The 71167-nt window shown below is 34.9% G+C and overlaps 5 protein-coding genes and 1 pseudogene across 10 annotated transcripts in view; 4 read left to right on the top strand and 2 right to left on the bottom strand.

The window, feature by feature from the left end:
• The window catches only part of LOC133311922 (uncharacterized), a 2291-nt gene extending 462 nt beyond the window's left edge, over nucleotides 1-1829 (bottom strand). For 2 of the 3 annotated variants that reach the window (XM_061513056.1, XM_061513058.1), the window contains exons 1-4: nucleotides 1435-1829; nucleotides 1259-1306; nucleotides 185-455; nucleotides 1-34 (exon numbers count right to left, since the gene is read on the bottom strand). The exon at nucleotides 1-34 is cut by the window's left edge. In XM_061513056.1, coding sequence (XP_061369040.1) covers nucleotides 1-34; nucleotides 185-455; nucleotides 1259-1306; nucleotides 1435-1472 — 391 coding nt within the window. In that variant the 5' untranslated portion in view covers nucleotides 1473-1829. The remainder of the gene's footprint in view (nucleotides 35-184; nucleotides 456-1258; nucleotides 1307-1434) is intronic. The other variant, XM_061513057.1, reaches the window with a different exon arrangement.
• Nucleotides 1830-3259: 1430 nt separating this feature from the next.
• Nucleotides 3260-7831, bottom strand: LOC133311916 (uncharacterized). 2 transcript variants are annotated; one of them, XM_061513045.1, is made up of 10 exons: nucleotides 7739-7831; nucleotides 6617-6735; nucleotides 6479-6544; nucleotides 6024-6368; nucleotides 5442-5694; nucleotides 5244-5301; nucleotides 4210-4296; nucleotides 3983-4114; nucleotides 3731-3869; nucleotides 3260-3613 (listed from the first exon to the last, which is right to left on the bottom strand). In XM_061513045.1, the coding sequence occupies exons 2-10, from the start codon at nucleotides 6691-6693 to the stop codon at nucleotides 3388-3390; spliced, it is 1383 nt and encodes a 460-aa protein (XP_061369029.1). In that variant the 5' UTR covers nucleotides 6694-6735; nucleotides 7739-7831; the 3' UTR covers nucleotides 3260-3387. The 2 variants fall into 2 exon arrangements, with proteins under 2 accessions (XP_061369029.1, XP_061369030.1); XM_061513046.1 differs by lacking the exon at nucleotides 7739-7831 and having other exon boundaries at nucleotides 3260-3616; nucleotides 6024-6363; nucleotides 6617-6691.
• A 5462-nt stretch (nucleotides 7832-13293) lies between these two features.
• On the top strand, nucleotides 13294-15291 carry LOC133311892 (uncharacterized). Its single transcript, XM_061513020.1, has 3 exons — nucleotides 13294-13476; nucleotides 13926-14699; nucleotides 14806-15291. Exons 1-3 carry the CDS (start codon nucleotides 13294-13296, stop codon nucleotides 15289-15291), a joined length of 1443 nt encoding a protein of 480 aa, XP_061369004.1.
• A 7237-nt stretch (nucleotides 15292-22528) lies between these two features.
• Nucleotides 22529-27800, top strand: LOC133311891 (thioredoxin H9-like; annotated as a pseudogene).
• A 634-nt stretch (nucleotides 27801-28434) lies between these two features.
• On the top strand, nucleotides 28435-41058 carry LOC133311919 (probable UDP-3-O-acyl-N-acetylglucosamine deacetylase 1, mitochondrial). 2 transcript variants are annotated; one of them, XR_009751608.1, is made up of 7 exons: nucleotides 28435-28554; nucleotides 28840-29148; nucleotides 29831-30037; nucleotides 31173-31274; nucleotides 35551-35867; nucleotides 36137-36201; nucleotides 40058-40113. XR_009751608.1 is itself a non-coding variant. In XM_061513051.1 (7 exons), exons 1-7 carry the CDS (start codon nucleotides 28504-28506, stop codon nucleotides 40723-40725), a joined length of 933 nt encoding a protein of 310 aa, XP_061369035.1. In that variant the 5' UTR covers nucleotides 28435-28503; the 3' UTR covers nucleotides 40726-41058. The 2 variants fall into 2 exon arrangements, 1 of the variants encoding a protein (XP_061369035.1); XM_061513051.1 differs by lacking the exon at nucleotides 35551-35867 and adding an exon at nucleotides 40672-41058 and having other exon boundaries at nucleotides 40058-40202.
• Nucleotides 41059-42209: 1151 nt separating this feature from the next.
• Nucleotides 42210-48758, top strand: LOC133311905 (E3 ubiquitin protein ligase RIE1-like). 2 transcript variants are annotated; one of them, XM_061513032.1, is made up of 5 exons: nucleotides 42210-43053; nucleotides 46290-46409; nucleotides 47752-47884; nucleotides 47978-48136; nucleotides 48239-48758. In XM_061513032.1, exons 1-5 carry the CDS (start codon nucleotides 42569-42571, stop codon nucleotides 48398-48400), a joined length of 1059 nt encoding a protein of 352 aa, XP_061369016.1. In that variant the 5' UTR covers nucleotides 42210-42568; the 3' UTR covers nucleotides 48401-48758. The 2 variants fall into 2 exon arrangements, with proteins under 2 accessions (XP_061369016.1, XP_061369015.1); XM_061513031.1 differs by having other exon boundaries at nucleotides 42213-43065.
• Nucleotides 48759-71167: the final 22409 nt, after the last annotated feature.

Here is a 71167-nt window from a genome sequence, read left to right as displayed (position 1 = left end):
TATATCGTATTGTCTCTTGATAACTAGGCATGTCCTAAAAACCAAAAAAAAAAAAATGTTATATTTCATGCTTAGTTGTGATGAACCTAAAATGCATGAAGAAAACTCTATCACAAAAAACTGTAATAGTCCAGTAAAATCAAGATAACTATAAACAAAACTATAGTAGCGAAAACTAACTCACCGTTTCAGCCTGAATCCAACAACTATCATCGCCAACTAACATGTTCAGTATCGGATCAAAATGTATGCCATAATGAACTAGCATGGTTGTCACCTTGTATTCATCATTATATTTAGCAAAGGCCTGTTGAAGCGAAGACAAAGTAGCAGGGCTTCCAGCTCGATTCTCATAGTAACCCACCATGGCTTTCCACACGCTTTCGATCCAATCAAAAACATTGATGAGATGCAGGTGTGCACGGAAAGTGAGCAGTAACTCTCTCTCATTCAAACTAAACAACATTAAAATATTAACATTTAATATTAAAATAATCGAAAATTAAACTATAATTATAATTATAAGAATGAAGAAATTCCTACGGGGAGTTTGGTAAAAGATAAATTTAATTTTAAGAATACTAGAAATGTAATCACTAGGGGCCCATTTGGATGGGCTTTTTTTTCTTTAAAAGCTGTTTTTTTTCAAGAAAAAAAGCACTTCTCGTTTTTAGTTCGTTTAGATGTCTGCTTTAAAAAAAAACAGAAGCAGAAGCCACAAAAAAAGTCAAAAACCTACTTTTTCCAGAAGCTAAAAATTTTAACTTCTAATAAAAGCAAAAGTCAAAAGTCAAATATTTTTTTAAAAAAACTAAATATTTTTATAAAAATATAAATAACTTTAACTTTTATAAAAAATAATTCTAAAATAAGGAGGAGATAAAAGTTACTTTTTTTGAAGGCCAAACAAACGGGCTTTAGGCATCCACGAAGAAAGTTGAATAGACGGAGAAGTTAAATAAAAGTAGTTTGGTTTGTCAAAATTTTACCAGAGAAATATATGACAAAAAGTGTGTCAACAGTACTTTACCCGGGTTTTCTCGAAAAATCACCTTCAAATCAGGTATCTAAACAGTGCATATTACTATCTTTCTCAAAAAGCCAGGCATTTCACATAGATGAATTTTGATCAAAACCTGTTGAACGAAACATTGATTTTCTAAAAATCAAATTTCATTTGACTAGGAAAATCTCAAAAAGCCTTCGATCAAACGCCCCCTAAATTCAATTGTATGTAACATATGAGAGAGAGATATACTAATCATCCGAACCATGACCACCACCATCATGTTGGCTGCTTTGGCTTCTGAGATAGTCATCAGGAATAATAGTGATTGATGATGAAGAAAAAGAAAAAGGAAAAGAGAATAAGTTCTTGACACAGATTTCTCAATGTAAATTCTTAATTTTTACATAGTCAAGAGAGAGAGATACCTGCTTTCCATTTGCTTCTTCTGTTTTCCGCTCACCATCTTTCTCTTGCTCGGTGACTATGCTTTCGCTTGGCTTGCTTCCGGCTACGTTTACAAGCACGAGTTTTGATTTGCTTCACCTTATCTGCGAACTGCGATTTAAAACATTACCACATTTTGGATTTCTTTTTTCTTTTTCTTTTTTTTCACTCCGATTTACATATGAGACAGAAAAAGGAGAATTTTAATTGGATTATCTGCTGCCATTGAAGAGATTGATCTGAAAGCTACAGCCCTAGTCTCTGGTTTCAAGAAAAGCAATTTGCTTCACCATGTATGCTGCCATTGAAAGGATTGATCTAATGCTACAGCCCCCTACCTAGCCTCTGGTTTGGAGAAAAACAATTAGTGTCAGCGGTAATGTTAGGTTTTGTTATAAATTTTATGGTTGTGGCGAGATGCTTCTGTGACTTTTTGTCGATTGGTACAGAAATGCAGAATAATTTTATTTTTTTTGTACATAAATGCAGAATAATTTGATCAGAAGCTTCTTTCTTCCTTTGCTTTTTGTTTTTGAAAATTTTTTCAAAAATCTAATTACTTATATTTTTGTACTTTTTGGTTTTTGCCATACACAGAAACACTTGGGAGAGAGAAACTATAATAGGAACAACTTTGGTGTAGGAGGAATTTTTTGAATACTAGATAAATGTAATTGATAAGAAAATAGTTAGAAAGTGAGTTTAGTAAGAAAATGTAAAAAAAAAATTGTTTGGTTAGACAAAATATTACCGGATAAATTAATTAAAGTTTTGTAAGTCTATCTTTGGTTTAAGATAAAATATTGATGGAAAATTGGTGTAAAATGACAAAAGTAACCTTTTTTTTATATTTTTCAATTTGAATACTTGCATGTCTCCTCCAACGACTCCAACTTAGCCAGGGTACCATTTTTTTTTTTTTTCTGGCATGGCAAGTTTTTAACTGGGTATTAATTAATCAAAATGAGGAACCATCAGCCATACATCTGTCTGTCTTGGTCTCTTCATCTCCTTTGAGTCGGTCAAAAAAAAAAAAAAAAACGTATGTGCAGTATTGATTAGAAAAGGGCCTTTGAGTCATGTTTCTCATTTCCTTTTATTCATTTACCCAGTTATCCAAGAATACGACATTTGAAGTGGGATTTTTGCTCTCTGTAATTGTCCATTTTTTCTTCACAATTGATAAAGATGGGGAAATACGTTTGCTTGCTAAATTTATGAATAACTTGAACCAAACGTGATGAAGAAAAAATACCACTTGCTGATGTCTAGATATCTTATCGGAATACCAGAACCAAATAAACAGATGGGCATAATAAACAGATGGGCATCCTCTGAAGTTTAATAAAATATACATAGTTACACACACCCTTTCAGTTTTTGTTTTTTCACTTATACCTGTTCAACATTCATATTGCTATACCAGAGCATAGATGGTAAGTGACTTGAATGTTTGAGAGGCGCTAACTTGTAGGTATAATAAACTAGAGAGAAGATCAATGTCCTTTATCTTTACTCGTAGCTTGAGCCTTGAATACAAGAGAAGATCAATAATTTTGAACTTCCATTTTAATCCTAATTGAGGGGGGGGGGATGAAGGAAAAAATGTGTGTCATTTTAAAAGATGTAAAGTTGTGTCATTTTAAGAGAGAGAAAAAGATAGATAAAGAAGGAGAGAGAGTTGACAAAAAAAAAATAAAGGTGTGAGTTCCACCTCTTTGTGAGAGTGAAAGGATATACGTTGTGTTATTTAAAAGGATAAACATTTTTCCCAAAAATGAAAAATAATTCAATCCTAATCCCAAAGACAATACAATGGTAATGTGCTCCTCGTTTTATTTTAGTGTGTCCAAAAGAGCATAGAACATAGCAACCTACAAGAAATTTAACATATTGGGACAAAAGAAGAAAAACGAGAGAACGAAATAAATGTTTTATAAACAATTTGATGATCTAGCTATTAGCAAATGATTTTCAGGAGAAATGCTAGGTGGAACATATCTGACAAGCTTTGCATCTAATCCACGTTCTTTTAGCCACATCAACCTCCCCATGTCAATAATCCACTTGCACTTAAAACCCAGTGCTGCTCTTTTAGCTGCTTCCATGTCACAGAGAATTTTTTCAACTCCATTTGCATATCCATCACCTTGCTCCTTTCTGCTCTCAAAACACACAGCTTTTAGTATACCGGTTTCTATAACAGTTTCAAATACTAATTTACTGGTAACAATAATTTTGCTGCTCAATTTAATGATTAAGAATTGGAAGAATTACATTGATTGCAAATGTAATCTGCAATCAGCAGTATCAGGAAGATCTGAACCATGATTTGCATCTACTGCCCAACTGGTAAACCATGTAATGGCATGAAAATCTTCCTTTGTCATCCCCAAATCCAAAAAGAACCTTTTATCTGCAGGGCTACCATATCAGTCAGCTAGTAACCAAAAGTTATCATCACATCCAAAAAGAGGTTTAAATATACAAACTACAGTATTTACTAGAGATGAAGAAGAAACTGATTACTTGTATAGTGTTTCCACTGGCAAAGATGGTGACAACATGTTGCTATAGCCAAACCTCCAAAATTATTATTAGCAGTGTACTGTTCACCACTATCTTTTCTATATTCGGGTAAGCAGCATCTCAAAGTCAAGTCTGAAAAACAGAATTACATTAATCATTTATGTTTTCATCAATTAAACAATCACCATTAATTTCATTGGTATGCTTATTGAAATTGCCATTATAACCTGTTGCAGCTCCACATAGATGTTTACCAATGGCCAGAAATGGAACTCCTTGCAAAGACTCAACCGCATTCAAATCTAAATCTTCAACTGCAATAGTTGGATTTTACAATTTTATAGGGCACAAAATTATGTAATATATAAAATACAACTAAATCAAGCACTAATACAGAATTATGAAGAAGCATAAGAAGAAATGAAATTACAGGAAATATGAATAGTGCAGATTATATCAGGACTAGGAAACTTTTAATTGATTGCAGCCTGAAACTGACTAAAATTTGGAAAGCAACAGAACAAAATCAAAATAATTCAATATTGTGCATCTGCAGAATTCCCTCATTATCTTCTTTCTTTTCGCTACATTTTCAGCCTTGACAGAGGGCTACCCCTGCTTGTAAGGAGCTTGGTCTCCTGATTTTCTACTCTTATTCCAAATTTCTATCATGCTCTCCCTATCCTGCCATTAAAGTATACACCCCATATTACCCTATACAGTTCCCATAACCACTCCAGTCCACCCTCTTCAGCTTCAATGCTGTGCTCATTTAGCTAAAAGTAAGACCACCACAAACAGCATCATCAACAAAACCAAGAGATAGATCAGCCCCTTCAAGACACACTTTAAACTAAGAAAAAGGATCAACAATTTTTTTATATAAAGAATGGCTAACAAATAAAAAGAATAATAGAGCAAAAGATGCAACTTGACTGAAAACATCAGTCAAGACATGCATATATAGCAGTCAAATTTGCAGAGGAAAGGAACACAGCTCAATCACATATTCTTTTTTTCCCCTACCATTAAAAGAAAACTTAGCAAAGATGTTGAAGGTCATTGCATAAAGATTGATACATATGCGCAAAGGCACAATATAAGCACTAAATGTTAATAAAGTATTCTAACATAAGAATCACACAAGCCATGCACTCAATATGATTTCCTCAGTAAAGATATCTCAGCAGGCAGCAACACAACTAGTATAATTACAAGTTCAGAAAATATCTTATACAACAAGAATACCGAAGACTCTTACTGTCAATTCTCAATCGCTCTAACATCAAGCTCTCATTCTGTCGCAAGGATCGATCAGCCTAGAAATAGCATTGGCATGATATAAACAATAAATTAATTAAGTAAAGATCACTACTAGTTCAAACAGCTTAGGAACATCTACAAATATGATTATCATGATTTAGAAGTCAGCGAAAGCAGATCTAGGGCTAAGTCCTACCTTCAACTTGTATGCCTTGCGCTCGACCAGGAAGACTCTTTTGATTCCACAACAATCTGCAAGCATTTGTGTCAAATACCCTCTACCAGCTCCAAACTCAATCACTGCTGGGACATCGTACTCGTCCTCTTCCCCCTCAACTGGCACTTTGGATGGTTTCCTTCCAAGAGAATTCTTCAATACACCAAAATTTTCCAAATTTCCCAGAATAGATGCCTGTTGCATTATATGTTTCTCCTGAAATGGCAATTTCCTGCAAACAGCTCAAGTTGGAAATAGAAATCAAACCCATTAAACAAAGGGTTAAATTTCAGTTTGCCCCTTCTAGTTTGGGTTGTAACCAATGTCCCACCTTGTGATTTTGATGTTACATTACCCCGTATGTTTAGTTCTGTTAGTAGGACTAATGGTAGTAAGCTTCATCCCAACGGAAGTACACATGAGGGACTTTGTGCTTACAAAGCTAACCACTGGAGTAGAGTAACAAATAAAAGTCACTGGCACAATGATTTTGATACAAACTACAAGGGGCAACCAGAATTTAATCCTTAAATAAATTCAAAAGGTTTCACCAATAGCTACCTTTCTTCTACTCGACTTTTAATCCAGAGGCTGCAAACCTCTGGCATCTGAAACGAGTCCTGAATATCCTTAGACAATGATTCATGAAAAGATTCAATCTTTTCAATCAAATTGCAAAATTCAGGCAAACTCATCCTATGAAGAGCATTCCTCTTCATTTCTGAAGAAACAGTCATAGTGGATAAGCTTGAATCATCAACCCCTGATGTTTCCTCCTCTTGTTGTTCTCCGTCAGAACCAGCATTGATACCCTTTTGGTAGAACGGTTGGAGGGACAAGGATTGAACCTGTTTCAGCAATGGGCACCGCTTAACATGCCAATTGAGGTTTTGCTCTAGCACTGAGCTATCAAATGATGAAAGAACAAGAACCAAATGAGAAAAAGCTAAAAATTTAGAAGAGGGGACATGGGTTAATAATGATATTGAAAAAAGCATAAGAGGGAGAAATATTACTGGGATGGATCTATGGGGCATTGGATCCACTGGCCTTGGGACCTTGAGTTGTGATTGCCACAGAATCTGGGGCCACGAATTTGAGAGGTGAGTGAAATGAATCAAATAATAGATAGAAAGAAAGAGATTGGAACTTACAAGGAACCATTGAGAGGGGAGTTTGCACAAAATCTGTTTTTGTTGGGAAGCCAGAATTTGCAGCGCTTCGTCTCCATAGTACCTCCAAGGTAGCTTGCTTCACCACTCAAAAAGCTTAACTGTACAATCCAGACTGACATCAAACCGGTTAGAGGCCTGGTCAACGGATTAGTGATCCGACCACTTGATAAGTGGTCAAGTTGGAAAAACTGGATAAAGAAGGGGAAAAAAAATGTATGTATCCAATGCCAGCTTCACTTATTTATAAGATTCTAAAACTGCTAGTAAATGTAACATCGGTTCAAGCTGTTTCTTCTCTAACCTGACTTGCGAAATCCAACAACAACATACATAACTAAGATTGATTTTATATGAATGAGGTGACATCAATCTTTGCTGCTCAAACTGTTCCTATTATATTACAGGTTTTCAAATTTCATATGTAATGCGACAATAGCCTACTCAAGATGTTTTGGTTGTAAGGCATGAAACATTTAAATAAAAACAGACAAATTTGATTAATTGGCCATTTCTGACATTTCAGGTTGCAACTTGAAAATCTAATTCGGAATTGACTTCAATAATGCTGTCACCCAAGACTATCATTCCGGGAGGAACACAACCCTGTAAAAATTTATAAAATTTGAAAATATCAAACTTTTTTTTATTTTAAATGGCTTCTGAAACTCAATCTCGACTTCCTCATGCTTAAAATTCTTCATAACCAGTCAATCCTTTCACTACAACCTCAAAAAAAATCCAAGAAAAAAAAAATTCCAAGAAAAACTTTAAACAGACACCGGTTTAGCTGGTAGGCTGGTGAACAATCCCATTGTAATAAGCTGTACATGCTTAACCATTTATTCAGAAGTAAAAATACATAGTAACATTCCATTATTAACCAAATAAATCAATAAATAAATTTCACAGTGGAACATAATCTAATTGAACTTCATTCTGTTCAGGCAATTTATCAAACAGAAGAAAGACATCAACAATTAATTAATTAAAAGCATAAAACATAGACCATGAACTAATAACTCATTTCATAACAAGTCTACCCATTCGTTCAAAATTAAAAAGCACCAAAGAAACGCCCCAAACACAAGACAAGTGAGTCACCGGAAACACCGAAGATCGACGGAAAAGACGCCGGCAATGGGAGCTCCGAATCCGAACCACACTTCTGTACTTCACTTTTTAGTGTCTCCGAAAGAATCAGAGTAGGGCAAATTTGCTGCTAAATAAAACGACGTCGTTTTATTTGTCGTTTTTTAAAATAAAATAAAAATAATAAAGCAATTTCATTTTCCTTAATGAAATATTGATTAATTTTCTCTGATTCACTTGACTGTTGACTCCAATCAATTAGAATTTGAAAATAGCTTATAGAAACAAGAAGATTTCAAATAAATAAATAATTCGTCATGCTTATATATTAGTCTTACATTCATTTTAGATTACGTTTTTAATTTACTCATTTTAGATTACATTTTTTATTTTTTTTAGTACCTTAACTTATTAATTAATCCAAATTTTTACTTGAATGTATTTCTATTCAAATTATTCTGTTAAATTATGTCATAATTTAGATGGAAAATATAAATATAATTTTCAGCATGGCAATATCTATAACCCTAAATTGATGATAATTTACGCTTAGGACAAATGAAAATGTAGAGGAGGACAATACAGCTGAGTATACAGGTATAATATATAACTCCAAATCTTCAAAAAGTAGTTGCAAATATAAAACATTTTGATAAAAGTGATGAAGAAGGGGTTTACATTGAAGAAGTGTTTAAAGACAATAGAAGTGAGCTTTTGAAGTAGAAAGTGTAAAGAAAATCAAAATGCATGTCAATGTCAAAAAAAAAAAAAGATATAATGCATGAATATATCAACATCAATGATTGTGGCTCGCACATTCCTTTTGTTTTAATAATATGTTAAATTTATTGAATGTGTATGGATTTTGTTTCCCATCGATTTTTTTTATAGGGAGTGTTTGGTAGAGGAGAAAAAAAATTAACCAGGTAAATATAATTACTTGGAAGATGGTGGGAAAGTAAATTTGCTGGTAAAGTTGAAAAAAAATTGTTTGGTAAGGTGAAATATTTTCGAAAAAATTAATTAAGTTTTTAAGTCTATATTTGGTTGAAGATAAAATATTGATAAAAAATGGGTTAAAATTACAAAAGAAACCCCTTTAATTTTTTAATCTCAAATAAAAGGAAAGAGACTGATGACAACAGTACATCTCAGGGTCATTTTCGTCTCCATTTCGCGCTCCTTTTCTCTGTTTTCCAGCAAACCCCAAAATATCACATCGCAAGTGGTTTTCTCGAACAGTAAATTTCTTCAAATTTTGCAAAGAAACCAAAATTTTGGGTAAAGGATTTGCCTGGTTATATTTTTTGACTCTTGTACCAAATATTACATAGTCAAGAAAGAATACCAGTGGAGGTTGCCTGGGCATCTACAACAAAAATCTCTACCAAACGCCCCCTGTAAAGTGACACACATAGGCTTTTAATGTCAAATCCCCAAAACCATAGTTCTTGATGGTTCTCAAAAATTAAAAACCATTTAGTGTTTATATGCTCCTAAATTCTTCTTTTTGCTATTAAGTTTTAGGTGTTTTATTCCAAGTTTGTCTTCAGAAACAATTTATGAATAGCTTGGGCTGGAGTAAGCACGAATATGGAATTTGAGTAGTACTATAAGCATTTTAACTTAATTTTTATCATTAGGCTTAATGGGCTAGATTTCTTTTTACAGGAGCCTATTTTTCATTAGAAGAAAACTCAACCATTGTTAAAAGCAAACTTGGGAGTGAAGCAATCAGAAAAAGACAAAAGAGACACTAAAGCAAAAAGCAACTGCTACAGCGTCCTTAGAGCATACGCGAACCAATCCTGAAGTGCCACATCAGTGGTAGCAGAGAAAGAATGTAGCAGCACCTTAACGTCAGTGTACTAATAATTGCTACAATGAATAGGGCTGGCTTAGCAGAAATAAGAACCCTTATTGGAGAGGATTTGAAAGATTAAGAGCATTCGATTAAATCAACGGTGGAGAGCAACCATGAAAAGAAAGAAAAAGAACTAGCAATTAAATGGGAGAAATTGGACCCTTCTACAGGAGACACTGATTTGAAGGCTAGACACCATTTTTTGCACTTTAAGCTTTCTGCAATTTTTAATTTTTCTTTAGGTTTTTGTCATGTTTCTAAGCATGAGCTAAGTTTCTCTAGTAGGCTGAAGGTGAGATAGAAGTAACCATCTTTGTTTTAGATTAGACTTGTACTGGAAATCTATTTTTTTAGTTGAAATGTGTGTTTCTTGGTTTAATGTTCTAATATTGTGATATCTCTTGGTTTTTAATTTCATCATGGGACCACCTAGTAAGATGAGACCCTACACAAGGTAGTATGGAGCAATTTAGAAGTCTTAAGGTATTTACTCTGAGATAAAGGAATACCCGGAAGGAGGAGCACAGTTGTGCGTAAATCGCTTTAGTTAGTAATCCTTCAGGCATACTTCTTTGAAGGAGGCAAACAGAATCTCACCTGAGTTTTCAATTGAATCCTTAAGGATAATTTGGAGTAAATGTGGCCATTTTACTTCAAGTTATCTAAGGAGCAAATACACAGTATAACTGCTCGGAGCATGTTTCAATTCTAAAAGCTTATGACATTGTAGGAACGATTAACAGGGTGAAAATATCAACCCCAAAGCCTACGCATTTCTCTCTCTGAATTACATCATTTTAATTTGTCTCTTGTTAACACTTGATGATAAAAAGCTTTCACAATTAAATCTAGACTTGATTGCTCTTGTTTTTTATTATTATTAATTGTTGATTTAATTTTCTGTCACTCATTACTTTGACATATTCTTTCAAGACCTAGTTCGATAAAACAAAAAGGATAAACCCAATACTTGGTCATTGCAAATTATTTAACTTAGTTCAAATAGCTAGTGATAAGTGCTCGTTGGTTAACCTTAGTTTTAGAATGCAATTGCTACTTGAAGTGTGTTATTATTCTTATTGTTATCAGTAGTTCTTTTAAAACATCATTTTTACATTTGTTCCCTGAGAACGATAATATGAGACTCAGATGAAACCTTATATTGCTTGATGTGTGCGCTTGCGCAGCTTGGATAGATTTGCTCTTAACTGATTATGCTCCCGAACATACACTTGCTCCTCTCATATTTTGCTCTTGCATTTCCTAAAGCACATCTCGGTCCAACAGTTCTCAATCTTCTTGTTGAATAAATCTATTGAATTAAGAAGAATACTTTGAACATTTTCACTACGATGCATATCAAGAGTCCCACAAGTCTTAGTCATCCTTTTGACGTTGAATTTTATCATTTCAATTTTTTGAACCATTTCTATATACCTTATAAGAATTATTTCCAATCCTATATTTAATAAATGAATGAAATTCCTATGGTAAACTACATTGCCTTCAATAATCCAAAGTGTATTCCTTATTTATGTCTAGATGTGTAAATGTCTTTATTATCTTGAATCTACATCTACAAATATTTTAGAGTACAACTCGGGTATAGATGGGGAATCTACTTTTGAGTTTTGCAAGGTTATCTTCAATAATTTCTCACGAAGCGCTTAACTCTCTTGCATTTTTCATTCTACCTTTTTATCTCCCCTTACTTCTTGGAAAAAAATTTAGTACACCTGTCGTAGGTACAACAGACCAATGAAAATGCACCACATCAACTGATATTTTTCTGAAGAAAGGGAAAAAAAGCAATTTTAGTAGTTTATATTATGTACTTCATAGAGTATATAGTGTAAAATCTCCCGTCATATCCAATGGTCAATACCCCCGGGAAAGTGCTCTCCTACTTTGTATCCTCTCCTTCAGCTCTTTAGTTCTCTTTTATTAGAGAAAATAAAGATGTTTTTCCATCAACCATTTTTTTATATTTTTTCTTTCTTTCTTTATTTTATGGGGAAGGTTATATATTTACAAACTTTTTGTTTACAAACTCTTACAAACTACACTAAGTATGACCGGTCATACTTCAATCAAGAGTGTATAACCGGTTATACTTAGTGTAATTTGTAAAAAAAAATGTAAATGAATCATTCTCCTTTTAATATTTAGTGTAATTTGTAAAAAAAAATTGTAAATGAATCATTCTCCTTTTAATATTTAGTGTAATTTGTAAAAAAAAATTGTAAAATGAATCATTCTCCTTTTAATATATATATATATATGGTTTTGGGAATATAAAAAGAAGATAAATATAAGAGAAAATGTTAAATATATTATACGTATGACATGGATCATGACAAGGTGTCTATCTATCATAACATAGGAACTTGAAATGAGTTAAAAAAATAGCATCACATGAAAAATGCGTGAAAATAAACATAAACATATAAATGCTGCAAGTAGGGTGCCAATTAAATGTATAAATATCAATATAGACAGAAAGAATATACTTTTTTTTTAAGGGATAAAATTCTATTGCCAAATACCCTGTGAGGTAAGGGTGTTCATCAACCGATCCAAACCGATTCAAACCGCGGTGACCGAACCGAAAAACCTATATCCGAATAAATCGCAAATTTTAATTGGATTGGATCCGTTTTTGGATTGGTAGATAAAAACCGATCCAATATATTAATTTCCTTCTACCTACTTGGGTCTTTCTCCAATCATAGCTCAAAAATTTCTAAACCCAAGACCCATTAACCCATCAACTAAACCTCAAAAATTTCATCTATGTAGAGCTTTCTATCTCATTGTCCAAAAAAAAATTATATTATCATTTACTGATGCTTTTGTATTTACTAAAAAAAATATTAATGTTTCGGGTTAATACATCCGGGTATCTTTAGCTGAGGATAACCTCTGACAGAACCCGAAAGTACCTTTACCCGAAGAAGCAGTTAAGTTAACCGCCTAGTGAAGCCAAATGTGGGTCCTACCACGATTAGATGATAGTGAGGATAACAACCCACGATTAGAGTAACTACCTAAGACAGAGCTATAAATATTAAGGGTAGCTGCCTAACGCCAGGTAGACTTTAACAATACCATAACCATACTTATGTTCATCCAGAACATTTGGCGCCGTCTGTGGGAATAGGTAAAAAATTCCTACGCATTTTCTTGAGTCATGGCAAGCCATTACCATGATGAGCGAGCGGAGGACGATGGAGGATACGATGGAGAGGAAGATTCTTTTCGATCCAGTGGAAGGAGTCGGTCTCTCAACACCATTGGAAAAGCTTTGATTCAATTGGTGGAGGATATCAGGAATAGGCAACATCAAGAAGGAGGGCAAAAGAGACGTGGTGTGGAAGAAAGACACCCTGTAGGAAATGGGCAGCAGTCACCCAACAGGGGGAGGGATTCCTTGTCTCCTCCTAGTTATATTCCTTTATCGCCCCAACTGTGGGGGGAAATAGAGGAAATGAAGTAAGGAGAGGACAACCTCGTCAAGAGTCAAGGAGTCCTCCAAAAAGGAGGGGCTATCAAGGCGGAGGACGAGGAACAAATCCGAGGATAGAAGAACGAATACATGACGATTATGCCCGGAGAACGGGGAGAACTAAACAGTATCAGAATAGGGAAGGTGAACAGGTGGAAGAGGAGATATGGGAGGAAGAACAATACCTGAGAGCCTGCCATGATTATCCTCGTCAAGACGAACGAGAGGCAAACCGAGTGGGATACGAAGAGACTTATCAAAGGTGGACGCCAGAAGGAGGAAGAAGTTATGTCAATCACAGGGGCAAGTTCCCACGAGACGATACCGAGTATTATCACTTGGGCGAAGATCAAGGTCAGGGAGGAGGAAGGTGGAAAGCGAGTAACAACCCTATGAATTGGGGTTATCAACATTACGGACCAGGGCAGGCGTAAGGCTTTGGTCCCCAGTACGGTAATAGACAAATGACCAATAGGGAGCAAGATGTACCCGGATAGAATGAACAACTCGGAGGAGCTCAACAGGGGATTCCTGTACCCCCGATAAATCAAGGCCCATCAGGAAATCCTTTGTCTTGGAGGCTCAGAGCGGAACCAATCCCAGCTTGGTTTAAGTAACTGAATGACATAAAGGCGTATGATGGAAGCTCAGATCCAAAGGAGTTTGTGACAGTGTTCCGAGCAGCAATGTCCTTATGTGGAGAATCAGATTCTTTGTTATGTCGAACATTTCTTGTGTTTTTAAGAAAATAGGCTTTAGAGTGGTTTACGATTTTACCGGATAACTACATTGAAAGTTGGGTGGACTTATCACAGCGGTTCGTGCAATAGTTTGCTCATTATGGACCTCAGCCCAAAACCACGCATAATTTGTGCGGAGTAAGACAAAAGCTTGGAGAAAAGTTGAGAGATTATTACGAACGCTTTCAAGCAGAAGCAAGACAAGTCAAGGGGTTACAAAATCAGACGTATTTGTTGTTGTTCACTACTGGATTACAACCCGGAGGGATCGCGAACTCGTTAGCCAAAAAGTGTCCGGCTACAAAAGAAGATTTGTTGGAAAGAATTCGAAAATACATTGATTTAGAGGAATTTAAATCTTCTCAAAAGCAAATTGAGCAAGGTTTTCGAGACACAAATCCAGGTCGGAGGCCGGAGAGACCAGCAGGAAGAGGGCAGTTTGAAGAGAGGCGGCCTAGGTTAGTCGGAGAAAGATTTAGAGAGGCATATAGGAGGGAGTTCACACCGTTGAATATATCTAGAGCTCAGATATTGAAAGAAGTAATGTCTACAGAGATGAGAAATGTCCCAAGGTCGCCACCTATTCAGTCAATATTCGCGCAGACAAACAAGACAAAATGGTGTGAATTTCATCGGGGGTACGGGCACCATACAAACGACTGTTATAACTTGCAGAACGTTATTGAATGGTTGATCAAAGAAGGGAAGTTACAGAAGTATGTGAGAAGAGAAGGAGATGGCAGTAATGAAGACAAATATCGACGACCATATCGTAGTCGGAGCCCGCCAGGAGGAAGAATCAAAGAGGCTGGCAAGATTCAGAAAGAAAAAGAAACATCCCCCAATCCGGTCCAGATAGGTCACGTATGTACGATAGCCGGGGGTGAGCAGGAGGAGGAAAGTCGAGTAATGCCCGTAAAAAACATTTGAAAATGTGCATGGCTATTTCAGATAAGCCACATTCAAAGAGGAAAGAAGAAAGACGGGCAAACATGTAGTTTTTGAAGACTTGGACGATGAGATAATAGATCCAGAGCATGATGATCCTCTAGTCATTTCAGGATTGCTAGCAAACTATCGCTTTGATAGAATGTTGGTAGATCCTGGGAGTTTGGTGGACATTATATTTTGGGATGCCTTTAGAAGAATGGATTTGGATTATGACCAGTTGGAACCATGTGGAGCCGAGTTGCTAGCTTTCACAGGGGCTAAAATTAAGTCATTGGGGTATATCCCTTTGAGGTTGACTTTAGGCAAAGCACCCACGCATAAAACGGTCACCTTGTCGTTTGCTGTAGTAGATTTGAGCTCGGCGTACAATATTATTTTGGGGCGGCCATTCATGAAGAAGTTTAAGATATTTTTGTCGATTGACCAGTTGGCTATGAAATTTGTGGCCGAAGATGGGTCAGTAGCCGATAAAGGCAAACCAAGTGGTTGCTGGGAGTTGTTATAATATGAGTCTACGAGTTCCGCAAGCAAGTAAGGGAGAAAATATCATGGAGCCGGCACGAAAAGCGAAAGAAGGAAATATACAAAGAGATAAGGAGGGAAAAAAGGAAGAACAGGTAATGGTAGTAGGGATGGATCCACGAGAGGAAGATAACGGGGAGAGGCCGGAACCCGCTGGAGCTATGGAAGAAGTTCAATTGGGGATATCTCCACAGCAGTGTACGAAGATGGGTTCCAAGTTGGAACCTGAGGTGGCAGAGAGTTTGAAGGGGTTGTTGAAAAAGAACGTTAATTTGTTTGCATGAAAACCCTCAGATATGCCCGGCATGGATCCGGCATTGTCTTGCCATCGCTTGGCAATGACCCCAGGAGTAAAGCCGGTAGCCCAAAAGAAGAGGAGATTCTGTGTAGAAAGGAGGAAGGTCATTGAAGAAAAGACACAGGAGCTTTTAGAAGCGGGGTTTATCAGAGAAATAGAATATGCTACATGGTTAGCCAACCTGGTGTTGATAAGGAAGCCGGATGGGAAGTGGAGAATGTGTACAGATTATACAGACTTGAATAAAGTTTGTCCTAAAGATCCATTTCCATTACCAAGTATTGATCATTTAGTAGACAACGCGTCCGGGTAAAAAGTGTTGTCATTTATGGATGCATATTCCGGGTATAATCAGATACCGTTATGGAAAGAAGATCAGGAAAAACAGCGTTCATAACTGAAGATGCAGTGTATTGCTATAATGTCATGCCATTAGGATTAAAAAACGCAGGGGCAACGTACATGAGAATGATGAACAAAGTGTTTAAAGCACAGATGGGTAGAATGTTAGAGGTGTACATGGATAATATGATTGTGAAGTCGGGAGACGGTCAGACGCATCTAGAAGACTTGCATGAGGTGTTTGAGCAAGTCACGAAGCATAATATGCGCTTAAATCCAAATAAGTGTGCTTTCGGAGTTCCAGTTGGAAAGTTCTTGGGTTTCCTTTTAACAGAAAGGGGAATTGAAGCTAACCCAGACAAGTGTAGAGCAGTGATGGAAATGAAGAGCTCGGAGAATATAAAAGAGGTCCAGAAGTTGAACGGGCGAGTAACAACTTTGTCCAGATTTTTGGCCAAGTCGGCACATGTGTCTTTGCCATTGTTTCAACTTCTAAAAAAGGGAAGCAATTTTGTATGGACGAAGGAATGTGAAGCAGCATTTCAGCGTTTCAAGGAGATGTTGGCCTCGTGATAACTCATATTTTATTACACTTATTTGTTACTCTTGATTAGTATTTTTAGGATTTATTTGAATAAAATAATTATTTTTAGAGTTAATTTAGATTTTTAGTTTTTGATTGTGTTTAATTTATTTTCGTCAGAATTTTTCAGCTTTATGTTACTTCTGTATTTTGGCCATATCTCGATCCATAGTTGTCGGATTGACTCCGTTCTTGTTGGGTTTTTCAGATAACACAAATATCTACAATTCTTATGAAGAGCTCGAAGCCCAATTCGGACTGGAAGCTGGTCGATTCGGACGCCAAGTTGGACGCATTTTGCTGAAGTTTTATTTGATTATTGGACTTGTAATTTAAATTAAAACCCAATTACTTATGTGGCCCAAAGCCAAGTTTTAGTTTTATTTTATTTTATTTATTTTATTTCGTATTATAGATAGATGGGCCGATCAGAACTGAGCCCTAACCCGATTTGGGTAGCGGTATATGACGGCAGAGTAGAAAACTTTTATTCATCTTGTAATTTTCGAATTAGAGGATCAAAACATTTTCTCTGAAGCGTTCTTCGTCTTTTCTTCTTCTTCTTTTTATTTATTTTAATTTTTAATCATGTTTATCCTAGTCATGCTAGGCTAAAACCCTTTAATCAACCTAAGGGGAAGGGATTCCATGGATCTGTCTAGAGGATTCGCGATCACTCTCTAATCAGATTCGTTTCTTTACCCTAACTCAGATCGATATCGTGCGAATGTGGATATTCGATCTGAGGTTCGCGATTGCGATTATGGGAAAAGAATGATCATCAGATTGTTCTCAATTGAAAATAAGGATTCTGATTCAATTGAGGTTAATCACGAATTTGGTAATTTTTATCCTAGGAACCCTAACCTTAGGTTGGTTAATTTTTAATTACGAGCTTTTAATCCCAATTTTTACATTCTGTCTTTTAATTATTTAATCAAAATCTAAAACCCCCTTTTATTTTCTGTTTTCAAAAACGATTTTTACCCAAACAATTTTTTTGAGAGACGACTTAGGGTTTCCACTTTACTGCAAATTTTCTGAACCCTAATTAAAAAATAATTTTTAATTTGCACGAGTTTGACAGCTCGTGTCACCTCGCCGCCAATTCTCTGTAAGCCGGAACCAGGCGAAGTGTTGTACTTATATTTGTCTGTTTCACAAGAGGCAGTCAGTTTAGTTCTCGTACGAGAAGGGAAAGATGGGAAACAACAACCAGTATATTTCATAAGCAAGGTGTTACAAGGAGCAGAAACAAGATATCAACATGTGGAAAAAGTGGCATTTACACTCTTGATTATAGCAAGGAGGCTTCATCAGTATTTCCAATGTCACCAGGTAGTTGTCCGGACTAATCAGCCAATAAGGCAAATGTTACATAAGCCGGATCTCGCAGGTCGGATGGTGGCATGGGCAGTAGAGTTATCGGAATTTGGCATTCATTTTGAAGCACATAACGCGATCAAAGCACAAGCTTTAGCCGATTTCGTGGTAGAGATGACACAACCCGGAGGGAAGCAAGAGAATGATCGGTGGAAGTTATTTGTGGACGGGTCGTCCAACAAAAGAGGCAGTGGGGTAGGGATTATAATAGAAAACCCAGAAGGGGTGACAGTAGAACATTCGCTGGCATTGGAGTTTCCCACGAGTAACAATCAGGCAGAGTACGAAGCAATGATCGTCGGGTTAATTTTGGCAAAGGAGCTCAGAGCCGAGCAATTAGAGGTGTTTAGTGATTCTCAGTTGGCAACTTCACAAATAAGTGGAGTATACCAAGCTCGAGGGGAGATTATGATCAAATATTTGGCAAGGGTACAAGAGTTGATGAAAGAATTTAAGGAGGTCTGAGTGGAGCACATTCGGAGAAACGATAATGTTAGAGCAGATGTGTTGTCCAAGTTGGAAAGTACTAAAGCCTCAGGAAATCCGAGGACCATTATACAACAGAATATTCGAGCTCCTAGTGTGGTGTGGATGGTCGAAGAAGTGGATTGGAGAAGTCCAATTACGGACTATTTGGTAAAAGGAAGGGAGCCAAAGGAAAAAATGGAAGCAAGTCGGCTGAGAAGAAGAGCGGCTTGGTTTGTAATGATAGAAGGACATTTGTATAGAAGAGGAATAAATTCCCCTTTGCTGAAATGCATAGCTCCGTCGAACACGGAATATGTGTTAGAAGAAATACATGAGGGGATTAATAGCCATCATCTTGGAGGGAAGTCATTAGCAAGGAAAGCTATACGAGCAGGATATTTTTGGCCAACAATGGGAGAAGATGCTAAAAAACATGTACGCATATGTGAATAGTGTCAGAAGTTTTCTAATATATATCAAGCTCCTCCAGAAGAGTTGTTCACGATTTCATTTCCGTGGCCATTTTTTAAATGGGGAATGGACCTTTTGGGTCCGTTTTCTAGAGCAGCTGGAGGGGTAAAATACTTGATAGTGGCAGCTGATTACTTCACCAAGTGGATAGAGGCAGAACCCGTCGCCACTATTACTGCTCGAAAAGTCCAGAAGTTTTTTATTGGGAAAATAGTGTGCAGGTTTGGTATTCCTGCTATAATCATAACGGATAATGGGACACAGTTCATAGATAAAAAATTTCGGCAGGTAGTAGCCGACTTAGGAATAAAGCACCAATTTGCAGCAGTTGAACACCCACAAACGAATGGGCAAGTGGAGTCGGCAAATAAAATTCTGACAAACGGGTTGAAAAGAAGAGTGGAAGCATGCAAAGGAAGTTGGGTGGAAGAGCTAGACAATGTGTTATGGGGATATAGAACTTCTGTGCAGTCTAGTATCCAAGAAACATCGTTCAAAATGACTTACGGGTTTGATGCAATGTTACCTGTGGAGGTCGGAGAACCATCATGGAGAAGGAAATTAGTTCCAGAGGACAAAGAGGAAGAGAATAGTGAGTTGATGAAGATTGATATGCAGTTGTTGGAAGAAGAAAGAGACAAAACAACAATCGTTGAAATGGCATCCAAGCAGCGACAAGATACAATAGAACAGTCGTCAAGCGAACATTTCAAGTAGGAGATTTGGTGCTCAGGCGGGCAGATTTGAGAAATAAGAATGCAAAAGATGGGAAATTAGCAGCTAATTGGGAAGGTCCGTACCGAGTAACATCGGCCACTAGTACAGGAGCTTATTAGATAGAGCACTTGGATGGGAAATCTATCCCACGATACTGGAATGCGGGCAAGCTCAAAAGGTATTTCAGTTGAAGAGTTCGGAACTTGGTAGGAATAGGAAACAAGCGAGCATATGTAGTTGTTGGTAGGGTAGGTAATATTGTGTGTTAGGAAGATTAGGTTTTAGTTGAGTTAGGAAAATTCTGATTTAAATTTCGTATAGTAGTTGATATAGATTAATCATAGTATGCTCGGTAGCTGATGAATATTTCGTATGTTAACCTTTGAATTCAATAAATCAAGTTTTTCAGAGATGTATACTCTAGACGGAACAAAAGTCCCTTGCCGCCTTCAATGGCCTCTTGGGCACCCGTTTACTTCCTACTCGGAAGCGGGATCAAAAGTCCTTTGTCGCCTTCAATGGCCTCTTGGGCACCCGTTTAATTCCTACTCGGAAGCGGGGTCAGAAGTCCCTTGCCGCCTTCAATGGCCTCTTGGGCACCCGTTTACTTCCTACTCGGAAGCGGGGTCAAAAGTCCCTTGCCGCCTTCAATGGCCTCTTGGGCACCCGTTTAATTCCCACTCAGAAGCGGGGAATATTTCCATGGGGATTATTATTAAAACGTCAATGGATTTTGCAGAGTCTGGAAAAGATAAGTTTTTATTGCGTTTTATACAACAGCAAGTTACCAGATTAGTCAGATCAAAGTAAAAGATAGAAATAAATTAAGTAATTGAAGAAGTATTAAAATAGCAAGTAATCAAAAGATCCAGCATACATAGTCATTACAAAACAAACAGTCATTCAAGCAAAATCAAAATAAGTACAAAATATAAGTGGCATCCCACTCTTTCAAGCATCTTTTGGGGTGTCCTCCGAGGTAGTCTTGTCAGAAGTTGAGGCAGCGCCCACATACTCGGAGGGGTAGGTGGCGAGCACAGTAATGGATCCTTTTTCATTATGGGTGCATAGTCGGCTATTATCAACAAAGTTGAATTTGTCAATTTTTTCTAAGTTAGGAAGAGCAGAGTCCGGGTGGAAGAACTTCACTTGGTCGACAACCCAGCCGCAAATTTGATGACCAAAGGCAACATATTTGGAGTCTATGTCCTCGGCAGCTTGTTGTAACGAGGCGACATTTTTCTTCAAGGTTTCTACTTCCAGTTCCAATTCAGTTACTCGGAAGTCTGAATCCTCGCAATTTTTCTTCAACACTTTATGAACCTATGTCAGCTCGTCATTTTCCCGTTTAAGAGTAGCAAGCTAGTCATTTGATTTCTTGGCCAGTTTTTCGGTTTCTTTGAGTTTAATTTGAAACCCCTGAGCAACAAATTCGGCATCTTCGGCTCTTTGAGTCAGGCGAGCATGTTCAGCTTTGAAATTGTTCTTAAGAGTTGTAACTCTTTAAGTTCAGTTAGCAGTTGTTGACGTTCAGCCAATGCTAAAAGCACCATCTCATTGTAGTGGGCATCACAGAGAGAGTTATCTTGGATCTCCGTAAATTTGGCAATTAATTGATCCAACGAAAACTTATCCCATTTTTCGCGGAGTCCAGGAGTAAAGCAAGGCTATAACTTCTTTATAAAAGGAGGATTAGAGAAAAGGGTAGCAATCACAGAAGAAGAAGGAGTTAAAGACTTCTCAGTAGGTGACTCAGAACTAGGTTCATTGATCCGAACTCGCTTTCTATGTTGGAGTTCTCTAGAATCAACAAGCGGGTCCATATCCAGTATTATAGTATCACTAGGAATAGAACCCGTGGCGAAAATAGCCAGAATAGAAGAAGGGGTAGGAGAGCCTTCTTTCTCGCCAGAAGCCGAGAAGGGAATCTTATTTCCAGACGCAGTAGAATCATCTTGGCGAGCAGCTTTTTGTTTTTGGCGAGCAAAAAAGGTCGTATCCATGGTTTTATCTGAAAACAAAATACAATGAATATAAAGTTAAAAGTCGAGTACGTATGATAATATAAGGACAGTAGGTAAGTCACTTACTTAATTTCTTGCAAATCCAAGCAGTAGAATCTTTATATGATAAAATAGACCGAGGAATGATAGAAATATTTTGCTTGGCTAACACGGAAGCAAGATTTTTGAACCATGTGAAAGTTTTAAATTCATCAGTACTTAAATTCTTTGAGTTAGTTAAAAACGCTTTAGCAGGTGTAGTATAATGATGTTGGTTCCAACTGAGAGGGAATCGAGGAGCTCCGTCCTGATCCAGAAAGAAGGCAGCAGGAGAGGCAGATTGAGAAGATGAGGAAGAGGCAGATGGTGTAGCCGGAAGAGCTTCAGGTATACAAATTTTGAAGTAATCTTCTTTGAAATTTTTCCAGTTGTCTTCATATATAGTACACCAGCGAAATCCAGGGCGGGCTTTTAAAGAAACCCAACTATGGCGAGTACTTCCTTTATCGATAGCATTTCGGAACACGGCGAATAGACAGAAGAAGACCCGAAAAGAGTAAGTGAACCCAAAAGATCTACAAATTATCTCGAAGGTATGTAAAACACCAGCTGTTTGGATGAAGTTGAGAGGGAGCGACTTCAAGATGGTTGCGGACGTCCATTTGGAACTCGGTGAAAGGTAAGGTTATCTTGAGCTCGGAAAATAAACATTTATAGGCGAAAAAGAAAAAATTCTCACCTTGCCCAGAAGGTGAACAAATACGTTCTTCTTCTCCGGGTATAGAAACTTGAAAGAAGTGATAATGGAGTCACGGAATAAAGGGATTGATTGTAAGGCGGTGTGAAGATTACTCGGATGGTTTTTATATGAAGAACGAAGTCCTAGAGCTTCTTCATCAACCCATTCTAAATCTTACGCAGTAGAAGGTAGTGCGAAGCGAGAAAGTGGAAGCGAATGGTAGGGACGATTCCTCGGCGGCATGGCCTGGACGGAAAGGTACCAAGGAAATCTAGTTTAGAAGATATATTACAAGTTAAAATTTCAAAAGAAGAAGATGGTGGTTAAAAGTGTATTCCTAATCCGTCCAGAACCTATAAAGCCGGTAAAGGAAAATTAAAGAAGATAAAGGTATAAAGACAATGAAGGTCTTTTTCAAGAGAATAAGCAAGTTTGCTATGATAAGGCTTAAAGATGCAGGTAACAATTTTTCAAAATTAATGACAAAATTAAGCAAGAAACAAGAAAATAAGGCAAGTAGCGAGATAAAGGAACTTACTTGTATAACTAGATGAAGAGCAACAACCGGATGAAGAGTAACAACCAAAGGTAGCAGCGTTACAACAAAGTCCACAAGAAAATTGCACGAAAATGTAGAAAGAAGAAAGAACCAGAAATATGCAAGAAGAGAATAAGGAAGAAGAAGAAGATGCAGAAGACTTGATCTGTAAATGGTGAGAAAGAGTAAATGAAAAAACAGTAAAGACACGCGGTAATAAAAGCAGGTGAAAAACCAACCGTCGTTTCAAATTTCGAAAAGTAATGATGGATGTCAGGTCACGTCTGTTAAGTGTCAAGTCGTTTCGAAGACCAAGGCAATAGGGAGGTGACAAATGACTATCAGAAGCTGAATAGGCAAGAAGCATTTAATGAGGGTGCAAATATATAATAAAGTAAAAGAAATCGTAAGAGATAAGATAAAAACTAAACTCGGAGTAAAAATAGCAATTAAACTCCGAGCTTGGGGGCTTAATGTTCCGGGTTAATACATCCGGGTATCTTTAGCTGAGGATAACCTCTGACGGAACCCAGAAGTACCTTTACCCAGAGAAGTAGTTAAGTTAATCGCCTAGTGAAGCCAAATGTGGGTCCTACCACGATTATATGATAGTGAGGATAACAACCCACGATTAGAGTAACTACCTAAGACAGAGCTATAAATATTAAGGATAACTGCCTAACGCCAGGTAGACTTTAACAATACCATAACCATACTTATGTTCATCCAGAACAATTACAAAACCCAATATATGCAAAAGATGTTCTTATTTGCACAATAATCATGAAACAAATTTTAAGATTTTCAAAAAATCAAAAACCGATCCAAATCAAAACGAAAAAAATTGGATTGGATCGGATCAGATTTGAAAAAAAATTCAAACCGATTGGATGATTATATGGTCAAACCGAAGGAATTGGGTCGGATGATTTTTGCTTCCAAAATTGATCCAATCCAGACCGCGAACACCCCTACCGTGGGGGACTCTAAACCTACTCTATCAATGTATATCTTCAATGGGTCTAGACTTCTAATGTTATGGTTCCTAGATTCCCTTATTCAATAGATAAAGATTCAGCAACGAGTTACAAATCATTTGATATAATTATTCTACACCGTAAGATACAACTTCAGTGGGAACTCTAAACCTGCTCTATCAATGTATATCTTCAATGGATCTAGACTTCTACGGTTATGGTTCCTAGATTCCCTTATTCAATAGATAAAGATTCAGCAACGAGTTACAAATCATTTGATATAATTATTCTACAATGTAAGATACAACTTCAGTGTTGAATCAACATATTTTAAGAAGGCATGTTAATAATAGTATCGAATATTGAGAAGAGGTCATGATTCGGGTTGACACAAACACAAATACACTCAATATGAACATGATATAAATTTAAAATCAAGTTAAATCTTCAATACAAATACAACCTATTTATTTTGCAGGTTAACACAACACGTCATGATACAAATAATATGTCAACCTCAAAGTGTGTTGCTTGTTAATAAGTAGACACGACAAATAAGACATGAATAACTTGTTTACGACACGACAAGACACAAATAACCTGTAAAAAAATTAAAGCGGATCAATTTTGGGTTCGCAGGTTGACATGAACGTCACACAAATTTTTTTGTGTCAGTTTTTGCCAATACAAATACGACACAAATTTAAAAAAGGATTGACCCAAATACGATTTTTATCGTGTCGTGTTTGTGTTATATTGAGGAGTTATGTAGAAAATTGTTACCCACAGTGTCAAGACTCTTAATCCTTAGGTTTAAATTGGTTCACTTATAGGAGCATATCTTTGGTACTACTGTAGTATGTACTCTTTTACTAAAAGTAGAAAAGAGTGATGGTTTAGGGGAAAATAACCATACAAAGAAGGGTAAAATGGCAAAACAAATATATTATTATTTCCAAATTAAGTAAATGATGCACTGAGTCTTCAATACTACAGTAGTACTGAAGATATTTCCCACTTATAGAGCCTACGGTTCGACGCTAATCAATTTTTTTGTTGAATTGTATCGTTCAAAGAATCAAAATGTTTTTTTTATATCAATCAAACTATTTTATTTAATTCGAACCGATTTGAAACCCGTTAGAAACCAATTCATATTTCAAAACCAATTTATGATTTATGATCGATATCGAACCGATTCAAAATCTGTTTAGATATACAAATCAGTTATAAACAAATTTTCCAAATGTGTTCTTTTGATTCAGTTCAATTATGGAACAAGTTTATAAAATCAGTTTGTTTCTCAAAACTGATTAAAAAAAGAGGAAAATGTGTGTCATTTTAAAGGATGTAAAGTTGTGTCATTTTAAGTGAGAGAAAGAGATAGATCATGGGGAAAAAGAGTGGACAAAAAAATAAAGATGTGGGTCTCACTTCCTTATGAGAGTGAAATAACACAAGTTGTATCATTTTAAGTGAGAGAAATGATGCACTATTCGAATCTCCCCAGTACCACCTTTGGGAGGGGTTTAAAGCCTTAATCCTAGACCCGCCCCGAATCGGATTAGTTGCGAAGCAATGAACTGATTGGAATATTTCAAAATGACAGACATTTTCCCCTTAAAACAATGTGGTTCAATTCAGTTTAGTATCGTTATTTTGCATAGCGCTAACCTATAAAATGTATGTCTTTGTGATAGTGACATATATGCAAGAAGTATGTATATATATATATAGTAAAATTATTTCTACAGCCGTTACGTACAACAATGACAGGTGTATGGTTATGATTCTGCATATTTAATGATTTCACGTATATATATATATATATATATATATATATATATATATATATATATATATATATATATATATATATATATATATGGTAAGTATTTGACTGCTACACGTATAGCAGCTGCAAAAATGTAAACCCCTATATATATATATATATATATATAAATACACACACATGGAAAAATGTCTATCCTTTTACAACAAATTTATATCGCTTATAAGGACAAATATTTTTTTTCATATATATATATATATATACATATATATATATATATATATATTTTATCAAATAAAGAAAAGAAGATAAAATGAAATTTATTTTAACAATAGCAAAATAAATGGATTAAAATGAACATGTATAAATTACTAATAATTTGCCAATTATACCAATGACTTAGGAGGATGTTGTGATGAGGAGACAATCAAAATATTTAAATAAAATAGAATGCATTGTTCCTATATTTTATTTAAATGAAAAAAAAAATATTTTGAAAATTAGTTAGTAAAATTTGAGATTAGGTTCATGAATCTCATGCAGCCATATTTTATTTTGTATTTTTTCTTTGTCCAATTTTCACGAAGTCCCTTTTGGTTCCCAACAATAAAAAAAGCTCATTTTGGTCTTTAATTTTACAAAAATAGTGCCATGTTTGTCCTTCCGTTAGTTGGCATCCAACGACCCAACTAACGGAGCACATGTGGAACATTATTTTGCTGAGTCACCGTTAAGTAGTCCAGCGTGGAAGTGATACGACGCCGTTTTGAACACGCCTTATGTCTTCTTGGAGTTTTGGACAGCTGACCCTAGCATCGAAGGCCCTATTTGATCCCTGACAAATTTATCAAGGCCTTATTTGGTTCTTAACACTAAAAAAATGGATATGAACACAGAAGTTGCAAGACATATTGCAGCAAACCACCAACCACAAACCTTTCAAACCACCATTGCAGCAATCTAATGGCTCTATTTTAAATGTATGATAGCAACTTAGTGGAACCTCAATGCTTCTAGAACTTTGTAATCTATCAATCAACTTCATTCATTGATAAGTCAATTATCACAGAAGATTCATGTTCCTAATGCTCGTAGCCTCAAGCTAAAGATACTGATTTTGATGATAATGTGGAGTTTGCTAGTGGGAATGTGAAACTTATTACAACCAAAGAATCTTGGGACCAAAAGTTGGAAGAAGCAATGAGGGATGGAAAAATTGGAAGTTTTCCTTCTTTTTTGATATGTACGACAGTAAAATTAAATGCTTATATCCATTTTTGTTGTGTTGTTTGACTGAACCATTAATACCTTACCATGATTTACCATACATGTATATAGTTGGTAACATCTGTATTTTCAGTGCTTGATAGCAAAGCCTCCCTAATCCCTTTAGGAACATTGAGGTATAACTTAGGAATGAATTCTACATTCAAGGTTGGTGATGAGTTGTAAGGTTTTCTGTGTAAGAACCTGAACAAACAATGGGCTTGTAACGGACAACATTACCTTGTCTCTCTTTTAACAATGATTTTACTCTGGCTAGTTTAATATTGGCGAAGAATTTGTGCTCACTAGATATTAAGATATTATCTTAATGCTGATTAGTACTTTATCTCTCTCTCTGTGTGTGTGTGACACCCCCACACACAAGCATGCATGCTTACAGAGACACTTTGAAGTTGACCCTTCCCATTTTTGATAAAATATATAATTTATTGCTCGCAGATTTTCCAATACATTTTCTTTGACTTTATTTTACTTGTTAATACTGCAATAATTAATACCAAAAGCTCCACGTTCAACAGGTGATTGCGAATTTCAGTGCAACATGGTGTGGTCCTTGTAAGATGATTGCGCCATATTACTGTCAGTTATCCGAGAAATACTCATCTATGATGTTCTTATAATAGATTAAAGTTTGTTGGATGATCATGTGGTTTATCCCTGGTGGATGTTATTGGGAATATGTCTTGTGTTACAATAGAGAAGAAAAAAACTGCCAACAAACTTTATTGATCATGGTTGTGTATATTGCAGGACTTTAGTACTTCATGGGACATCAAAGCCACACTAACTTTTTTCTTTCTTAAAGATGGACAACAAGTTGACAAACTTGTAGGAGCCAACAAGGTAGAGCTGCAGAAAAAGATTATTGCCATTATTGATTCAGTTCCTCAGTGACAGTTGTTTTATTCGTGTTTGTAAGGTGTTGTTGGCTTTCTGCCTTCACCAAATCACAACTTGTGGTGTTGAGTGTTCTATGTGAGCTTCCATCCATGATTTTATAAATGGGAGATGAGTATCAGCAATTTGTTGTGAAATCCTTCAACAGAGAAGATTCATGAAAGAAAAAATTAATAGGGCCATTCGATTGCTGCAACAGGGCCAGTGGATTTGCAAGTGGTTTGAAAGGTTTGTGGTCGGTGGTTTGCTGCAATATGCCTTGCAACTTCTATGTTCATATCCATTTTTTTAGTGTTAAAATTAAACAGGGTCTCGATAAATTAGTCAAGGACCAAATAGGGCCTTCGATGCTAGGGTCAGCTGTCCAAAACTCCAAGAAGACATAAGACATGTTCAAAACGACGTCATATTACTTCTACGCTAGACTACTTAACGATAACTCAGCAAACTAATGTTCCACGTGTGGTCCGTTAGTTGGGCCGTTAAATACCGTGACACTATTTTTTGTAAAATTAAGGACCAAAATAAATCTTTTTTATCGTTGGGACCAGACGAGGCTTAGTCAAAAATTTTCAGCGGCGAAAAGGGTATTTAAACTTTATTTTAAGAGTACCATCATCACGTGTCCCGTCACCGAGGATGCCTGGATTTTTTTTGCCGTCCGTGCTGGTCACTACATACTGACTTCCCCTGAGTGACGATGTCTGCCTTCAGCGCTCTCCGATCGTCAAAACTCGTCTCATGGAAACCCGTTCGAACTCTCTCTCTCTCTCTCTCTCTCTCTCTCTCTTCTTCTTCTATCTATCTATCTATCTATCTATCTATCTATCTGCTGAGTGGTTCTCATTGAAATGCTTTGTTATACTTACACCAAAGGCTGCACCCTTCCCTATACTCTTTTCTCTCCCTATGCTTTCTATTGATTTTCCTGTTGGCGTGTATTAACTAATGAAAATCACTCGTTCAGTTTTCCCGACATTTCTCAGAAACCAAACAGAAACTTGTTCTAATGAAGTGAATTAACTTGTTTATGCAGACCGGCATGTTTCAGCAAACCCTAGCGGGTTGCGTTGAGCGTAGGGGTAAGGCTTTACATTCGGGAAAGGTTTCGACGGTGAGATTGTGCCCTGGATTCGCTGGCCATGGGAGGTACTTTGATTTTCGCTCCAATTCGATTCCAGCGTCTGTTGATTTTGCTCAGGTGTCGCCTCTCTGCACCACTTTGTGTAAAGACGGTTTTCGAATTCAAACCGTGGAGCACTTGCTTTCTGCTTTGGAGGCTGCTGGTGTTGATAATTGTAGAATTGAGATAGAGAATTCGGATGCTCAAGGGAATGATGCTGAGGTGAGATTTTTAAATGTGGTTTGATTAAATGAAAGAGTTCACTTTTGTTGATAAAATTTGGAAAGTGAACATGTTCTGTTATCGTATGTTCTCTTTTTCACACCATTATTCGTCTGTCTAGAAATTCTTCGTAGAAAGGACGATAAATAACAAAGGTACCAGCAATCAAGTGAAGTGACCTTTTTCAACCTGTGATATTTGGATTCAACTACTACTACTACTACTACTACTACCTAATCCAGTTTTGAACAAAATATTCAACAATTATACACTCAAATAGTTGGCAAACAAAATAAACTATAACAATTTCCATCAGCTGATGAGAAATTATTTGCACATGAACGTTCAACGTTGTTTAACCATAAGCTTGCTAACTGTCCCAGTTATTAGATACCCATTGTGAAATGAACCCCGCTCAATCTAACTAGAGCCTCTTTGCAAATATGAATTGGTAAATTTGCGTACAAGAATTGTTCTCACCCCACCTTCTCTAGTCGAGGTTAAATGGTGAGTGGTTTATTATTCTTGGCACTGCTTCATCAAAATAAAGATAGTATTTTGTGGAAAACCATTCGTAAATAAATTTTCTTTGCCCCCCCCCCCCCCCCCCCTCTTACATTTCATTTCCTGTAATAAATATTTTGTATTAGAGAATTACTTGTTTCCTTAATTTCTCATACAGATTCCTATATTTGATGGGTCAGCAAGGGAATGGGTGGCAGCAGTAGAAGAAGTTGGTTTAAAGGTGGCAACTGATCTCGAGGGCAAAAGCTGTGAGAAAATGGCGCCACATGTGAATGAACCAGTGAATGTTTGGAGAAATGATTCTTTTATTGCTGCATTTCCTTCTGAAGTGGTTCAAATAACTTATGGCATCAGCTTTCCACAGGTAAAGATAGATTGATACACTGTATTGAGAATATCAATCATTAGATTTTTCTCAGGCAGAGATTTCTATGTACTTTCTGTTTTCTTCAATACACTATGCTTACTGGACACCTAATAATGGAACAAAATGATTATGTTTCATGGCTTTGAGCATTGCTTGCCCCTGTTAATCTGTTTCTCATTATGAGAAGAACCTCTAGATTAGAATATAGATTCAAGATTATAGCATTTAGTTATAAAGATTACAATACTTCAAATGAAAAGTTTTGCTTGTTTTTCTGTTTTACTCTTTAGATCATCATAAGTTATCTAATTTTTTAAGGGTGAAAGAATATATTTTACCTGCCTTTCAAAGGAGATTATGTACTTATTCTTCATGAGAAATAGACAAAAAGCTGCCATTTCAGATTTGCGTAGAGATTAGGCTGCCATTGTGTGATTTTAGTCTGGAGTTTTGTTCCGCTGCTTCTTTGTAATTTTCATTATATTTTATTTTATTTGTAGTTTTCTGGTGGTGGACATCTTATCCTCCTGTCTTTGTAATTCTCTTCTCTCTTATTGAATTTCTTTTTCTATCCAAAAGAAAAACTCACGATTAAACTTGAAACGCGGGGAACTACTTTGCACTGCTTTGTTCTAAAATTAATTATAAGATTACTAAAGTTGGCAAGATAAGTCAAGATTAATTGTTCCACTGAGCTTTGATACCTTGCCTACATGGCTAAAAACTTTAACTCTTAAAAGAAGATCCAAGAGTGGACTTTATGACCCTTAGCATCTGCAGGTGTTTCATTGATTGAAGTGAAAAGAATGCATCTTGCTTTGACTTAATATTTCCTGTTAGTTTTGGTTTAGATGACCTGTTCTAAAAGATTCTACTTCCTCTTCTATGTTTGCTATCTTACTATTCACAATGATCTAATCAATTTGTAGGGTAAACATCAAGTAAAAAAATTAAAGAAATCACAAGTGTAATGATGCTTTTGTCTTTAAGGCTGCTGATATTTGTAACTTGTTTCCAAAGAATACTAGAATACAAGTACGTTAAAACTTTTCATTCAAGAGATTTTGATATAGTAGATTTAAACCATTTTGTAGAGATTTGGTATCAAATAATGGGCAAATACACCTTGCAGGCACCTGCTATTGGCTGCCAGTGGTTTTCTACAACCCCCTTGGATTATTTGGTTTATTCCATGCAGATAGCTTTGTCAAGAACCTTCTGCATTTACGAGGAGGTTAGTTCTAAAGTTGTTGGATTTGTAGTGTGGTTATTGGCTTGTTTATGTTGCCATATGTCAACGGAAAACCAATTAAGATTTAAGATGTCACTTGTTTGTGGTACTTGAACAACACATGGTGGTAAATTTGACTAGCTATACACCAACCATGCTTTATCCCTCTAAGTGGATTCAACTGCATGGATCAAATGACCCCAATGTGCTCTATCAAAATCAAACTTTCAATAAACCCATTTAGAGTAAGTTATTTTCTATCGTTTCTGTTAAGAGTGTTAGTGTTAATAGTGTAGAAGTCCCACATTGAGTGTGTCTCTTTGTATTCTTCAATTGGTTTGCTATATAATAGCACCAATATTGTGTAGTTTAATACAACAAGGATTACTATTATTTCCTCTTGTCTCTTGGTAATTTACATGGTATCAGAGCCGCGCCGTCCCCCACTTTCTCTTGTGGAGTTTTTTAGCACAGGTAGGCTGGGCCTGTTGCATTGTCCACTCTTCAAGCCCAATGGGCTCTCGTGTGAGGGGGCATGTTGAGATATATAGTCCTACATTGGTTGTATGTGCAACTAATGTGGAGTTTATAAGGCCTTGGGCACTCCCACCCTTTGAGCTAGCTTTTGGGGTTGTGTATCCCAAGCTAGCTATTTTTCTTAGTATGCTCTGTGACTGCAGCTTAGACTGATCTGTCACATCAGAAAAGAATGATCCTTGGGAAGTTGTTGGGTTGACCACCGTTGTCGTTGACCGACCACCGTTGACCGCGTCGTCCACCGTTGACAGCCGTCTCCAGCGACTTTTCCGATGACTTTCCGGCGACTTTTTCGGCGATCCACCACCGTTTCCGATGACTTTTCCAACGACCCACCGCCGTCTCCGGCGACTTTTCCGATTCAAGCTTTGTTTTTCTTTAATCTTCTTTCTTCCCAAGATGGAGTATTTATACTATTCATCATCCATCTTAAGGGGGAGCACTGTCCATGTTGCTGACGGTCATTCCAGCACAATTGTCTTTGCCGATGATAATTCCGGCACAGTTTAGAAGTTCCTCTTGAGGGGGAGCACTGTCCATGTTGCTGATAGTCATTCCAGCACAATTGTCTTTGCCGATGATAATTCCGGCACTGTTTAGAAGTTCCTCTTGAGGGGGAGCACTGTCCATGTTGCTGATGGTCATTCCAGCACAATTGTCTTTGTCGATGATAATTCCGGCACAGTTTAGAAGTTCCTCTTGAGGGGGAGCACCGTCCATGTTGCTGATGGTCATTCCAACACAATTGTCTTTGCTGATGATCATTCCGGCACTGTTTAGAAGTTCCTCTTGAGGGGGAGCACCGTCCATGTTGCTGATGGTCATTTCAGCACAATTGTCTTTGCCGATGATAATTCCGGCATCTTCCATGTTGATGTTCATTTCGACGCCATTTTTAGCACATTGTTGATTTTTGGTTTCTCATTTAGGAGATTTATTTTGATGTTATGTTACTTGGTCTTTCTTGTAATAAGCTTGTAGCATAGTCAAGGGGAAATCACGGCTGCTCACCAACTGTTAAATGAAATGTTTGAGAGGGATCTTGATGCTGATGTCCTGGTCAGCTCAGTTGTCTTGCCGATGATAATTCCGGCACCATCCATGCTCTGATGTCCATTCCAGCACTGTCTCTTTATCAGCTCTTCAGACTGATGGTCATTCCAGTTGATTTGTTGTACTTAGTCATTTCATTTCGTTGATGTAGCATTGTTGTTTTTGGTTCCTAATGGGAGTATTATTTATGTATCAAGCTTGTAGCATATGATCTATATGCTAAAGCTTGAGGGGGAGTGTTAAGAGTGTTAGTGTTAATAGTGTAAAGAAGTCCCACATTGAGTGTGTCTCTTTGTATTCTTCAATTGGTTTGCTATATAATAGCACCAATGTTGTGTAGTTTAATACAACAAGGATTACTATTATTTCCTCTTGTCTCTTGGTAATTTACATGGTATCAGAGCCTCGCCGTCCCCCACTTTCTCTTGTGGAGTTTCTTAGCACAGGTAGGCTGGGCCTGTTGCATTGTCCACTCTTCAAGCCCAATGGGCTCTCGTGTGAGGGGGCGTGTTGAGATATATAGTCCCACATTGGTTGTATGTGCAACTAATGTGGAGTTTATAAGGCCTTGGGCACTCTCACCCTTTGAGCTAGCTTTTGGGGTTGTGTATCCCAAGGTTCTTTACAGTTTCTTCTAAAGTTTCATATTAAGGTTTTAATTGAACTTGATCCATGTAATAAAGTTTCAAAAATATTTTAAGTGCGTTTCTGACTGCCTACCACAGCCCTACTCTTTTATCCACCTTTGAACTGGCTATGTAGACATTGGCAACAAATAATGACGTTGGCGAGTTTAAATAAATATAAATTAAATAATTAAAGAAAAAGGAAGAGCCTATCCTCTGTAAGTTTATTGCACTTATCTTAAATATGGCATGATATGCAATAGAACAAGGTAACTTTCTTTGGCTTGTAGGTTTTGCTTTTATCTACTTCAAATTGGAATTTCTCCAAGATTACTGCGATAGAGAGGATCTATAATTTATTTTCAGCAATGAATTTTAGGAATGCGGGAAAAATCATGTTGCAGAACATGCTGCACTTTTGTTGACAGGCACCTATGGGTTGAATTCTGGCTGCAGAAAATTCACCAGCTAATGATATGATTTTTTCTGTTGGTGCTATTTATGTGTAGAGGTGGCAAAACGGGCCGCCAGCCCCACCCCGCCCCGCCATCAACCCGCCTATATTTTTTTTTTCAACGTTTTCTTTTTTTCTTTCTTTTTCTTCCCTTTTTATTATTTAATTATAATTTTAACATTTTCTTCAGTTTGTGGTGCTGTTGCACTTTCTTTCATATATTTTTTTTTAAATTTTGTTCCACTAATGCACTTTCCCATTTAGGGCAATTCACCAAACCCATTTTTTTCAATACTACAAATTGGTCAGAACAGAGACAGACAATGACCATAGGATGATAAAAATAACCACTTTCGGTTAATGGGTTTCCAACATCAAATCTGGATCAGGGAAATTATGTAGGAGCAAAAATGCAACACTCATTCACATACCCCAGCATCAACATACTTGGGACCCAGCAAGGGCTTCATAACATGCTGAACATATAGTTGGCCTACAATTTCCTTGTCTGACGAGCAAATAAGTTCAAGAACATCTTTCCAGAGGAGGCGTTCATGTGGAATCAAAGATATGGTACTCCTCACAATCTCTGATCCATTCGTCGGAGCCTTATGTATGCGAATCAGTTCCCCAATCTACATAAAAAAAAAAAACGACTTGGCGAGCTGGCGAGTTGAAAAACTTAGCCCGTTCCGCCAGGCCGAGCCCATTTTGCCGCCTTTATTTATGTGAAAAAGAGAAAGAGACTAATCAGTAATCTATTGTCCTTTCATGATGGCTCTTAGAAATCTGGCTCTTAAAATAGTTTTTATATGCTTTTGGGAAATGCCAAAAGCTATTTAGGGTTTGTTAAACTCATAGGGAAAGGGTTGAGATAGGATAAGTTTAAGGGGATGGGAGCTCGAGATATGGAGTTAAAATTTAAAATTAAAACACACTTTATTGATTTCAGTGGGCATGTAATTAGTATCCTTATGCTACAAAGGAGATTTAGTTTGGCTGTATGGATCTCACAATTGTGGTTTTTGTCATGAACCAGCTCTCCCAAAAGTTTAAATTGTTGGGTGAAGGCATCTGAATGATTTTATTATGTCTCTTAACATGTCCCTCACTCGAGAACCCTTTGGGTTTTGAAGCATGGATAAAGCACTTTTCTTTTTTTACCTTGTGCTTAAATTTAACATTATATTAGAACGATAGGACTGCAATGATCAAACTCTAAACCACTTGGTCATAGAGTCCCTGACACCATGTCATGAACTAGCTTTCCCAAGATTTTAAGTTGGTGGGTAAAGGCATATGAATGGTTTTATTATGTCTCTTAGCAGTTTTCATGGGTTTATTGTGTTTTCTTTTACTGTTGGAGTCATACATCCTGTGTATGGTTTTGTACTATGTTGGTGCTCTTGCAACAAAATATGCTCCTTTTCATATAAGGAGGCGCTAGTGTACTTGTATTTCATGTTTTTGGAAATAATAACCTCTCTGTGGGTCCAGACAACCTTACTCCCACTAAAACCTTTGTACAAAATGTTATGATGCTCTTTTGTCATTGTAAGTAAATGATATACTGGATGGTGGTTTTGTCTTGATTCTGGAATGAATGTAGGTAACTGATACGAACCTTGGGAGAGCCTCACCCCAAAAGTTAGCCCATGAGGTAGGAGAGCCCAAAGTCCATATAAATCCCACACCAGAACCTTATGTTTCCCATATGAGACTCCAATTCCCATACCTTGGAGTAGGATTGTAGCATTCCACCACGCTCCGTATGCGGGCTGACTTTGCGCTAGTCTTTGGGCGAACATTGGAAATCTAGCATCACCACCCGCGCCGCTCAATTGCAACCGGGAGACATAGTGGAAGGCTTTGATACCAATTGATACGAACCTTGGAAGAGCCGCACGCCAAAAACTAGCCCATGAGGTAAGAGAGCCCAAAGTCCATATAAACCCCACATCAGAACCTTATGTTTCTCATGTGGGACTCCAAGTCTCATACCTTGGAGTAGGATCTTAACAGTATGTTACCTATCAATATAGGTACAGTTTACAAATAAACAAGCTATAGTTCCATATGCATGGCTTATGAATCACTTTTCAAGTGTAAATAGTTCTCTTCTTTTATGAGTTTAGTTGTATATGCTTGATAATATGCGACTAACACTGGTTTCCATGCTTTAAAATATCTTGCAGGTCGAGCAAATGCGTAATGCTGGACTTATCAAAGGGGGTTCTCTAGAAAATGCCATTGTGTGTAGGTAAATACTTTGGTACAAGTATGCATTATAACTGTTACTGATGCTCGGTAGTCAGTAATATGATAGCTACTGAACAAATTTGATAGCCTATGGTACTAAAGAGCAGAGAAGTTTACGGAGCAAAAATGACATGTTAGAAATTCCACTATAGGTTAATGCTTGAATTATTACATATAGCACAGGCCTAGGCATAAATCTAGGTACTAGGTCCATAAAACAAGGACCATAAATCTATGCACTAGATCCTTAAAGTAAGGCACTGTTTCCTTTAAATAAGTCACTATTTGTTTATGATATTTATGGCTTTATTATATCAGAAATTTATACTTTAATGTCAAAGAATAAGATCAGTTTAGATTTTTCTATTAGTGGTCTTGTTCTCTAATCCTCCTTTCATATCCCAATACTGAAACATCTTTCCAAATTTTCCCAAGCCAAATTCCTGTCTTTGATGGTGAATACTGAATGCTATGATTTCCAGAGCAGCTAAATGAGAACGTCTCTCATTTCCCAAGCTCTTTGGTAATTGTAGATGAAGGTATTGAAAGCAACCACAACCAATGGCTTTGCAAGTTCTCTATGCATAGGCCATTTGTTCAATATTAGAAATGTGGGATATTCTGCGAAATGAGTTAAAAGGCTCAGAGAAAGTTGTTTCAATCAAGCTTTAGAACCTTTGGAGGATAAATGAAAAGGTATGTGATTTCTCTACAAGTGGTTGGGATTGTTAATGAAATTAGAAGTTATGGTGATAGCATCGTGAATGAGTTTTGTTGAGAAATTTCATAGCAGCTTGCCGCATAATTTTAGAAAAATCCAAATCTTTACAACAGATACTTCGCTTGAAATAACTAATTCTCTTGAAGCTCATGAGAAAAGAATGAGCAGATGTATAACAACCATTGCAACAAGCTTTTCAATCTAAGATGAATGATGTGGATGGAGAGGAGGAAGAGATTAAATCAAGGGTGCGGTAGAATTGTAGAAGTAGGTCAAGCCAAGACCGCAATAAATGCTGATTTACATGATGTACAATGTGATAGATTGTCCGAAGGGGTAAAATGAAGGATTTTTTATTTTTAAATAGAAAATAAGGAAGACACTTCATATCAAGATGGGTTGCATAAGAGTTGTAGAGATGAGAATGTTCCATTGGATGAGTGGTCATACACGAAAAGACAAGATTGAGAATGAATGTATTAGAGTGAAAGTTGGAGTGCATCTATTGAGGAAAAGATAGTAGAATTGTGCCTAATATGGTTTAGAACTGTGAAAAGAAGACCAACAAAAGCCCTAATTAGAAAAGCTGATCAGATGGAGGATAGCCTAATAATTAGAGAAGAAGTAGATCATTAAAGACTCTAAGTGAAACCATTAAAAGGATTTAGAATTAAATGACCTCTCTGAAGAATTGGTTTTGGATACAACACAATTGTGTCATTTGATTCATGTAGCCTACCTCACCTAGTGGGAAAAGAGTTTTGTTGTTGTTGGAGGGAAGAGGTTTCAAAGAAAATTTCTTATGAGCAAAACCATATTTTAGTCATACAAGCTTATCAATTTCTTCCTTCACATATAACTTTTATCATAAAATTCCCAACAGTGTCTTCCTTCATCCATCTAAGGATACGGCTCTGGTTTTAAATTTCAGTGGTTGCAGTTATTGGGATTATGGGTTGTGGCTGATGTGGCATCGAAATTCCTTCAAGTTTGCTATTGTGATTTTTAAACGAAAGCTATTGCATTGTGGAGTTGGGACATTGTGGCCATGACAGTGTTACATTGCACCGTTTTTTTGTGTGAATGGAAATCACCATGCAAATGCGAGGTGATGTGGCTGCCCCAAGTGATGTGGTCCGCAAATGGAAACCATTGTTTTAAAATTAATGATGGTTGCTAAAGTGAACTATTTGGCACAGTGACTGTTGTCGTCATGTGACCCAAGGTCACAGATTCAATTCATGTATTCAGCTTATTGTAAATGCAAGGTAAGACCGCTTACTTTAGACCCACACAATGGGTCTGACCTCTGACCATTCTTTGGACTTTATGCATAGCGGGAGCTTTATAGCTCCAAGCTGATGTGAACTATTTATGCAGATATGGTCAAGCCTAGTTAGTCCTTTTTTATTAGGGATTGTTAAGAAAAAATGCTGTTTTGCCTGACTTGAACTAAATAGACTTGGCCACATCAACAAAAAATGATGCACTCCAGCAACTTCTGTTAACATTGTCTCCGTAAGATGGATGGGGGGACTACATTGTTTCGGATTTTGGGTTTGAGAGATGAGATTGTCAAAAAATTTCGCCGTGGAATGAAATTGATAAATCTTGTATTTTTGAGGGACTAAAAGCTGGTTTTACTCTTAATATATTTCCACCAGTGTAAATGAAGGATGGGTTTATTGTGTTGATATTGGTTGTAGCAATCATATGATTAGAGCCAAGGATAGGAAAAATAAAAAGAAAATAAGATACCTTTAGATTTCTTGTCCATTTTATTTTGTTTTCTATTTTTTTATTTTTTTGTATTTTTTTCTCTCATTTGTTTGGTGAATGATTTGTGAGAGTGTTCAGGTTTCTTTCAATCAAGAGTAGTTATCTATGTAATACTGTCTCCTTACAATAAAAAATTCTCAAATCTTATTAACAAATTATATGTTTAGCTATAAATTTTTTCCTTTGGATGAGAAATCCAAGTCTAAAAGTGAAACTAGGACGTTTTAAGTCCATTAGCATAGAAGGCCAAGGTGAAATTATTGTCCAAACCAAGAGAGGTAATCCAAAACTTGACAAAGATGGTTTTTATATTCCTTGTTATATCAAAATATTGTGATTGCTGCGAAGTTTGTTCTAAAGTGATATGTAGTAAATGTGAAATTTTATGAGAAACGACGTATGATTATTGATAAGAAGTAAAACCAGTTGGTGACTATAATCCCAAAGGTCTCAACAAAGATAATGGTACCATCAAGTTCAAAACCAAGTCCTGAAGAAACTTTGTTAAAAGAATAATTCACAAGCACAATGCTAACTAGATCTTTGGCCTGTGAAGACTCCCATCAAGAATCTGTCTTGACAATACGCTAATTAGATCATTGACTCAGAATCCAAATATTTCACAGCCACAAAGTCCATAATAACTTCACTGAAGACCTCATTGATGAAGAGCAATTTAAGTTACAATTTGGCAAAACTGATGACCAAGTGGCTGACATTTTTAGAAGACAGAATTTCTTCTTTTTGAATCATGGATTTCTATAACTTTCAGAATTAAAGGGTTTTATTTGAAACTAATACATGAAACTTCTAGAGCATAAATTCTTTTTCCGTAAAATAAGGCATCGCACCCCATAAGACCCAGTTTTAGAAATTTATCCTTCATCTTAAAGAATAAGATCAGACCAGGTTTTTCTAACATGAGTTTAGAAATCTGTAGCTGACTAGTACAAGCCGAACCAAATACATATTACACACACTAGCATGATAACCTTTTATTTTCTCCTAGGCCCCATGGCAAGAATGATTGAATTATCACAATCATATAAGCTCAAGTAGTTTAAAAGAATAAGCAAATGTTTTTAGTGGAAACCTCAAACATGGTTGTAGTCAATCATACACATCTGACATATAGTAACTTTAGGATGAAATAATCTCATTGAATCTGTAGATTGGACTGGAGTACCTTTGATTAAGTGATATGCTAGCCAAATGAATTTTGTTAGTACAGTGCAGCAAAGTGTGTAGCTATTTCTTTGGATTCTGGTGATACTTGAGAAAGTTATGCATTGATCGTGCACATTTTGTCTATTGTGCTTCTATGTCATTTTATAATTAGTACTGTTTTCTTCTGCAGTGCCAGTAAAGGTTGGTTGAATCCACCTCTGCATTTCAGTGATGAACCTTGTCGACACAAGATCTTAGATCTTATTGGTGATCTCTCGCTGTTTGCTCAGTTTGGGAATCAAGGACTCCCAGTGGCACACATTGTAGCTTACAAGGCATGTGTCTTTTGTTCTCTGTTCTTCCCTATATTAGATATTTTCATTCATGAATTTGATTTTATCATGTCACAAGTGCTGATGCTTTATCTTGTGCAACGTAATTTATCCAATCCCTTTTGAAATATTTATAGAGATTATCTGTCAACACTTTTTTTTTATCAGAAGTTGAAAGAAAAATAAAAGAAAGAACAAAGAAATAACTTGATTTATTTCGTCTAGGCGGTGCAAAATTCACAAATCTAATGAATTATATTGTAATTATCTTATAAGAATTGTATTTTAAAATATTCTATATATTTTTTCTATCGATCAAATATCATATGTATGAATACTAATCGAATCGTACTCAAGTGGCCTTTTTGTTGACCCTCTGCAAAAGAACTGTGTTCTTCAATCCTATTCCCAGATTTTGATTATGCTCAAGAAGCTACTTCTGCGATGAACATGGTTTTTATGCTTGATGCAGGGTGGCCATGCATTGCATGCTGATTTGGCACGCCGCCTGATGGGAATGATTTGAAAGGCTAACATGTTGCCACTGATAACCAAGAAGATATTGCAGTAATAGGTGCATTTGTTGAAGTAGTTGCCTGATGCTTTTGAGCCTCTGTGCAGCCAAGGTGGCCTCGAAGAGATGCTGAAATGTGTAAACGTCTTACGTTATTATTCTGTCTCTCTCCATTGTTTCTCTCTTTTGGCACCAGCTAGACGAGAAGGAGACCGAAGTCCTTCCTCTAGTTCTGCTTCGACCACTGTGTCAGCTTTGTAAATGAAAGCATCCAAGCAAAAAACTTTGTAAAAGAAAGCAATTCAATTTCCTATAATTTCAATTTTTTAGCAAATCGTATAGCCATAATCAACATCAACATTTCTTGATGCCATTTGATAGACTTATTTATGTATTAATTAAGGGTTTTGTATCTATCATTTAACATGACCACAACAACTTTCCTTCACACACAGCATTTTGTGAGACCCGTAATTTTTGAAACAAAAAAAAAAAACAAAACTCTGACACGCAAAACAAATATCTATAACATAACACAATTACTTTTTCTACAACATAACTCTTATAAAATCCATTAATTAAAGGGTTCGCTTTTTTTGCAGTTACTGTAGATAAGTTATCTGCAGTAAGTCCAATACGACGTCGTTTTGAGCAAAAATTATGGTATTTTTATAAATTTAATTTATTTCAGGGTTATAATAGTCTTTATATTTATAATTTTTTAAGATTTCAATATCAAAACAATGTCATTTTGAGAATAAATATAAATAATTTATCTGCAATCTTTTCCCTTAGGGATTAATCTTTCCATGTCTTAACACCAATCTATGGCATGTATACAAATATGTATTTATTTCTGGAGAAATATTTTATATATATATATATATATATATATATATATATATATATATATTAATTAAGACAATATCGAAGCTTGCGGAACAGTGACCATTGTGTCACTGTTCACCAATTTTTTTACCTAAATGCCACGCGAACAATGTTATTTCCCAATCTGCCACGAAGGCAAGTTCGCTTCTGACACAAGCGACCTCGGTTTGCTGACGTGTCAGCTTCCTGGTGGTGTCAGAGTTCGCTTCTGACACAGGTGACCTCGGTTCCAATTATATTTTAATCAAGTTCGCCTACATGGTAGGCGAACTTCATTTTTTTTGAATTTTTTTTTTAAATTTAATATTTGTTATCCACTAAAAATGTGACACGTCAACAAACCGAGGTCGCTTGTGTCAGAAGCGAACTTGCCTTCGTGGCAGATTGGGAAATAACACTGTTCGCGTGGTATTTAGGTAAAAAAGTTGATGAACAGTGACATTTTGGTCAGTATCTCGAAGCTTGCCCCACTCGTTAGATTTCATTGAATAAATAATTAAAAACATAGCAACTGGCCTGTGCACTGTGGAAATTGGAAGGTCAACAAAGGGTATAACCGTCCTTTTAATCAAACTTCACAACGGCAATCAGGAAGAGGTAAGTGGTAATGCAACCTACACTTAGCTTTCTTCAACTTCACTAGAGGCCCGTCTCTGTTAACTCACCGTTTCCAACAACCAATTCTCTTTGTATCTAACATTCAACGCATCACTCAACAATCGCTTCCTTCTTTAATCACTTCTCCCTTCGTTCACCGTTTACCCTATTAAACCATACAGTCACGCGCGCGCGCGGCGTTGAATAACTTAAATTTTTTTAGTTATCATCCCAAAAGTGCTTTTTTTTCTTCTTCTTCTTCTTCCAGAAGTCCAATTTCTACTTCTACGGTCTTTACCTATTTATTTAATAATTTCATTCTCTTATTAATTTCAATTATGCAAACACGTTTTCTCTTTATAGCCTAGCCATGTCATCACAAACCACAGTCACGGAGGCGCCGGATACCCACGCGCCGCTCCTCCGTCCCCGTCATGAAACTGTCTCCCGGGCCCCTACCCTCGCTCTCCTCCTTGGCCGCGCCGCCGGCCGCCGCGGACCGTCTATGCTGGTGCGTGAGACTGCGGCGCGTGAGCTGGAGGAGCGCCGCGCCGACTGGGGCTACTCGAAGCCGGTGGTGGCGCTTGACATGACGTGGAATATGGCCTTCGCGGTGGTCTCGGCGGTGATGCTGGCCTGCACCGTGGACGAGAAGCCGAACACGCCGATTCGGGTTTGGATAATCGGGTACTCGTTGCAGTGCCTGGTGCACGTGCTGCTTGTGTGGCTCCAGTATCGGCGCCGGAGCCAACGAGATGCGCGACGGCGGCGAAGAGCGCAGGACGTGGAGAGTGATGCCGGTGAGTTTGAGGACGGCAACGACAGCGACGACAACGATGGGAGCTCTGTGAACTCGTTTCGCTCTGGGTGGGTTCAGTTCAATTTTGTTTCGCCTTTTTAAATCGCTGAGGTTTGATTTAATTGATATTTTTAGCTGAATTTTTTATAAATTGATTTGTTCCTTTTTTTTGGATGCTAGGGTTTTTGATTTCATTACTTTAGTTGTGAGTGTTTTTGGGAAAACAGAAATTATGATTTCTGGTGTGCTTTGGAGAATTTAGTGCTTTTGTTGTGTGTAGGATGATGTTATTGTGGAGGAACTCAAGTGAGCAGGAACTAGAGCAATTGTTTTTGTGAGTGTTTAGTTGAGTTTACTAGTATTGCGAAAATGCATTGTGGTTTGGTAATATCAGCTGTGAATGAACCGATGGAGAACCTAAACAGAATTTAGGTAGAGGATTATGTGTTCATGAAAAGGAAATTATCAAGTTGGGTGCAGTTGGCCTGATAAATATTCAGTGGCTTGTACTTTTGTCATGTTTAGTTACTGGTGCTTGAGAATATGGTCCAATTTTTCATGGTGGTGTAAAAATACGGTGCTTTGGAATTAGGATTGACAGTTATGTAGTTTATAGTATATGATTGGACTTAATAACACAGACATAGTGTTGCAATCAAGAGACTATGGACAAACAAATTAGGTTTGCTTGAGGTGGTGACTAAAGGTGTGCAAAGGCTACATTGATCAGTTTGGTTGATCAAGTTGAGTGAAGAGGCCACGAATAATGAATTTAAAGGTTTTCAGTGCAGGGGAGTGTGTGGAATATGTGGCTGTCTAATGTAATGACGTGGACGGGCAAAAGTATGTGCTTCGCAATCTTCCTCAACCTAGATGAGGGTGAACTATTCATTGTCTTCATTCTTCAACAATATAGAAGGGATCTCAGTGTCATTTTTGACATTATTTAATATCTTTACATTTTAATCTCCTGTACTGTACATGTCTTGACCATGGATGTAGCCTTCTTTATTGTTTAGTTTGGATGGAGTATTTGCTAGAAATAAATATATTTTTGAGCCCTACACCTAACAGTCTATGATGCATTGAAATGCAAAAAACTCACCCAACCTGTACTTTGAGGGATTTGCAAATGATATGGCAGGCAGATCCTTATTTTTTGGCACAGACACACGTTTTAATGTCCAATATGGTTTTGTTTGAGCCAATACACGGCAACACTAATCAGCCAGTCAGGGCATCCCCAATACGAACAGGATAAGTGGCTGATATGGAACATTGTCTTTATGACTTTATGTGGCTGCTTTTTTTCCCCAAAATGCGATGACCCCCATGGGTTATTCTGTTCTTGAAGCTGTCTTCTCTGGTTTGACTTTGACGATACAATCTTTTGGATTTCTTGCATCGTTGAAGCTTTCTTCTTGGATGCTGCCATTCCCTGTCTCTGGCATCTTCTGCCTACTGCACTGTTAGCATTCTCGCTGTCAGCATTCATTGCATGCTTTGCTTCTCTACTCTTCCCTCTCTATTCCCTGCTTTTTTTTTTCTTAAACCTTCCCTTATCTGTCTGTGTGTGAAGTGTGAACTATTCCTCCCTACTGCCTTCATTCTTTATGTATTTGACTTTTGTCTCTTATTTTGCTAAATCCAAGATTACATTTCTTACAATTAAAGAAATACCTAAAAAACATTTTTAAAAGAATTTTTTTTTAAATTAACAAAATTATTAATTTCTTAGGAAACATTAATTACTTTGACACCTGAAAGTTTATTTTGAAATATAAAAAAATATCTTCTCTTTCTTTATTTCCTTTTCTTTGTGATATTTATTTTCAAAATTGTAAAAATAAGAAAGTTTTATCAAAAGCAATTTTTCTAAAAAGTTTAATGAAAAGAAATATGTAACACAGAAATTAATTGAAGTATTTGAATATATTAATGTTGGTATTATTTAGATTGAATATATATTTTCTAGTTATTTTTTGTTTTATATGTATAGAATTTGTGTAATATTTATTTAATGTAAAATGTCTTACCTGTATACCAAACTTTTTTAAAAAAAAAACCTTTGTATTTGCATATTGTATCTAATACGTGAACCTGTACCTCTGAAACATAGGGGAGTGGGTTCATTGACATAGTATATGAGTCTCTTTGAGTGAGTGGTCTAGTGTTAAATTCTTATTCCTGCTTTTCATGCGTAAATTTAGTTTCAGCTCAAGTTTTATTATATGAGTTTGGGCTTTGTTAGAGATAAGAATATTTATGGGCTTGCACTTACAGCATGAGTTGATAGGAGAGTTGTTTCCGTGACTGTAGTTTTATGTTGTGGACATCGTGAAGAAATTGAAGTATGTCATATTTGTCTGAATGAAGTTTCAAGATTAATTGATTGAGAGGTGACCAAGTAACTAATAGAATGTTCCAGTTCTTGATAATGTGCTATATTAGTACATATTCTTTTAGATTTTATGATGACTTTTGGTTGCTTTACTTTGACCAAATAACCTACAGGTGAAAGCATTATGTTATAATTAGATATACGTTTTCATCTCTACACATCAGACCTTCCCCTGGCCCTCTCCTTCTTCTCTCTGTGGCTTGCCATACTATTACCTGTATGTGGTAGGATATGATTGGAAAAGAAAACCATTCTATTGTGATGGATTAAAGTTTATTTTTCTTATTTTTACATATATAATTGCAATAAATTTTCATTATTTTCCCCTTTATATTAGTCTTGTACAGTCAAATTTTCTGTATTTTTGCAATTGTTTATCCTTGAAGTGGTTAATTACCGCTGATATAGATTTCCACTTTATCATTGGACCTAATTAATATGTGATAGGATAATAGTTATTTTGTCTACCTGAAGATTTTATGTGCTATAAGCCTCCAAGATTCCATGGGGTAGTCAAGAAATGGGATAGATTGCAGACACTAGTGTTGTTGATTAAATAAGAGTTAGTCGTGCTACAAAAATTGTTCGTAAATATCTATTAATTTTAATTTCTTATATTGAGTAAATGGAATCCTTGCGCTGATATTTTTGGCACTGAAGCTGTACCTCATATTATGTAATGTGAGGACTAACCACAGTCCACAGGACAGGACTATCATACACTTCGGGAAAAGTAAATAAAATGTTTGTTCCTCTTCTAAGTGCCATAGCTGCTAAAGCATGTTAATCTACTATAGTCTTACACGTAGTTTGCTTTTTATCATATACTTTGTTGGAATGTACTATGTAACTAATACTTGTATGCACTGATTTTGGTTATCTGCAAAACAGATTCATGAAACGATGTGAATCATTAAATACCGGGGTGTCGTTCCTTTGGTGGATAGTGGGCTTTTACTGGGTTGTCTCTGGTGGTGATGTACTTCTGCAAGATGCTCCACGTTTGTACTGGTAAGTCTTTATTTCAAACTTGTTAAGAATACTGTTTGTATATTAATTTTAACAGTCTGATATCTACACATGTAGACTCACACGTGTATCAAGTTATAAAAGATATGTTCCTATTCATTTATTTCTTTTGGATAATAGACAGATGGAGATTCCTTTCCCTTTGTTTTTAAGAGGGTATGGCACCCTTAGCAACTAGTAGCTAATATTTAGCAATATGTTTCATTTAATTGAATTATAAATATACAAATAATTTCTTTTATTTTATATTTCAAGTAAGTGAGACACGTGATTAAATAATTTTTTTGAGATTTCTCCACCGGTTTCATCGATTACATAACTAATCCGGTGTGAGTTAGGCAGATCCACAAGAGCAACAAAGCTTTTCTTATCAAGTTTTTAACACAGCTGCGTACCTAGGACTCGTACTTAAAATCATTGGTTAAGTTGAAACAACCTCGTGCTAGTTAATCCACGTCCTTGGTGGTTGATTAAATATTAATCACCAATTACTGCAAGGTACTGGTACCCTCACAAAAACAAAGAACAAGGGTACTGGAGAAAGCCTCTTAAAGATATGCTTTTGTTAAGTAGTGCACTTCAACATAAGCTGCAAACAAGCATGATCTGCTTTTCTATGGTCTACCTTGTTTATGGTCCTCTTGAAATTCTAAAAACCCACTCATCTTTCTGCTTGTTATATCGGTTCTATATCCTAAGAAGTTATCCATGTAAATCTAAATTTCTAAAAACTAGAAGCTGGTCTGCTTTTTTTCTTTTTTCTTTTTTTGGTTTAATAGAAGCTGGTCTGTTATTTCTGATTAGATTGGCATAATCCTTCCTAGTATGTTAGGAATCAGTTGTGCTACTTTATTTTGATTTGTCATTCTCAAAGTAGTCCTCAAAGCTTAAAATGTTAAATAAGGTCAAATGGATAATTTTATATCTCTAAAGCCTAAAAGTCCTTTATCTTTAAATTTATAGATTTCAATAGAACCAAGGAGGACTTTTTTTCCTCAAAAAAAAAAAAAAACTAGTAAATGCCCATTTTGCTCCTCCATTTTATAAATATGTTAATATGGTCCTTCAATGGCAATTGGTGTCATTAAATTGGTCCTTAACGTGACATCCTATTGATCCATAGAACAAAATTCATTTCATTAATTGCTATTGAAGGCCCAATTTGATGCCCTCAATAAATGGAGAACAAATGTGATGCTGAGTATATCTGTTGAGGACCAAATGGACGTTTACTCTAATTCTTTTTAGTTGATAGATTGTATGATGAATTCTGCAAAGTTTGTTGACTTTAATGAAAGGGATATCTGTTTCTGAATTTCTTCAGGTTGGCTGTTGTCTTTCTGGCATTTGATGTCTTCTTTGCCATCTTTTGTGTTGTTTTGGCATGCTTGATTGGCATTGCCCTCTGTTGTTGTTTGCCCTGCATCATTGCTATTCTCTATGCTGTTGCAGGACAGGTATGAATAAAAAATATTTTAGACTGACTGAAAAATTTCAAATACTTGTGAACCTTCTAATTGTTCTCATTGTCTCAATTCGGGAGAATATAGGAAGGTGCGTCAGAAGCAGATCTTAGTATACTTCCGAAATACCGATTTAGAATATTAAGCAATGAAGAAAAGCCTAGTGGTAGAGCTGGAACAATGGTTCCCATAGAAACCAGCAGTGGTTACTTGGCAAATGAACGAATACTTTTACCTGAGGATGCGGTATTCTTTCCTGAAACACATAATTTACTTCAGTCTTGTGTGTGTTCATCACTTCTCTAAAATAGAAATTGATGGTTTCCTAGTAAATGTTTTGCTTTTCAGGAATGCTGTATATGCCTCTGTTCATACGAGGATGGAACCGAGATCCATGCTCTTCCTTGCAGCCATCATTTTCATTCTTCATGCATAGTGAAATGGCTAAAGATGAATGCAACTTGTCCTCTTTGCAAGTACAATATTCTCAAGGGAAATGAACAGGTTTGACGGAAAAGTAAAGACCCTACAGGGTCTTTTTCGCAGTTGTTGTGTATATATAGATAAAATTTCAGGACAAGAAACAGCTTACCTTCTCCCAAGTTGCTTGGTTTTGACTGTTGTTTTGCTTAATTATTTCTGTAGTAAAAAAGATATAGGTTAGAAGTTATGCATCGTAGGGCATTTATTTATGAATAAGTTAGCGACTTTTGTCAATTGAGTAATATTTCATCCACTGTTAAGAGTCATTTGAAAGTTGTCCAACTTTTTGTCTCGACTTTGTTCATATGGGAGAAATCGGAAATGGGCCAGTCCAACCTTAGTCATTTGAAGTTTATCCACTTTATGAATTGTTTATTAGTTTTTGGCAGAACTACTGTTTATGAAATAATAATTGGTTTTATTCATTTTCATCGTGTTTTTAAAATCTTTTCTTTTTTTATTATTATTTCGGTAAAATCTGTTGTCAGGTGTATTGTATATTTATGGTATGAACGCATAACATCCCCCTCAACAATAAAATGTTATGTTCAAAAAATGTGACAAAACATTTTGCTTAATTTATTTGAAGGCGGGATAAGTTTCTTGATTATGCTATGAACTCTTCCGAAAGAAATGCACCCTTGTCTTTTACATGTAAAGATTAAAACTGAGACCAAAAACTATGGTTCAAAGTGGGGACTCTTATTTAATGGAAAGATTAAAGGGATATGAAGAAAATGAAAAGTCTGAGAAATGCACAGATTGGGGTGGTGTTCCCAAGAATATTATTATTTTTTAATTTGCAGGACTTAAATTCAAGATATCTGATTAAGAATATTTATCACTTGAAGCAATAATTTAGTTTGTTTAGTTTTCATTCTTGACACGTTCATATTAATTATTATGTAAATAATATTGTTTTTATTTTCTTTTTTGCATTCAATATTTAGAGAAGAAAATATAAAAGTTAATTTTATTCTTCATTTCTTTTATGGAAAAAATGTTTGTCATTTTAAATGACACAAAGTTATGTTATTTTTAATGAAATTACGTCATTTTGGTGTGTTTTAATATTCTCTCTCCTCCATTTTCTTTTTAATTTTAATTTTATAAATTAAAAAAAATAACTAAACACATCAAAACGACGTAGTTTCATTAAAAATGACACAAAGTTGTTTGTGGTTAGATCCGGTCCAATTAGTGTTGGTTTGATCAATTATGTTATTTTTTTTTTAGGGGGAGGTTTCTGTTTTCAACATATTATAACATATTATAAAGGAAGTTGACAAAGTGAAAGAAAATGAGAATATAATTGCTGATAGACCGGAAGGCCTTGCGAGATAGGATGAAGTGTTGGCGAGATTAGCACAAGATTTCTTGGATCCACTGGATTATTGATGAGGGAATTTTTTTTTTTTTTTTGGGGGGGGGGGGGGAGATATTTGTAAAGACATTCTGACGTTCAAGACAGTTTATACTTTACTCAGTTCTTTTCATTTAAAGAGAGATAGGCAGATAGCATATTTGGGCTAATGACCTTTGTATTTATAATGATTAAGTGTCTTGTTTGTTACCGTCATTTCATTAGGCGGCATTCATGTTCATTGGTGGAGAAGGATGGTCTCTCTCAAGCTATTCCTTAAGAAGCAAGCCTCAAATTCATAGTTAGGGTGACAAACTGGAGCTGTTACCTATTTACTAACCCTTTGAAGTGGCCAACTTGTCTGAGCTTTTGATGAGCTACTGACTTCCGTAATGATGATTTCTTATAAGTTAAGAATTACTGATTTGGTGACCAAGTATAGGCGAGATAGGCACTCCTTCTACTATATAGGTTACCTTTAGAGACTATGTCGCCTAAATTGTTAAAAGTGGCTTGGGCCTTACTTTATTGGACCCTGTTTTTCACTATGTTGGGTCTAGATCAATGATGTAATTAAAATTATAAATCTAAACATATTAAAGAAAAAAAAATCTAAACACTTATATATATATATATAGGGTTATCATTTTACACCAGTGTAAGTTACACTCTTGATCATTGATCTCAATTATATCTAAGGGCTCTAATTTTTTAGTAATTTAATCAAGATTGAGTGTAAAATTTCTAACTCTTACGCCAGTGTAAGAATCTCCTGCCTCATATATATATATATATATATATATATATATATATATATATAAATTATATTTTTGACGGAGAGAGAGAAAAAAAAAAACTCTACCGAAGGCATTCTGCTTTTACCAAGTGCTAACTTGCGCTGTACAGTAAATTTGTTAATAAGAAAAAGAAATGTTGTAATACAAGTTTTGGAAGAGGAAAATGTTACGTAGACAACTTTCCAAGAAATAAAAAGAGATAAATATAAAAAGGATAAAATTATCAATACTTTTTGCTCCACAAATTATATTAACAGTCAAACATTTTAAATTTTTAACTACATAATTATTAATCACTTTAAACTTATTATTATCGTTATTGATTTTTTTATCTTAAAAAAGTGAATTGATAACTGCCTCTCTCTCAATACTCACAGTGATAATAATAGTTTTTTAAAATACTATTACATCTATTCATTAATCTGAGGGCGCATAATTCAATATGTTCAAAGGCTCATTGGTAGAAAAATAGACAGGGGACACCTCTGTTTTATTATTCATAATTTTATAAATTTAAAGCATGAAACCATATACGTTCACACTATTAATGTAGAACAGAGTCTCCTATCTAGACATTTGAATCTTACAACCTCAAAACACATCTCGCTATAAAGCCTTAATTTATTGGTTTTCCATGGTTGTAAGAATAAATATCTCTGCTTTTTAAGTATATATGCACATACAAGTGCCCTCGTTACAATGAGGTAGTCCTCCGCAACTTTTTAAAAAGTGAATGCAATCGATGTCATTATGGCATTCAACTTTATCCATCACTCCTCCTGCCTTTGTTATTGGTACCTTCGCGGATGAAAGGCCTGCAAAATCATGTGTATGATTATTTCAAGGATTTAGTGTTTCTCCTTATAAAAGATCGCAAAATCATTTTAAACGAGAGAAAGATATCAACAATGAAAATCACAAGAGAGAATTTTAAATAAAAATTAATAAGTTATGTCTTTCTCTCATTTAAAATGACACAAATCTACGTCCTTTAAAAGAACAAACATTATTCCAATATTTCAATATAACAAGTAGATAAGAGTATAATATTACACACGCACACAATTAAAGAAAGAAGCAGAAAAGTACCACTACTGGCCATGGCAAGAATGACAAACAAAAACGCTAATTTGAGCGAAGCCTTCACCATTGTTTTCTCAGTTTACACTATTGAGACTGAAACTAGATGTTTGCCTAGAGAGACTGGTGTTTCTTGAATAATATTGAACTTATTTATAGAAGAGGATAGAGGGAAATTAATTCCCTTATCTTTTTCTCTTTCTCCTCTCTTCTCTCTCATGAAGGTCCACATGAGCCGGGGCCACTATATATTTGCTCAGGATAGAGGGTGGGGCTGATTAACCAGTGTGGGGTCAATGGAGCGAGGTTAATGGAAAAAAATAAAATAAAATATTGCCATTACAAGATAATTTAAATTGGAAATGTTGGATTTTTTTTTTTTTTTTTTATTTCATTTGAGGTTTTCTCTGTCTTACTCATAATTAAAAGAGTTAATTTTTTCCATTCAATAAGTATAGCTTAACTAGTGTCAAATCTTTTAAGGGAATATTTAATTTGAAGATAAAATTTTCAAATCTTATTTTTCTCCCTTTGAAATTAATCTTGGTATTTTTTTTAGACAATCTTATTCTTATTTCATAATAATAAAAGAAAATTTTAATTTTATTTTAAAATAGAACTAATTTAATTCTTATATTATATTATATAATTCTGATAAACTATTTAATATGATAATACATAATCATATAATATTGTCACTAAGATAATAAATGAGATTTTTTTATAAAATAAGTTTTTTATTTTTCTTTTCTTACTAAATCTAACTTTGTAGTCAATATAAAATCAAATTATAAAACTCTCACTAATTATGAATTTTGAAACATTCCTATTTAATTGAAGTGTTTTTTTGGAAAGTGAAAATGTATTCAAAGACGGTTATTAAACTCCTCCAGCAATCCTATGGTAAATAATCTGTGTCATTGTCTTTGACTTTTCTTTCTTTGCTTTTTTATATACTGATACATGATGTCCATGTGATAAAATTAAAATTTTAGTCAATCAATGTTTCAAATTGTAAATAAAATATTTTCATAAATTATGAATTTATTTTTTTCAAAAATGCATATTTAATTGAGGTGCGTTTTTGAAAGTGAATGCATCCAAAGAATTAAAGTTCTCCTGTAATCCGATGGTAAATCTTGTGTGTCATTGTCTTTGACCTTTTTTTCCTTGCCTTTTATATGGTGATAGATGATATCCACGTACACACAGTCAAGAAAATTAAAAAGCTAGTCAACCAATGTTTTAATTTGTAAATAAAATATGTTGTAAATTTTTAAATTATGAATTTTCGAACATGCATATTTAATTGAGGTATTTATGGGAAAAATATTTGTCATTTTAAATGACATAAAGTTATGTTATTTTAACAGAGAGATAGATACAAAATAAATTTTTTAATTAAAATTTAAATTAAAAAAAAACTACCCACTTTCTCTCTCATGATTTTTATTTTTTGTGTCTATCTCTCTTTTAAAATGACATAACTTATGTCATTTAAAATGACAAACATCAAACCCCTTAATTTGGAAAGTAAAATGTATCCAAAGACTTTTATTAAAATCCTCCGAAATTTGATGGTAAATCATCTGTGCCATTGCCATTTACCTTTCTTTCTTTTATTTTTATAAATTGATAGATCATGAGGTCCATGTGCACAAAGTTAAGAATATTGAAAATTTAGTCAACCAATGTTCAAATTGTAAATAAAATATTTTCAAATATAAGAAATGTTTGTGCATTGATGATGAATTAATAGTGACGGTAAGGTATTTTTAATTTGGGAAGTGAATCCATCCAAAAGCTATTAAAATGTCCTTTCTTTCCTATGTATCCAAAAAAAAAAAAAAATGTCCTTTTGAGGATTGAACGATACCAAGTATGTCATTGTGTTTGACAATTGCTTTCTTTGTTTTCTGTATATTGAAAGATGAGGTTCATCAGCAAGGAGGTTATAAAATTAAAAACTTAGCCAACACTAATGTTTCAAATTGCAAGGAAAATATTTTGATCAATTTAAAATGTTGGTGCATTACTTATTAGTTAATAAGTGAATGCATTCAAAGACTGTCATTAAACTCCTTGTGGGGATTGGACGGTAAATGATGCATGTCATTTGCCTTTGACAAATTTATCTTTCAGTTTCTATACACTGATTGGTGAGGTCCATGTGCAGGGAGGTAAGAAAATTGAAAACCTAGTCAACTATCGTTTCAAATTATAAACAAAATATTTTAATTATACGAAAACATTGGTGCATTAATGATGAATTCATTGTTGTTAAAATCTCGATTTTACTAATATTTTAATTTTACGATTTTTTTTCATCAAAACGATTTTACTAATATTCCAAACGCTTTTACATTTTTACGATTTTACGTCTTGTGATTTTTTAATTCCTTTCCGATTTTATTTAAGATCTCGATTTTAATATGAATTAACAATGTTGTTAAAGTATTATTTGGGAAGTGAATGCATTAAAAGATGGTTTAAAAAACCTTTGGGGATGGGACGGTAATTGATGCATGCCATTGTCTTTCTTCCTTTGTTTTCTATATACTGAAATATGAGGTTCATGTGTGTTTGACCATTTTCTTTGTTTCTATATATTGAGAGATGAGGTTAATGCCCAAGAAGATAAGAAAATTTAAAAATTTAGCCAACTAACATTTCAAATTTTGAGTAAACTATTTTAATCAATCGAAAATGTTGGTGCATTAATGATAAGTTAATAATGATGTTAAAGTGTTCTTTTGGGAAGTGAATGCATTCAAAGATGGTTATTAAAGTTCTTGTGGGGATTGGACGGTAAACGATGTATGTCATTTGCCTTTGACCATTCTTTCCTTTAGTTTTTATATGCTAATAGGTGAGGTCCATATGTAGCGGGTAAGAAAATTGAAAACTTAATCAAGTAGCATTTCAAATTATAAACAAAATATTTTAATTATGTGGAAATGTCAGTGCTTTAATGACAAATTAACAATGTTGTTAAGTGTTGTTTGGGAAGTAAGTACATTAAAAGATGGTTTAAAAAGTACTTTTTAGGATCCGATGGGTAAACGATGCATGTCATTGCCTTTGACCTTTTTCTTTCTTTGTTTTCTATATACTTAGGACCTGTTTGGAGCACCTGATAAGTAAGATAGGATAGGATAACTTATCATATCCTACTTTTATCTTTTGTTTGGTGGGTTAATAAGATATGATTAGCTTATCCTATTGTCTCATTTTATCCTATCCAATACATGATTTCTTATCCTATTGAGGGAGTTATGTTAGGATTCAACGGGATAGGATACCAATATTTAATACCCAATATATCCTCACGTTACCCAATATCCTCACTCTACCCAATATATTTGTATTTATTACATTATATTTTCTTTTTTCTTTTTTCTTTCTTCTTCTACATAATCTTATCAGATTGCTAATCAGGTGTTCATCAAACACAGGATATGATATAGGCTTATCAGCCCCATATCATATCCTACCCTTATCCTATCCTGTTCACCAAACGAGCCCTTAAAGATGAGGTCCATGTAAAGGGTGGTAAGAAAATTGAAAACCAATTCAATTAATGTTTCAAATTACTAACAAAATTGTCACGACCCAATTCTGGAATCATGACTGGCGCATAGGCTAAACTTAACTTTACCTCTAATTAGCCAAATTAAAGTCTAATATTAAACTCTACCTGGGGTTCGAACGGTAAAGGATGTGTCTCATTGTCTTTGATCTTTTTTTCCTTTGCTTTCTATATATATACTAAGTACTAACATATGAGGCCAACAAAATGTATTAATGGTAAATGATGCGTTTCAGTATCTTTCACTCTTTCTTCCTTTGCTTTCTAATAAATTAACAAGAGGTCCATGTGTAGGGAGGTACGTAGAAAATTGAAATTCTAGTCAACTAACATTTCAAATTGTAAGCAAAATATTTTAATTTATTGGAAACATTGGTGCGTTATGGATGAATTAATAGTGATGTTAAAGTGTTATTCGGGAAGTGAATTTTCATCAAAAGACTATTATTAAAGTTTTTATGGGGATTAAATGTTAAATGATGTTGACCCTTTCTCTGGATGCTTTCTATATACTTATAAAATTAATGTGAAAGGAGATAAGAAAATGATAAATAAAGTCAACTAAACAAAGTATTTTAATTAATTAGATGAGATCCATGTAAGTAAGAGACCTTTAAACCTAGTCAACTAAAGTTTAAAATTATAAAAATTAATTGGAATCATTGGTGAATTAACAAAGAATTATAGTGATATTAAGTTGTTCTTTGAGAATTCAATGCATCGAAATACTGATAAATACTAAATACTGTGTGTCATTATTGTCTTTGTCCCTACATCCCTTGCTTTCTAGATACTAATAAATGAAAATAATATGACGTTATCATAAGGGAATGTTATATTTATAAATTTTTTATTTCTAAACTCTTACAAACTATACATTAATTTTTATTAGTAAAATATTCTTGAGTGAAGTCTTATCGGTAAGACATAGTATAATTTGTAACGAAAAAAGAGTTTGCCAATATAACTCTCCTTTTATTATAATTATAAATATGAAAACTTATCAAATTACAAAAAGGAAATTTATTGACTAATAATTTGGGATGTTGAGAAAATTAAGTAGTTGTTGATATGAAAAAATGAGGGAATAGTTGCTATCAATGTTGTTAAAATCGAGATCCTAAGTAAAATCGGAAGGAGATTAAAAAATCGTAAAACATAAAATCGTAATGTAAAAAAATCGTAAAAATCGTAAAAGGGTAAAAGCGTTTGAAATATTAGTAAAATCGCTTTGATGAAAAAAAATCGTAAAAGCGTAGAATCGTAATAATAAATCGAGATTTTAACATCAATGACCCAGTACCTTTTATTCTTCAATTCTGTAAATGGTGTAACATGAACTCATATATGTTCACGCTATTATTTTAGGACAGATTGTCCGATCTATACAATATTATAACAAACACACACGCCTTTTACACACTCAATATGTCCATGGCATCCTATCAGAGCTAGAGCGCAATCCTCAGGTAGAAGGCATCCTTTCTCTTCATCCAACACATTTGCCTTTGTTAATGGTCTCGTTGAAAAGGAAAGCCCTGCAAAGTTATGTGTAGGATTTTAATATAACAAGTAGTTATGACTAAAATATCACACATATATATAATTAAAGAGAGAACTTAAAAACAAGTACCATTGTGGGCTTCGATGGCAAGGATGACAAACAAAAATGCTAATTTGAAGGAAGTCTTCATCATATCTCCTTGGGTTGCACGAACTATTGTGATGTAAGGGTGGAATCTAAAACTCGATGATTGCAAAGAGCCACCAGCGTTTCTTTAAATAATACTAAGCTTTTTCTAATTATGGTAAATGGATAGGATATTGTAATAACAATTAATGTTACTACCAATCAATTTCACCATTATTAGATTGATTATATAGATCTAACGGTTATATTTATTTGCATCTTTGTATATATATTTATGATTCTCCATATTTAATGTGAAAACATTAAATATGAGAAATCATAATCATACCAAGGTGAAAATAAATATAAAGTATTAAATATAGGGAATTATAACGAGAAATAAATATAACCGTTGAATCAACATAATCGATCTAACAGTGAAATTAATTGATAATAACATTAATAATAACACTAATTGATTGTTACAATATCATTTCCTATATAGTTAAGGTGGTCCTGGAATTAATGAGTTGTAACGATTTGGCTGATAGTTGCTGTTATGGTGGAGAATATCTAAATTCTATTGAAGTTGACTACCGTGACTATGAACTTCTAAATAATCATTTTTAAATATTTTTCAACCTGTGATATGAATATATATCTTTTTTAATCGTCACACATTAATAAATAGACATACAAATTTAGAATGTTTGAAATGAAAAAATTGTATTTAATTTGATTTAAATGTAAGATCTTGTGTTAGGAATATAAAAAATGAGAAACAATTTAATTTTTTCTGTCTCGTAAATTTCAAATTGTTATGTTTTTAATTGTTCACATTTATAAATCTAATTACATGTGGTATGATTTTTCAGGATTTGATTTGAATTTAAATTGATTGATTAACCATTTCACACTTATTATTATTATTATTGACTTCTCTCTCACAAATTAATCGATAGTCAAGCTTCTCAACAAGAAAAATTATATTATAATGGTAAAATTGTAAAATAGTATTATCAAATTAAATCAATTCCATTTCTATTGATTCATGAACAAAAGAGTTGATTTTCAAATTGACTTACACCCAAAATTTCATAATAAGTCCTAAACAAATTTGATTTCCGAATCAAATCAAATTAAAGCAGTTATTTCAAATTTTAATGATTCCCAAATACAACATTGGCATGAGACCGTTTGAGCGTATATCTTACCTATATCTTTGTAAAAGAAAAATCATGAAGGATACAAATCCGTTCCTCTCTCGTATATATGTTATTAAGGAATATAGTCCTTCTCACTTCTCATAAACACTCCCTCACTAATTATGAATTTTCAAACATTCATATTTACTTGAGGTATTTCTTTCTTTCTTTTTAAAGGGAGGTTATATTTACAACTTCTTTAATATATAAATGACGTCCGGTGATAGGAAGATGAGGAAATTGAAAACCTAATCAACTAGTACTTCAAATTGTAAATGAAATGTTAAGACTACGTGGATCAGACCGTAAAGGATTTGTGTCATTCTCTCTGATTATTTTTTTGTTTACTTTTTAGGGAAATGTTATATTTACAAATTTTTTATTTACAAACTCTTACAAATTATTCTGACCGGTCATACACTAATCAAGAGTGTATGACCGGTCATACTTAGTATAATTTGTAAAAAAAATTTGTAAACAGCTCCTCGTACTTTCTATAAACTTATGAATTAGGTGCAAGAAATTTGAAAACCTAGTTAACTAACGTTAATTTTTTTTAAAAAAAAAAAAAAAAAACAAGAACGATATATAAATAATGTGTGTCATTAATCTTTGATTATTTCTTCCTTTAATTTCTCTATACGAAAGATGAGGTCCATGTGTGGGAGGTAAGAAAATTGACAACCTAGTCAACTAACGTTCCAAATTGAAAACGAAATATTTTAATTAATTGGAAATGTTGGTGCATTATGAATGATTTAATAATGATGTTCAGGTGTTTTATGGGAAGTGAATTCATGCAAAGACTGTTATTAAAGTTCTTACAGGGATAAAACGGTAAATGATGCATTTCATTGTCTTGGACCCTTTCTTCTGTTGCTTTCTAGATTATGAATTTAACATAGATGAGATCCATGTACACGGTCACGGAGATAAGAAAATTGAAAACCAAAGTCAACTAACGTTTCAAATTATAAACAAAATGTTTTACTTCATTAGAAATATTGCTGCATTAATAATAAATTAGGTGACGTTAAGGTGTTCTTTGGGAAGTGAATTAATGCATTCAAACACTAATATTAAAGTCCTTTTAGGGATTGCATTGTCAAGAACTTTAAAAACAAATTGATAAGGTCATGAGTTTAGAAATTTGAAAACTTAGTCAACTAATGTTTCAAACTATAAACAAAAGATTTTATAAGAGTTATCTTGTAGGAAAAATGATTGTGTTATGTTATAGAGATTCGTTTTGTGTGGCGTAGTTTTTTTTTCTTCAAAACATGTGGGTCCCACAAAATATTGTGTGTGTAGAAAACTTTTTGTGATCATGTTAAATGATAAATACAAACCCCATAAACAAAATGTAAAACGGTAAAGGATGTGTGTTATATATTTTAAATAGTTTTTTCCCTTTGCTTTCTATGTACTAATAGATGAGGAATGTGTAAGGAGATAAAAACTGAAAACCTAATCAACTAACATGTCAAATTGTAAATGAAATGTTTAAATTAAGGGTTATATTTATCTCATTCAATATCAATATGAGATAACATATCATTTTACACACACATAATAAAGGTGAATCTCACCTTTATATTTTTTTCTATAATCATTTATGGATCGCTCTTATAATTTTATTTCACTAACATAAGAAAAAGATTTTTCTTAATAAATTAATTATAAATGTTAGTGCATTAATGATGGATTAACAATGATGTTAGATTTTTTGGGAGATTGTGTTAGGATAGCGGATCCTAAATCGATATCTCAATGCAGAAATAGAAGAACCAAAGAGATCAGAGAAAATCAATTGAAAAGTTTCTGTATATTCCAATAGTTTTCATTGTGACACCTAATCAGCCATATAAGCCACGTTTCCTAACAATGTGCTAACAGAAAGTAAGCAATAGACACCTTGCAATGACTCACACATGAGTCATACTATCAGCAGTAACCACTCAAACCAAGTGGCCCAATACAATTAACAGTAGTGTATTTTATCAACTGGAATTAAAGCATAAAAGCTACAAACAGTAGTATTCTTTATTGGGCTGTCTAAACCACATAGTCTTTGGCCCAGGCAGGAGCTCCAACTCTTCTCTTCATCTTCGGTCCATCATTCATAACATTGCTCTCTTCTTCCACAGGAACCTTGTCCTCAAGGTTCATAACAGGAAACACGAAATCTGGATAATACCTAGTGATATCATCCTCATCTTCCCAGGTTGCATCTTCAGGAAGGGAATGTGCCCACTGAATTAACCATTGTCTCTTATCCCCTTGCAAGCGAATCATCAAGGCAGACAAAGGAACTTGAATAGGATTGTTACCATGACTGATTTCGGGCAAGGTTAGAGCAGCTGCAGTACATGCACCCTTGAATGGCTTGAGAACAGAGATGTGAAAAGAGGAATGAATTCGACATCCTTCCGGTAATCCCACTTGATAAGCTACAGGACTCAAGATCCTAGTGATAGGAAATGGTCCAAAATACCTCTTCGCAAGCTTTTGACATTTTCTGTTAGCCAAGGTTAGTTGCCTGTAAGGCTGCAACTTAACTAACACCAAATCACCAACAGACAGGGTCACATCTTTCCTATGCTTATCAGATTGGACCTTCATCCGGTTCTGAGCACTATGTAAATGCTCCTTGAGAAACCGAAGCAACTCATCTCTGTGGCTCAATGTAACATCAACAGCCTCAACCCGAACAGTACCTCTAAGATAGGGTGGAATCATGGTTGGAGCCTTACCATAAAGGGCCTGGAAGGGAGTCATTCCAATGGCTGAATGGGCAGCAGTATTATAATGATACTCAGCCCATCCTAAAAACATTGCCCATTTATGGTTCTCCTCATGGCAGAAAGCTCTCAAATATTGCTCCAAGTATCGATTAGTGACTTCTGATTGCCCATCTGACTGTGGATGGTAAGCGGTGCTGGTTCTTAAGATGGTGCCACTGCACTTGAATAGCTGTGACCAGAAATGGCTCAAAAATACTGAATCTCTGTCAGAAACAATAGTCCTCGGAAAACCATGCAATTTGACTATCATGTCACAAAAAATAGAAGCCACCTTTGCAGCTGTATTGGGGTTGGCTAAGGCACCAAAATGAGCAAACTTAGTTAAACGGTCCACCACCACCAATATAACAGAAAACCCCTTGGATTTGGGCAGCCCTGTAATAAAATCCATGCTTAAATCTTCGAATACACCTTCAGATATAGGTAGTGGTTGAAGCAACCTAGCAAGTGGCGAGGTTGATGTTTTAATCATTTGACAAGTTGAACAACACTTGACAAAGTCGTGGACATCCTTACGCATGCCTTTCCAATGGAAGGAGGCAGATAACCTCAAAAAAGTCCTAGCAATTCCAGCATGCCCACCAATTAAGGTTGAATGTGCTTCTTGCAAAATCATATCCTTCAAGGCAGAATTTGTTCCCAAAAGATATCTATTTTTATGATATAGAATACCATCTCTATCGAAGATATCAGGATCCAACAACTCATTCTGGTGCAATTTCAGCCGAATATTGAGCAATTCAGCATCAGTCCTATTTTCTTCTCAGATTTGATCAATCAAAGAGAAAACAACTTCTGAAATTAAAGCCAAAGTAATACCTGTGTGCTCCTCCTCACTACATCTGGACAAGGAATCCGCAACAATATTGGCTGCCCCTGGCTTGTATTCAATGGAGAAATCATACCCCATTAATTTGCAAGCATATTTTTGCTGCTCCACTGTTTGTACAGTTTGAGTTAAAAGCTCCTTCAAACTTCTGTGATCTGTACGAATGGTGAATTTAGAGCCAAGCAAGTAGTGACGCCACTTCTTAACAGCTTCAGTCAAAGCATACAACTCCCTAACATACGTGGATGCCACCCTCATTCTTGGTCCCAACTTTTTGCTAAAGAAAGCAATGGGATGATCCAACTGGTGGAGAACAGCCCCAATTCCCACTGCTGAAGCGCCAGTCTCTACTATAAAAGGTAAGGAGAAATCTGGCAGGGCCAGTACAGGAGTAGTGGACATCACCTCCTTTAAGGTTGCAAAAGCTGTGGCAGCTTCATCATTCCAAATAAAGGCATCCTTCTTCATCAAATCAGTCAAAGGTGAAGCTAAGGCTGCATAATTTTGGATGAATCTTCTATAGTATCCTGTGAGACCAATAAATCCTCTCAACTGCTTAATTGTCTTCGGCTGAGGCCATTGTTGCATGGCAGCAATCTTCTTGGGATCAGCCTTCACACCCTCTCCAGAAACTAAATGGCCTAAATAATCCACTTCAGCCAATGCAAACCCACACTTACTTAGTTTCACCATAAACAAGTTATCCTGCAACCAAGTCAGAGTTAATACCAGATGATTATAATGTTCCTCCATAGATCTACTATAGATGAGGATATCATCAAAAAACACTATAATAAACTTCCTAAGATAAGGCCGAACAAATGGTTCATGGCTGCCTGGAATGTGGAAGGGGCATTGGTTAACCCAAAAGGCATCACCAAAAACTCATAATGCCCATCATGAGTCCGAAATGCAGTCTTGGAAGTATCTTCCGGAACTAATAAAATTTGGTGGTAACCACTCCTTAGGTCCAACTTAGTAAAGATCCTTGCTCCCTGCAGTTCATCGAGCAACTCATCAATGGTAGGTATAGGAAAACGGTCTCGAATGGTAATGTTGTTCAAAGCCCGATAGTCAATACACATTCTCCACGAATTATCTTTCTTTTTAACAAGCAACACAGGTGAAGAGAAAGGACTACGACTTTCCTTAATTAGACCAGTAGCCAGCAATTCAGAAACTTGACTCTCTATCTCATCCTTTTGATGATGGCCATATCTGTAAGGCCGAACATTAACTGGCCGTGCGCCCTCTACCAAATGGATGGCATGGTCACATCCCCTAGGAGGTGGCAGTCCCCTTGGCAACTGAAAAACAGGCTGAAATTGCACCAAAATGTTCCAAATCGACAAAGGAACTTGTTGTTTCAATGCCAACAATTCGGGTAAAATGGCAGTCCCCTCCTGCCCATCCTCAGCCTTTATATGCAAACAATGTTCATCAACAGGGACTACAGCTTTACAAGTAGTTTCACCCTGTAACACCACCCTGCCTTCCTTGGTCATAAATTCCATAGACAAATCAGAGTAATCATGCAGCACCCTACCAATTTGACTTAGCCATGAAATGCCTAAGATGATACCAAAACCAGAAAGCTCAATAATCCACAAATCTACCGCAAACGAATACCCCTGAATAAGCAATGGAACATTCATACATTTTCGATCACAAATGAGAAACTCCCCATTTCCCAAAAACACCCTCATCCTAGGAACCTTCACGGATGGTAAACCAACCTCCTCAACCAATTGCTTTTGGATGAAGTTATGAGAACTTCCAGAATCCACCAGGATAGAAGTGAGCTTACCATGAAAATCCACCCGGAATTGGAGAGCTCTGGGATTTTTATCACCCTTCAGAGAGTGTAAGGCAGCTTCTTGAGGCACCTCTTGTGCCAATCCTGGTTGCCAAACAATATGTTCTTCAGACTCCTCAACACCATCATCCCAATCTCCCACCATTAAGAACAACTTGGACTTACACTTGTGGCGAGAATTCCACCTTTCATCACACGTATAGCATAAACCTAACTCCCTCTTCTTCATCAATTCCTCATTACTTAACTTCTTATAGGGGACATTAGAAGGCAAAGCTGGAAACACTGGTTTCGGGCTGGGCAGGATGGAAGGCACTGATTTAGGTTGGTCCACAGTATAAGAGCTTTTAGTAAAAGTCTTTTTTCCTCCAGGAGAATGAAAAGAGGAACGAAGCTCCACAAAATGAGCATCATAAGTGATGGCCAGCTGCATAGCCTGATGGAGTGATGTAGGTGAATGGAGCTGAATTGCCCTGCGAAGATCAGGTAATAAGCCGGATACAAAAAAACTCATAAGCACCTCATCAGAGAACTCAGTGACCTGATTGATGAGAGCTTCAAAGTTCTTGATATACTCATTCAAATTCCCCTCCTGAGTGAGTTTTGAAAGCACACCTCTTAGATCCGTATATGCAGTTCCCCCAAAACGCTGACGAATGGCCACCTTCAAATTTTCCCAGGACTGAATGGAACCCCCGTTGAATAACCACTGGAACCAAGGTCCAGCCAAACCCTCCATACGCATGCCAGCCAAACGGACCTGAAGAGCAGCAGGTACCTGTTGCAATCCGAAAAATAATTCGGTACGAAAAATCCAGCTATTCGGATCAGTGCCATTGAAAGCCGGTAACTTCATCCGAATGGACTTCAGCAAAAAACGAGGATCATCAACACCAACACGCGGATGCGAAGTTCCCGCGGAATCAGTACCAGAACCTCCATGCACACCATGTGGTCGAAAGGTTGCCCCAACCACTGTAGCGTGAATTTCTTGGATCTGAGCAGTAAGACTGATGAACTGATTTTGATGTTCATTGAAACGTTGCTCAACTCGAGCCTGCATGTCTTCCAAGCCACGATCAACACGCGATTGGAACGCGCTAACTTCGTCTGCTAGGTCTTGAACGCGCATGGTGAAATCTGATTGAGCTCCAAGGAAATGAAAGCACCAATGTTAGGATAGCGGATCCTAAATCGATATCTCAATGCAGAAATAGAAGAACCAAAGAGATCAGAGAAAATCAATTGAAAAGTTTCTGTATATTCCAATAGTTTTCATTGTGACACCTAATCAGCCATATAAGCCACGTTTCCTAACAATGTGCTAACAGAAAGTAAGCAATAGACACCTTGCAATGACTCACACATGAGTCATACTATCAGCAGTAACCACTCAAACCAAGTGGCCCAATACAATTAACAGTAGTGTATTTTATCAACTGGAATTAAAGCATAAAAGCTACAAACAGTAGTATTCTTTATTGGGCTGTCCAAACCACATAGTCTTTGGCCCAGGCAGGAGCTCCAGCTCTTCTCTTCATCTTGGGTCCATCATTCATAACAAATTGGGAGGTAAAGGATGCGCGTCATAGTCTTTGACAGTACTACGGAGGTAATAAATTTGAAAACCTCGTGAATAGGAAAATATAATACGTTATTCTATCTTTTGTTTTATGTCTATTATTATCCAATATCGTTAGATTATAATTTCAAGAGGAAAGAAAAATGATAAAGGTTAATTGATATTCTGATATAACAGTATTGAAAAATAATAAGTAAAGTAGACATGAAAAAAAGGTAGGTGAAATAACTTATCTCTAGAAAAATATTATATGCAAACTTTTTAAGAAATGAAAAGAGATAAATGTCATAAAGATTAAACTATAAAAAAAAATTACTTAGCCATTATAGTTATTTCAAACCCATTTTAAGCTTTTTTTATAATTTAAATGTATTATTATCATTATTATTATTATTATTATTATTATAACACAAATTGATAACTGCTGTCTGTGTACCCAAGTGATAATAAAAAATGGACGGGGGACTCATGATCCGTTTTATTATTAATATTTTATAAATTTAAAGCATGAACCCACATATGTTCACACTATTATTCTAGATCAGAGTCTCTTATCTAGACATTTGAATCTTTCAACCTCTAATTAATCAGTAATCACATCTTGCTTTAAAGCATTTCTTGATTTTCCATGGCGGAAGGAAGATCTTGGTTTTAAGCAAATGCAATAGCCGTCAAAGCAGACATGTTGTCCAGCCCCGCATGTTAGCGGACGGCGAGCACAATCTTGGTTTGTTTGGCATGGAAATGGAAAAGCATCCACAACTTTTGCCTTTGTTAATGGCTCCGTTGAGAATGAAACCCCTGCAAAGTTATGAGTAGAATTTTAATATAATTAACAAGCACATAGGAGTAATATATTACACGCATAATCAAAGGGAGAACTAGAAATTAAACAAGTACCATTGTAGACTTCTATGGCAAGAATGACGAACAAAAATACTAATTTGAAGGAAGACTTCACCATATCTTCTCGGGTTGCACTATTGTAATGGAAGAGTGAAATCTGAAATTCGATCTTTGCAAAGAGCCATCGGCATTTCTTTAAATAATATCGAGTTTTTGCTTATTATAGTAAAAAGTGGTCCTGGAATTAATTGGTTGTAATAACTTAGGAAAAATTATTCTCGTGTTATATAAGATAAGTTTTTTCTCCTATATACCAATCGATAACTGTGTCACTTTTTTTTTACTTTTTTTTTTTAGGGTGGTGGATCTCACAAATTTGCCTCTATGACATGAGATAACATATCTCCTTTAACATGAGATTAATAAAACTCAATAACTTATGCTGATAATTGTTATTAGGGGTAGTTATATTTACAAATTTTTAATATAAAAACCATTACAAATTACACTATGTATTATGAGTAATACATATTGTACTACGGGGAGTACATACTCAAGTAATATGTACATATTATACTACGAGTAGTACAAACTCAAATAATATATACTACCCGTCATATATAATGTAGTTTGTAAATATAACTCTGGATTATTAAAGTTGGTTCACTTGACTATAAACTTCTAAATGGTCGTTTTTAATTTTTTTTTCTCAAATTGTGATATGTATATATATTTTGAATCTTTACGCATTAATATATGAAAAAAATATTAATTTTTTTATAAGGATGGTCAATTTAAATAAAACTAGTACTTTTTTATTTAAAATTTAAATTATAAAAAAAGACCATCTATTTTATTTTTCCATAATTTTCATTATGTATCTTTTTCTCTTTCTCTTACTCTTACTTAGAAATTGTAACAGTAACACCTAAAATTTATTTGTGGATCAGACCATAAAGGATTTGTGTCATTGTCTCTGATTGTTTTCTTTGTTTACTTTCTATATACTTATGGATGAGGTGCAAGAAATTTGAAAACCTAGTTAACTAACGTTAATATTTTTTTTAAAAAAAAAAAAAAAACCAACAACGATAAATAATGTGTGTCATTAATCTTTGACTATTTCTTCCTTTAATTTCTGATCTGTACGAAAGATGAGGTCCATGTGTGGGAGGTAAGAAAATTGACAACCTAGTGATCAACTAACGTTCCAAATTGAAAACGAAATATTTTAATTAATTGGAAATGTTGGTGCATTATGAACGAAATAATAATGATGTTCAGGTGTTTTATGGGAAGTGAATTCATCCAAAGACTGTTATTAAAGTTCTTACAGGGATAAAACGGTAAATGATGCATGTCATTGTCTTGGACCCTTTCTTCTGTTGCTTTCTAGATTATGATAGATGAGATCCATGTACACGGAGATAAGAAAATTGAAAACCAAAGTCAACTAACGTTTCAAATTATAAACAAAATGTTTTACTTAATTAGAAATATTGCTGCATTAATAATAAATTAAGTGACGTTAAGGTGTGCTTTGGGAAGTGAATTAATGCATTCAAACACTATTATTAAAGTCCTTTTAGGGATTGCATTGTCAAGAACTTTAAAAACAAATTGATAAGGTCATGAGTTAAGAAATTTGAAAACTTGGTCAACTAATGTTTCAAACTATAAACAAAATGTAAAACGGTAAAAGATGTGTGTTATATATCTTCAACTTGGTCAACTAATGTTTCAAACTATAAACAAAATGTAAAACGGTAAAGGATGTGTGTTATATATCTTCAATAGTTTTTTTCCCTTTGCTTTCTATGTACTAATAGATGAGGTATGTGTGAGGAGATAAAAACTGAAAACCTAATCAAGTAACATGTCAAATTGTAAATGAAATGTTTAAATTAAGGGTTATATTTATCTCATTTAATATGAGATAACTTATCTTTTTACACACACATAATAAAGGTGAGTCCCACCTTTTTTTTTCTCTAATCATTTATGGATACCTCTTATAATTTTATTTCACTAACCTAAAAAAAAAAGATTTCCCTTAAATTAATTATAAATGCTAGTGCATTAATGATGGATTAACAGTGATGTTAGATTTTTTTGGAGATTGGGCGGTAAAGGATGCGTGTCATAGTCTTTGACAGAACCATATATGGAGGTAATAAATCTGAAAACCTTGTGAATAGGAAAATATAATAGCTTATTCTATCTTTTTTTTTTTTTTTTTATGTCTACTATTATTCAATATCGTTAGATTAGAATTTCAACAGTTGAGAAAAATGATAAAGGTTAATTGATATTCTGATATAACGATATTGAAAAATAATAGATAAAATAGACATGAAAAAAAGATAAGTGAAATAACCTATCTCTAGGAAAATATTATATGCAAAACTTTTTAAGAAATGAAAAGAGATAAATGTCATAAAGATTAAACTATAAAAAAATTTACTTAGCCATTATAGTTATTTCAAACACATTTTAAGCTTTATTTTATAATTTAAATATATTATTATTATTATTATTATTATTATTATTATCTTTAAATAACACAAATTGATAACTGCTGTCACTACTAGAAAAGTTATTATTTTCGACGGAATTTTTCGACGGAAAAAATTTCCGTGGAAATTACTGATGGAATTTTCGACAGAATTCATTTATCGTTGAATTTTTTTACGGAAAATTGATTCATGATCCGTTTTATTAATTTTTTATAAATTTAAAGCATGAACCCACATATGTTCACACTACATACTATTCTAGATCAGAGTCTCTTATCTAGACATTTGAATCTTTCAACCTCTAATCAGTAATCACATCTTGCTTTAAAGCATTTCTTGATTTTCCTTGGCGGAAGGAAGATCTTGGTTTTAAGCAAGTGCAATAGCCGTCAAAACAGAGAGGTTCTCCAACCCCATGGCATCCTTGCGTATGGCGAGCACAATCTTGGTTTGTATGGCATGGAAATGCATCCAAAACTTTTGCCTTTGTTGATGGTTCCGTTGAGAATGAAACCCCTGCAAAGTTATGAGTAGAATTTTAATATAATTAACAAGCACATAGGAGTAATATATTACACGCATAATCAAAGGGAGAACTAGAAAACAAGTACCGTTGTAGGCTTCTATGGCAAGAATGACGAACAAAAATACTAATTTGAAGGAAGCCTTCACCATATCTTCTTGGGTTTCACTATTGTAATGGAAGAGTGAAATCTGAAATTCGATCTTTGCAAAGAGCCATCGGCATTTCTTTAAATAATATTGAGTTTTTGCTTATTATAGTAAAAAGTGGTCGTGAAATTAATTGGTTGTAATAACTTACGCTGATAATTGTTATTAGGGATACGTTATATTTACAAATTTTTTGTTTAGAAACTCTTACAAATTATACTATGTATTATGGATAGTAGATATTGCATCACGGGTGTTACGTACTCAAGTAATATATACGTATTATACTACATACTCAAATAATATATACGACCTGTAATACATAATGTAATTTGTAAATATAACTCTGAATCATTAAAGTTGATTCACTTGACTATAAACTTCTAAATGGTCGTTTTTAATTTTTTTTCTCAAATTGTGATATGTATATATATTTTGAATCTTTCCGCATTAATATATGATTTTTTTTTTAAGGATGGTCAATTTAAATAAAATTAGTATTTTTTATTTAAAATTTAAATTATAAAAAAACCATCCATTTTATTTTTTCATGATTTTCATTGTCTATCTTTTTCTCTTATTTAAAATGACACAATTTTAATTTTTTTAAAAACAAACATTAAACCCTTTAATAGATATACGAAATCACATGTTTTTTGCGTGTGGAATTAGAACGTTTGTATAAAAATAATATTTAATTTGATTTAAATGTAAGATCTTGAATCACAAATACGAAAAAATAAGATATGATTGAATTTTTACTGTCTTGTAGATATGTAATTGTTCAGATTTATAAATCTAATTAAATATGGTATGATTTTTCAGGATTTGATTTTTTTTTATACATGAATTTGATTTTATTTTAATTGATAAACGAAATCACACTTATTATTATTATTATTATTATTATTATTATTATTATTATTATTTTTATTTTTATTTTTATTTTGTTTTGACTCTCATGCCAGATAATCAACGTTCTCCACAAGAAAATTATATTATAATGGTAAAAATGTGAAATAGTATTATCAAATTAAATCAATTCCGTTTTTATTGATTCTTGAACAAAAAATAGTTTATTTTCAAATTGACTTATACCCTAAATCAATTATTTTTCAAATTTTAGTGATTTCCAAATACAACATTCCAAATAATACCTTTTGAATGTATATCTTACCTATTTCTTTGGTAACCAAATAAATAAATAAAAAACAATCATGAACGATCCAAAGCCTTCCTCTCTCGATATGTTATTAAGAAATATTGTAAAAATCAATTCAATCTAAAAACTTAAATTTATAAGTTTTGAATCTTTAATATTTTTATATTATATTTATTTAATATACCCTCCATGTAAGAGCCTCTTGTGTTGACTTAATTTTATTAGAGAGCAAAAGGTGGTGAAAATCAAACTCATAATCCTATAGTCACTCTAACTCTAATATCTTATAAAAAAATCAATTAAATCCAAAAGGTTAAAATTATAAATAATTGGTCTTTAATAATAATTATATTAAATTTCTCTAAGATCATCCTTGTCACATCCGATAGTGAATACAAACACCCCCTCGTAGACTAGAAAAAAGAAAAAGAGTTATGTTTAACAAAATGTTACGTAAAACCTTTTTCCTTAATTTATTATGTAAAGCTGTTAATACACTACTAGAAAATGTCTTTTTTTCGACGGAAAAATTCCGTCGAAAATGGTTAAAATTCCGTCGAAAATGATGTTTTCGACGGAATTTTCGACGGAAATGATGCCGTCGGAAATATCTTCGTGGGTAACAATTTTTTTGACAGAATTACAGATTCCGTCGAAATTTTTCGACGGAAATTTCGACGAAATAATTTCTGTTGAATGTTTCTACGGAAAAATAATTCCGTCGAAAATTTTCGACGTAAAATGAACAAAATTTCGTCAAAATATCTTGTCTCAATTTTCGACGGAAAACAAATTCCGTCGAAAGTTTTCGACGGAAAACAAATTCCGTCGAAAGTTTTCGACGGAAAATGAACGAAATTCCGTCGAAAAATCTTGTAATGACTTTCGACGGAAAACAAATTC

This window comes from Gastrolobium bilobum, unplaced genomic scaffold (assembly GCF_033153095.1).
Source record: "Gastrolobium bilobum isolate Gb01-03AN ecotype WA unplaced genomic scaffold, APGP_CSIRO_Gbil_v1 utg908, whole genome shotgun sequence".
Lineage (NCBI taxonomy): Eukaryota > Viridiplantae > Streptophyta > Magnoliopsida > Fabales > Fabaceae > Gastrolobium > Gastrolobium bilobum.
This window is presented reverse-complemented; position numbering and strand designations above follow the sequence as displayed.

Excerpts from the sequence above, each read along its gene's own strand:
- LOC133311916 (XM_061513045.1), bottom strand. The coding sequence starts at position 6,693 with ATGGAGACGAAGCGCTGCAAATTCTGGCTTCCCAACAAAAACAGATTT. Across the intron at positions 6,545-6,616 it reads TCCCCTCTCAATGGTTCCTT|ATTCTGTGGCAATCACAACT; the intron begins GTAAGTTCCAAT and ends TCGTGGCCCCAG. Across the intron at positions 6,369-6,478 it reads TGCCCCATAGATCCATCCCA|CTCAGTGCTAGAGCAAAACC; the intron begins GTAATATTTCTC and ends ATCATTTGATAG.
- LOC133311905 (XM_061513031.1), top strand. The coding sequence starts at position 42,569 with ATGTCATCACAAACCACAGTCACGGAGGCGCCGGATACCCACGCGCCG. Across the intron at positions 47,885-47,977 it reads TCTATGCTGTTGCAGGACAG|GAAGGTGCGTCAGAAGCAGA; the intron begins GTATGAATAAAA and ends GGGAGAATATAG. Across the intron at positions 48,137-48,238 it reads TACTTTTACCTGAGGATGCG|GAATGCTGTATATGCCTCTG; the intron begins GTATTCTTTCCT and ends TTTGCTTTTCAG.
- LOC133311892 (XM_061513020.1), top strand. The coding sequence starts at position 13,294 with ATGATTATCCTCGTCAAGACGAACGAGAGGCAAACCGAGTGGGATACG. Across the intron at positions 13,477-13,925 it reads AGGAGGAAGGTGGAAAGCGA|TTTGCTCATTATGGACCTCA; the intron begins GTAACAACCCTA and ends TTCGTGCAATAG. Across the intron at positions 14,700-14,805 it reads ATCCGGTCCAGATAGGTCAC|GAAAGAAGAAAGACGGGCAA; the intron begins GTATGTACGATA and ends ACATTCAAAGAG.
- LOC133311919 (XM_061513051.1), top strand. The coding sequence starts at position 28,504 with ATGTCTGCCTTCAGCGCTCTCCGATCGTCAAAACTCGTCTCATGGAAA. Across the intron at positions 28,555-28,839 it reads AACTCGTCTCATGGAAACCC|ACCGGCATGTTTCAGCAAAC; the intron begins GTTCGAACTCTC and ends TTGTTTATGCAG. Across the intron at positions 31,275-36,136 it reads CCTTCTGCATTTACGAGGAG|GTCGAGCAAATGCGTAATGC; the intron begins GTTAGTTCTAAA and ends AATATCTTGCAG.